This window comes from Sinohyriopsis cumingii, chromosome 5 (assembly GCF_028554795.1).
Source record: "Sinohyriopsis cumingii isolate HCF-2022 chromosome 5, ASM2855479v2, whole genome shotgun sequence".
In the NCBI taxonomy this organism is placed as follows: domain Eukaryota; kingdom Metazoa; phylum Mollusca; class Bivalvia; order Unionida; family Unionidae; genus Sinohyriopsis; species Sinohyriopsis cumingii.
Window position 1 is genome coordinate 13920703 of NC_142965.1, and position 72089 is coordinate 13992791.

The 72089-nt window shown below is 39.0% G+C and overlaps 1 protein-coding gene and 1 long non-coding RNA gene across 3 annotated transcripts; one reads left to right on the top strand and one right to left on the bottom strand.

Moving 5' to 3' along the window:
* The first annotated feature begins 13502 nt into the window (after positions 1 to 13502).
* On the top strand, positions 13503 to 56280 carry LOC149798661 (uncharacterized). 2 transcript variants are annotated; one of them, XM_089957505.1, is made up of 7 exons: positions 13503 to 13684; positions 43901 to 44236; positions 45895 to 46034; positions 47067 to 47199; positions 51597 to 51764; positions 53120 to 53149; positions 54216 to 56280. In XM_089957505.1, exons 1-7 carry the CDS (start codon positions 13627 to 13629, stop codon positions 55571 to 55573), a joined length of 2223 nt encoding a protein of 740 aa, XP_089813631.1. In that variant the 5' UTR covers positions 13503 to 13626; the 3' UTR covers positions 55574 to 56280. The 2 variants fall into 2 exon arrangements, with proteins under 2 accessions (XP_089813631.1, XP_089813632.1); XM_089957506.1 differs by lacking the exon at positions 43901 to 44236.
* Positions 56281 to 70098: 13818 nt separating this feature from the next.
* LOC149798662 (uncharacterized) lies at positions 70099 to 71457 on the bottom strand. Its single transcript, XR_016420836.1, has 2 exons — positions 71327 to 71457; positions 70099 to 70817 (listed from the first exon to the last, which is right to left on the bottom strand). It is a non-coding gene; the product is annotated as an uncharacterized LOC149798662 (long non-coding RNA).
* Between the last annotated feature and the right edge of the window lie 632 nt (positions 71458 to 72089).

Sequence of the window (72089 nt, forward strand, 5' to 3'; positions counted from 1 at the left end):
ACCGGGGCCACCGAACGAAAGGCCGATTTTAACATGTCTCCTAAACCGTGTCCTCGCTGTCGAACAACCCCTCGGTACACTGGATACATGACTTACAAGTCGTGAGAGAACCGTTTTCGAAAATGGAGTTTCACCGTGACTTTTCCTTTGGTGAATGGAATATTTTGTCCCAGATCTCCTTTTATAGCAATGTTGACCGTGTCCAAATACGACTTACTGACAGGTAAATAGTGAGGATGGACAAATTCGCGGTGGACGTGGTAAGTGTTTCCACCTTCCTCGTCAGCGTTCGTGGCAGAATCCACTTTGAAAGGAATGACACGCAGTAACGGTACGGAGGTGTGTCCCACCACGTTGTACTCCACCACATCGGAATACACGAACATCAAATTCAGTCCTTGGTTCAGTTCTACCGGGGCACGAAATAACTTGCTAAAAGACTCGTTGTCGTAAACGATGGGTAATTCGTTTTTCTTGAGCATGGCCTTTCTCATGTCCATGTCTCCGCCCAACATGTCAAACAATTCAGGACAAAATAAAATGGACACGATTTTACTTCGTTCAAATTTCATCAAGAAGCGACGAGCTGCTTTGTGGTACTCCATGGTGACATTTTTGTTGACATGCTCCAAAGCTTTCAGAAACACGACATTAAACCTGGAGGTTATGGTGCTGACCAAATGTTGACCACTAAAATAATAGCCTGGGGGAATGAACAAGTGATAGGTGGTGTACTTTTGTGTACGGGTTTTCTTGTCATATTTGACATTGCTATCCATCCACTGTTGCATTTGCTCGTCATGAACTTCCACATCAAAAAAATTTTGATTGGGAAGGACATTGAGGACTTGGGTCGGGTGAATCATTTCTACTAAAGCCACTTCCCAATGGGCTTCGTGATCTAACTGGATGGCCTGAGGTAATTTGGCCGTGTAACAGCACAACGTGTTCTTGGGAAACACCTCCATGGAACTGTCACTGGGTAAAGTTAAGTAAAATTGGTTTTGGTGACTCATAATTCCAGAGTTCTGTGGCTGTCCGAGGGGTTACTGGACGTCAGAGGCGTGTCTCCGTCTAAAATGGGGTTCTGGTTGTGATTGAAGTGGTGACTGGCACTGGCACTGGACACAAGGTTCCCGGGGTTCCCGTTCGAGGTGAATTTCAGGGAGGGATTAGGAAGCAGGTAACCGATGCAACTGCTCAATAAAATGGTCCACAATTGTTTGTCTCCTTGTTGCAAACTCAAATTGGCGATGGCTGCCCGTATGACACAATACACCACGAAGATTTGGCAGAAAAAGACGATTTGCGTTTTAGGCACACGTTCTCCACACCACACCCACAAGGGTTGTTTTTGTAAATCTTGCACAGAAGAACTAGGGGAAGGAGGAGTGGTCGACGTAGCTGCGTCTGCTGTGTGAAAAGGCATGATGGTCACTTCTTTTTATAGTCGATGACTTGCGAAGCGTCGATCCAAGAATCAAAACTGGGCGGATATCCTTTCCAACGTACTTTGACTTCTTTGACACGTCGTTTGCCCACTTTACGGGTTCTGCGTTCGAGAATGCTTTCGATGTCGTACACGTCGTCTTCTTTTTTGGTCACACGTTGTAACTCGGGCAAATAAAACGTTCCTTTGAGCACTTCTCCGTTCATGTCTTCCAATTTATAGACGGCAGGATGACGGCCATGCACTCGTCCAGTGACGCGAAACAATTCGGTCGTCCAGTTAGGTAAGTAACCTTTGTCGAAAGTGCGTTTGGTTTTGCCAATGCGCACCCAATCTCCTACGGCCAAGTCTCCACTTTTCTTGGGGACAGCCCTCGTCGGGGACGTACCAAACAGGCGCTCAAACACCAACACTTCGTTGTCGGGAGTCACGTCTTGCGGGGCACGTCCAATGCTTCGATGGTAAGATTGGTTGTACGCTTGCACCAGGTGCGGTAAGATGTCGATGTACTTCAGAGTGTGGTGATGCGTAAAATATTTCCACATGCGTTCTTTCAAAGTGCGTTGAAAACGTTCCACGATGCTGGCTTTGGTTTCGGGATTCTCGGTGGTAAAAAAATGAATGTCACGTTTCTTTAATTCTTTTTGGAAAGCTTGGTTCAGAAATTCGGTGCCTTTGTCCGTTTGCCATCGAAGAGGGTGACGACCGCTTTGTTTCAGCACTCGTTGCAGGGCTCGCACTAACTCGCTGCTCGATTTGGAAGTCAAGGGTACGACCCAAGCAAATTTGGAAAAGACGTCGATGACACAAAACAAATATTTGTAGCCACGATTGTAGCTGGCCAAATGAGAGACATCGGCTAAATCGGCTTGCCATTGATGATCGATGCCTTCCACTCGGGTGCGACTTCTGGCAAACTTGCGTCGAATGGGTTTGTGTAAAGTGTAGGTAGCTTGTTCTTGTAACCATCGTTGCACTTGAGGTAAACGGAGACTTTTCAGTCGCGTTTTGGCAGCACGATACAATTTTTGAACTCCTGCGTAACCTGCAGGATAGGAGGGATCGTAGTAAATGCTGGCTAAGACTTTTTCCATTTTTTTTGTGTTGGTTGGTGTGTTAATAAGGCACCCACTCTTGGAGGATGCTACTCTTTTTCTCTTGGGGTATTTTCTTGGATTGCAATGCTTTGCGTGTGCGACCGGCAATAGGTGTTGAAGAGGAGGAGGATGTCTGAGCGTGGGATATCGGTTCTTGCTTCACTTCTGTCTTCACTTCTGTCTTCACTTTCTTTTTCTCTTGTGAGGAAGAAGGGGTGGCCATCACCTTTTTAATCCATCCAATTCTGGAGGTAGGTGGTGTTGTTAACTTGCGTACTTTTTCTGGTGGAGTTTGAAACCCTTCTTCTTCTTCTTCTTTTCCTTTTTCTGTCTTGGTCACTGGTACTGGTACTGGTACTGGTGATGGTGCTGGACTTTTCATCAAGGTCTTAAAATCTTTCAGAGTGGGTAGAGCTGTTTCGTCTAAAGCTTTCTGGTGAAAGAGTTGCAGTCGTTGCAAGAGTTGACCGTACTTTTGCGATTTTTCTGTTTCGGACAAATCTTGGCGATCCATCAAGGACTGCAGTTCGTGTTGTAACTGGGACATCTCGCTCAAATGGGGATTGGGAGGTAAATGCGGGGTGTGTTGTTCTTGCCATCGATGGTATTCCATCCATCGTTTGTAAGGCACTAAAGCTAGTTTTCGTCCTTCCATGGGGTTGTCAGGGTTCGATTCTGAGATCTTGGAACTTCCGAGGCCTTTTTATCTTGCTCCCACCAGTCCTCCCAACATGGTTCCCAAGACTCCTTTCAGTATGGGGCCTAACAAGAGAGGTAAAATACCTCCACGTTGCACTAACATCTTCTTTTTTTCACGAATGGGAATTTTCTTTTGAACCATTTGGCGAAGAACGTGACGATGTTTGCCTAAGCATTGTTTCTGGTGTTTGGACAAAGGGATCGTGCCTTTCAAAACGTTCAAACAACATTCGCACACGGTATCGATGACCTCTTTGGAGGCTGTTTGAATGAGTTTTTTTCGTAGAGGTGGAGAAGCTTTGGACAGGACAGATAACATGTCCCCATGTTTGGCTAAACGTGGTGGCAGTCCTTTCCTTTTCTTTCCTTGGGGTTTTCTGGAGGGTGACATCTTTGAGTCTTCACGAGCACCAAAAAACACTGATACCCGACTTGGTCACAGGCCTTTTTTTATACTGGAACACGTCGCCACTGATTGTCTTTACGTCGTATTAGTTTGAGGACAGGCATGACACGTCGTGCAGGGGTACGTAACGGACTAAATCGAGCCAGTTCTTGCTTGGACAAATCCAGCAAACTTTGTAACATGCCCGATCTTTCTTGAACTTTGATTTTGGGAGAAGGTACTTTGTGAGCAGCAGCCACTGCCACTGAATTGGAAGGTCCTGCCACTGGGGAAGTTCTTTTGGGGGTCATCAACGGAGAAGTTCTTGGTGTGATCAACGTCTCCAAGTACTCTTCAGTTCTGGGTGTCATTAACGGAGAAGTGGACAAACGTGAAGCTGCCGGAGACGCAGTCACCGCCGTGGCAGGTCGTGGTTTGCGAGTGTAAGGTTGTGTCCTGGCCGAAGTGCCTCTCTTGCGACTAGTTTTCTGTGGACTTTTCTTTTTCTGGGGGCTTCTTTTCTTTTTCCGGGGTGGTGGTGGTGTCTGGTCAGAGGAGGGTCCTGCCACTGGAGAAGTTCTCCTTGGGGACCTGGTCTTTTTCTTCTTGGGGCTTCGTTGGACTTTTGTCTTGGGGATAACTTTGGGGGCATTAGGATCCCATCTTAAGAGTGAGCGAATGATGACCCCTCCTAGAGTACCGCTCCCTCCAGGTTTCAAAATGATTTGTTTTTTGGTTTGAGTGTCGATGCGGGGATCGGCCAGTTGGACCAAAGCGACTTTGTTTCGATCGAAAAAGCGTTTGGTTTGATGAGGAATCTGAATGATTCCTTGGAGTAATTGACGTGCCGTCACCGTGAACCATCGTAAGACTTCTTTGAGACTAGCTTCTAAGACACGAGCTCGTGTTTGTGGATTTGTTTCTCGACTGATGCCATACAAGGCACGAATCAATTTGACGGGAAGATGCGACTGAAGGGACGTCATGTTCGCACTGAGAGTGAGACAGACGAAAAAGGGTCTGAGGTTTTTATAGATTTTTTTATGGGGAGTGAAATGAAGTCGGGGACGGAGACGTGTACAGGACAGGCCCTCCGTCTTGGCACCAGTGGTGAAACAAGTGGGTACGAAATCGCAAATCCTCGGGAGTCGTAGGTTTCAAATCGACGAGTAAATAGGCGTGTGGAGTTTGAGTGGCATCGTCGTACGCCTGAGTCAACCAAGGCGTTCCTAACTGTTTGGCTAAGACTTGCACTTGCGATTTATCTCGAGGGCTTTTAAACAAGACCACGTAATGCGCATTGAGACTGATGGTGCGATGGGCTTTACTTTGTTGAAACAAATTTTGGGTGATGTAAACGACACTGGCATTACGGTGATGCCCTTTGCGCGTGAACCACAGTTTAATTTCTTCTTCGTCTTCTCCTAACATGTCGTCGAAAATGACCAAATGGGTTAGACGGGAGTCAGAGACGATGCCATCGTCTTCTTTAGGAATGCCTTCCACAAACACGATGGAATCACCTTGACTTTCTCGCAAGAGGCTGTACGCCGATTGCCACTCTTTGTAACACCACACGATTCGTTGAGGGGGTCGATCGATCAAATGATGTTTATGTTCGATCAAACGTTTGACGAATTCGGTTTTGCCTGAACCGCTAGGTCCAGCAATGAGCATGTTAAAGGGATGGCGAAGATACAAAGCCTCCCAACTGGCACGATCTAAGTGTTCGTCGATGACTTTGACAGTAGAGGAAGAGGGAGTAGAGACAGCAGAGGTAGCCATAGTGTGAGAAATGTCACTTGTGACACGAAAAACAAACAAGACAAGAGTTTATATACTTTTTCAGAACACGTTTATTGAATGTTTTTTTCAAACATGAATACGAAAGACAAAAAATGCATAAAAGCCAAAGGCTTAAGTACAAGAATAAAAGGCACATGATAACCATGAACGTGGAATAAACACAAGTGTCTGTACAACATGTTTTGGGTAAAGTTCCAACCAGTTCTATAGTAGGGGTAAGGTCACACAAGTGTCCTCCCGAAAGGGTCTTTCAGGCCTGTCCACGACAGTCCTGTCCTGGGTGACGGGTTCTTCTGTCACCGTCACTAACACAGGTTGAAAAGTAACTTTTTTCCTTGAATAACTCTCGTGCATACTGGGCCACCTCTTGTGTCCAAGCCTCAAAACCCTGGTCTCGGTGATGTCCAACATTTGACTCCTAACCAATCTGGTTTCTTCTTCGTCAACGACATGGTAAGTTACTTCAATGAACAATGAACTATCGATCTTGCCTAGGGTTCCTTTTTATATACAGACCAATACCGACGTGACCGTACGGTAAGGTGAAGTGATTGGGAAGTCGCACTCGCTTCTGGTATACAATTTGATAGACTTTTTCCAAGGGTCGACTGACGATGTGGTGAGTGGGTAAACGTACAATCTTGTTCGGTTGATAGGTGGTCACTTTAAAGTTTCCATCCTCTCCCGATTGCAAGGCTTCTTTCAATACCCCAAAGTTGACCACTCGACTGGTACGATGATTCAGAGTCAGTCCTTTCACTTTGCACGTCGTGTGCACTTCTCCTTGTTTGTCCCGGTATTCGTAGCCGTAATTTTTGGGACCACCACTGACAAAACTTAGAATCTTGTCGTCGGGATGCTCGTCTGTCCAGGCTCCTAAACGGTCTCCTTCGATCTCAGGGTGCTGTTGAATCGGGTGATGGATGTAAATGCAACTGTCCGTGTCAAAGTACAGGACGCGTTCTTCTAACAGTTCTAAAGCTTCGTACAATTTTAAGCGAGCATGAGCTGTCACGTAAGCCGCAATGATGACATTTCCAAAAGGGTCGTCTTGTACAAAGTCCAGATCTTCTTCGTAATTGACCAAGATCAAATCCTCTCGAACGACGTCCACGTGTTTCATGTATTTGGTTTTGTCGTGAATCATCTGGAAGTAGCGGGAAGGTTCTGTCAAATATTCCGTCTTGGGTAAACACGGACGTTGTGCCATTTTACCCCACAAGCAATTTAACATCACTTTGGCAAACGATCGCCTGCCTTCGTTTTTTTCGATGTGGTCTAAAGAGATGCCTTCTTGTGCATAGTATTTCTCTTTGAACTGTATTTGGTCTTCGGGAGTGTGACACCAGGAAGGATAGCCGCTGGCTTCTTGTTTCAGTTTCAAAAAGGCATCCACGTAGTCGGCGAAAATGCCTTTCTGAGTAGGGTCACCCTTGTGGTACTGTTGTGTCTTGGGAAAGTGGCAAATTTCGTACACTTCTAACAGTTGGTATCCCATGTCCAGAGCTTTGAACAATTCCACGCTGACCCAGGTTCCCGTCAAGGCACGTTCTTCCTGGCTGTGATGGCAAGGTTGGTCCTGGTTGCACGTTTCGGCACAAGTACGGCACAAGGGAAACATCAGTTTGCCTTGACAATGGTGAGGTAAGACGGGATGGTATAGGTTCGTGGGAGGCAAAACTTAACACTTCATCAAGCCTTCGTATTGTCGAATGTTTTTCAGGTCGATGTGTTCCGTGAACAATTGCGGGTGCCCTACAGGAAAGCGACAATATTTGCACACGTAGGGATACAGCGAACACACGTCCAAGTATTTGATTTCTTCTCCTTTCTCTTCGTCGGCTTGGTACAGCAAACAGGTGGCATTGGGTCTTCCTCCGTACAAACTATCCCTCGGGTTCAGCGGGTCCATGAACTGGTAACTTTCCACGAGGCGTTTAAACTCGGGATCGGTTTTCAAACGGTGATCGTACTCGTGTTCCCACATTTCCACCACTTGGTATCCTTGCTGTTCTAACTTTAGGCGTCGCTGACAAGTGGCCTGGTACAAGTCTTCCATGGTTCGTTGCAAAAACTGATTTTTAGTGTCACGGTCAGGGTAGCAGACGGGACATCCGTGAAATAAGCAACCGTTAAACTCGTACACGATCTTGGGGTTTTCTAAGTCCCAGCCATCGACCGAATACGTTCCGATGGTCTTTTCGCCTCCTCCGTTGCGGGCATGCTGAATCCATTTGTCTTCCTTGTCGCACAAGTAATGTAACCAACGTAGGGCTTTGACCGAGTATTGACGTTTGACATAGTGGGTCGTTTGAGGACTGATGACAGCCACGGTGTTTTCAGGCATGAATCGTTGGCGGTACACTAAGGAACACGCTTTGGCAATGGTGCAAGCTTCTTTCAAAGGATCGACCCCTCCGTGTTCCATGAACAGTTCTCGAAATTTTCCACAGTAACGCCGTAAAATGTCCACGTCGGAACGACAGTACTTTAACATTTCTTCCTGAAAGTCGAAGGGGTCAGAGGCATGAGCCTGGTACCAAGCGTAGAAAGCTTCTCGTTGTTCGGTACGCATGTTGTCGGGGTCGTAATAGTGAGCCTCAGGCAAATGGGGTAGAACGGCATGTTGATTGGCTTCCGTATTGAAAAAGTGTGGAAAGTACCCTTTAGCCATTTCTGTCATTCCAAACGTTTTAGGCATTCGGCTCAAAGGCATGGCCAAGTAACTCATCGAATCTTTAAACTGTACTTGTCCCACTTGCATGAAAATGATTTTGGCTCCGTTCAAAGTCACTTTAGGACGTTCGGTGCCTTGTTCCGTATAGTATCTGAGAAGAAACTGTCCATCGTATCCGGAGAAATTGTGAGCCATCACCGTGGCATGACGATGACAATCTCCGTAACGTTCGATGTCCTCTTGGCTCCACGTCTTGTCGATGGGGTCTAAGACCCATTGGGCAAAATCGGCTAACGTGTTTGGTCCCCGAAAGATTTTTTCACGTCCTCCAGGAATCTTGCTGCAGTGAGGGCAATGACTGAAGATAGGTTCTTGAATGCACTTCTCGCACGCTCGATGAGCCACGCAGAAATTAGGAATGTGAATGCCAGTCTCTTGCATGCATTCGAAATCGAAAAAGATGAAATTGCCTTTCTTCTTGTGACCGTCCTCTTTCTCTGGTGGGGGTTGGTATTTTTGCACGTAGCATTGGTGTTCCAAGTCCACGATGTGGTGACAAATGTGACTTTTTTTCTTTCCTCGACATACGTGTGCCTTGGCATTATTGGTAAGTATGCCTTGTCCACAGGTAGGGCACAATCTCAGGAGTTGACAAGCACATTTCTTCTGTGAACCTTGTGTTTTCAAATGTTGTTGGTAACAGGTAGGACTGACAAACGTGCGCAAACAAGTCGAACAAGGCACTGGTCCTTCGCTCAGACAGGGTGGAGAGGCCAAACATCCTGGGCATTTCATTCCACAATGCTTGTGTTGCTCTCGATTGTTATAACCATAGTCACATTTCTCACAATAATAACTGTATCCCAGGAATCCAGTGATACTGGTAATGGCATCGAAATGGTCATCGTGATGATAGACATGAATGTATTTTCCGTCCTTAAAATCTTGGCCTCGAAACAACAGAGTTCCACGCATTTCTTGAGGGTGCACTTTCAAGGTGTAGCGTGGATCTAGGGCATCTTGCAATTTTTGCATCTCAGGAATGCCACAGGGTGTGTCTTTGGACAGTCCGGCTTGTTGCAACAGGAGTTCTGCTTCATTTCGTTGTTTGGCTCGATCGCATCGTTGAATAGTTTTCCAGGTTCTTTTCCATTCTACCGTGTCGTTCTTGTTGGCATAGGTTCGTCCCACCACGATGGCACGGGCTAAACACATCTGGTCTTGAGGGTTGTTAATTCGGACGAGACTCTTTTTGGTGTTGCGAAGGTCGTCCACCAATAACATCTTTTTGCATCCAGTTCCTTGAGGAGGAGAGACGTGGGCCATTTTCAGTGTGGCTTTACCATCGGTGATGTCAAACTGGTCATTAGATTGTTGCACATGTTGTATCTTGTCCATGACTTTGGAAGGGGTCAGTTCTGCGGGTCTGCTAAACTCGATCCAAACAGGGGATTTCAAACCGTCGTGATCTATGGATAGTGTCAAGCGATCGTCTTCTTTGGCTTGACATTGTCGCTTGAGTGCGGTGAGCAAAGAATCCCACATCTCGGTGATAAACCCTTCTGCTTTCTCCAAGGGTACGTCGGCCTTGAAATCTTTAAACTTCACCGTGTAGGTGTAAGCCGTGGTTCTAAATTTTCTAGAGGAGCGCTTTTCCGTCTCTCGAATGGAATAGTACTTTTCAGGGTTGACTAAGGGTGGTGAACTTGGTTTAGAGGGTTCGGATTCTGGTTCACTCATGTCCTCTTCAAAATCACTGGCATGAATTTGTGCCAAGATTTCAGCCCTGGTACGAGGCGATAGATCACGTTTCTGCCTCTTACTTTCTTCTTCTTCTTTCTTCTCGAATGAATGGGATCGTTTCATCTTGAGTGCAAAACGTCAAATGACTCAAGTTTAAACACCATAGACTAATTTATAGTCTTGGCAAACCAGCGTATATAAAAAGGGTGTGTGTCTTGTCCTTTCACTATTCATTTCACTCTCAAGCCGAGCACAACAATGGAAGAGACTACCCAGATGGAACGTTTTGTCAGAGCTTTGCGAGGGGTCATTAGAAAATTCTCTTCAGACCAGCCGACGGACTACTCTCCTTCCTTTCGAGATAAAAGTCAAGATACTTGCTATATCTGTCAGAAGAAAGGGCATTGGTCTTCAGAGTGTCCAGACCGTCAAAAAAGAAAGAAAACAGGGGCTAAAAAAGACAAAAGTCAAGATACCTGTTATTATTGTCAAGAAAAAGGACATTGGTCTCCAGATTGCCCAAACAAGAAACAAGAGGAGTCAGAAGAAAAGAAGGATTCTTCAGAAGAAGAGAGGGATTCTTCGGAAGAAGAGAGGGATTCTTCGAAAGAAGAGAGGGATTCTTCAGAGGAAGAAGAGGAAGAAAGAAGACAATTCTATTTAAAAGAAGCAAAGAAACAGGAGAAGAAAAGAAGAAGGGAAGAAAATGAAGAAAAAACGGTGAAGAAATTAAAAAAACAGAGAGACTAAACAAGGAGAAAGAAGAAGTCAATGAACTTTTAATTAAAGTGTTCTGTGGTGAATTGTGATTTGGATTGTAAAAAAATGGATAAAAGAATACATGAATGATATAAGGTAAGTGTCTTTGAGTTTTGATTTTAAAATAAGAAGCTACACTCACGCACTCATACACAGACACGTACTATAAGGTAAAATGGGTGGGGTTTATTTTTGAGTTATTGGCAAATTGAAATTGTATTTCTTTTCGAGAAATGTGGGTGGCCCTGAAAAGGGCCTTTTTATTTTGGTGTAGGGGTGAATTTAACCAATCAACTTTAACTGCCTTAAGCCTTTGCCACGGCCAAGGCCTACTTCTGATGATTGGGTTGAAATCAGTAAGGGTGGTACGACAGGCTTAGTCACAGGGTTGGCGTGTTTAGCTCGGGAAGGTCGTATTCTCTTCGGTCGTGATAAAGAAGTCTGATACATTTGTTTCAGACTTCTTAACTCCGCTAAAATGTCCAACAGTACCGTAGCCGTTTGATTTTCACCCTCTTGTTTCTTTGCTGCTACTTCTTCTTGCTGTTGTTGCTGTTGTTTTTTTCTTACCTCTTCTTGTTGCTGTTGCTGTTGCTGTAGGAGAAAAGCTTGTTCCGCTTCCTTTTGTCGTTGCATAAATTTCTCCAATTCTTCTTTCTGTCTCTGTCTAAAATTCTCCACTTGCGGTAATGAAGAAGGTAACGAAGGTTCCGGAACAAATTCTTGCGAGGTAAGAAAATCCACAAAATCCCAATGTACCTCTTCTGAAAGTAAGTCCGGGTTCCCTTGGGCAGTCTCCCCTGCTGGTGCACCCCAATGGATCGTTTTCTGAGTTTCCGTCATGTTGAATCACTGTCGCATAGATTGACTGCACACAAGCGCTAACGAATCTATATAGACCACGTGACGTCACAGACTGCTCTCTTCGGATTGGATGCGAGCTGACTGAATTTTGTAACGCGTGTTCGGATTGGTGAATGAATTCAATCCGTTTCAATCCTTCCTGTACCTATAAATAAGCGCAGTTCACTGCATTGATTCACTTGTTCTCGTCGCTTCAAGATGTGGACCGATGTGCAATCTTCTACGCTTGTGTCTTCCATGATGTTCCGGACGGACATGCTCATGTATGTCCGATCCAAGTGGACCGTTGTCCACAGGACAAACACCAGCCTGTGGATACGTAGGATCTACGTTGAAAGACAAGGATGCCTGAAAAGAGTGCTGATTTACGGACCAACAGTGAGACGTAGCCTAAGGACAAGAAGAAGACCAATGCGGTACCATTTATGTTAATGAATACATTAACATAAACCCAAAGGCCCTTTTCAGGGCCAGCCATATTTCTCGAAAAGAGATAGCCTTTCCATTGCCTACCCTTTTTTAAATTTAAATTTAAATTTAAATTTAAATTTAAAAAAATTTAAAAAAAAAAAATCCCATATTCAATTCCCCTTGTCGCTAGACAGACCCACACTATAGTTCCATGTTAAATTCCCCTTGTCGCTAGAGTGACCCACGATTTTTCTCCATGTTAATTTCCCTTGTCGCTAATCTGACCCACGATTTTTCGCCATGTTAAATTTCCCTTGTCGCTAATCTGACCCAGGGGTCTCTGTAATGCTAATTCCCATTGTCGCTAATGTACCCCACCTTACTACTCCTATAGCTTCAGTTGGAGTGACGAAGACGCACCACGCTAATCAATGAGTCATCAAGGTTGCTCATTGACGTAATGTGAATGATGTTATCTACTGTGACATTTTCGTTATCATGCAACTGGCTTTGTAACCTCTATGTTCACAATCATTTGTTTGCTCGGGGTTTTAAAGATTAGATGCACCCTGCTGTATACAAACTGGTCTAGGATCTAGGTGTAAACAGAGCCGGCGACAGACTATCTGGCGCCCTAGGCAAGGTTAAATTCTGGCGCCCCCCACCCACCCACCCACCCCAGGAAAATATCAATTTCAAAATTTATAAACAATAAAAATTTTTTTTAAACATTTCAACATTTGAGCACAGACCAAGGGTAATTTTTAAAAATAAATACCATTTTGTGCTCAAATGTCCGGACACCCCCCCCCCCAAAAAAAGCACTACTTGATACTATTTTATTTGCAAAATTAAGACAAGAATAAACAAACATAAAGATAGACATTAGTGATGAACTAACAACATAATGGACAGTTGAACACTCAATACTAACACACCTGAAACCAAATTTGGCTGAGGGATAAATGCAGACAGAACGACAATTCAAAATCTCACTTTGCGTGCCTTTTCCTCGGCAAAGTTTTTAACCAATTCAGCTAAATCAAGTGATGAAGCCTGAACATGTTCAATTGATATAGTTGCCAAGCCAACTAGTCTCTCTTGCAACATTGTTGAGCGAATGTAAGATTTTATAAGCTTGAGCTTTGAGAAACTACGCTCACCACTTGCCACTGATACTGGAAGTGTGAGAAGGATTCTTAATGCAATAGCAACATTAGGGAAATTATCCAAACGTTTTTGTTGGAGTGTGAAAAGAAGTACTTCTTTTGGTGGCATAGACTTTGGGAGTCTTCGAACTATGGCTGAAAGTTCACAGCATAGATCCTCAGCGTCAATATCTTTGTTTCCATTATGTATCTACAGTAGATGCATTTTATTGCTTTTGGGTTGCTTTTTTATTCTTTTGTTGCAGGATACCGATTGCAATGGGGGGGGGGGGACGGGGGGCATTTCTTTTTCTGTTTGCCGGTACATTAAAGTCACATTGCACTTTACTTTGCCACGTCTGAGGTCAACAGTGTACTTCATGTTTACCGTTATCGTACATGCGTTGCTATCTTGAGTGAATGTATTTAATGCAATATTTATCTCTTTCATGATCAGTTTGTTTTAGCCGTTAATTGTGACCAGCACGTAGCAACAAGAAAGTCTGTCTTGTGTGTAAAACTCCTTAATGGACAACAACTAACTGTAATTTGCATTTACTTCAGGGAAACGTATTCTAGTGGAAGACATGAAATCATGGGTGTCGGTTTGTGTTGTTATTTTCCTTCACATCGGAGGTGTGATTGGTAGGTACATAATGCATGTATATCAATAAAGTTTACTGACATAGGTCTATCTATCTATCTATCTATCTATCTATCTGTCTGCCTGTCTATCTACCTACCTACCTGTCTGTCTGTCTGTCTATCTATCTACCCACCTGTCTATCTATCTATCTATCTATCTATCGTACATCCAGGTTCCGCCAAATTATACATATATGATAACAAAACATAAGAAATCATTGAATTTATTGTGTCCATAATGACAAAAAGCTCAATTGTATTGCGATAATATAAATTTTTATATTCATAAGTACTTCCCTATGCCCGTCCATTCATGCATTGGTATCCAGTAGTCTTTCATTTGTTGGGTGGTTATTGACCCGACTGTGGGAATATAATATTTTATCCCTCTCCTAGGGGCTTGTAATAAAGGCCAAATCTTCAAATATTTTTGCAAACCTAGTTTTATATATACTTGTAGCTGGAAGCTGCATCATATATTTCACGGATTTCACTTTCCAACCCCATTGTCAAGCTGTAGGTATACATCATCATAAGCTATACGGCTTCGGAGTATTACATTGTAAAAAGCACGTGCAGTTGACTAGGCGAGCCTGAAAAGCTTCTAGTTGCCTCTACACATGCACATTTAGTTGAAACTATATTTATATGAGAAACGATGTTAAATGCATTTAGAAATATATGATTGTGGGGATTCATTAAGTATAAAGTATAATTAATTGCAATTCAAAAGGTTGTGAATTCAACCAAATAATTAAATCTCCTTGTCATCCGATTACTTTTGCAAAGATGAAGCTATATGTTTGTTATTTTATACTGTTAAAATAAGGTTGCCACACAGTGTTTCAAGCGTAAGAGCGAAGTGGAGTGTATAGGATTTGATCTCTAAACAGTACTTATTATTATATATAAGATTCTTATATAAAGCGTAATTTAAGTTACTAAAATTTGTTCTTATCGTAACATGCATGATCTTCGATATTCCTTCACCAGCGTAATAGTAACATGGAGTGTTTTTTTTAACACGGTTCAAATAGGTTTTACAGTAATGTATGGAAGGGTTGTTTCTTACTTCAACGGGTAGCGAGTTCCAATTTCGAATTGTCGATGGTAGAAGTAGATGTAGACGTAGAGGTTGATGACCATTTTGAGGATTGAATTGGATAGGTACTATGTTCTATAAAAAGGTCGAATTTGATAGGTACTATGTTCTATAAAAAGGTCGAATTTGATAGGTACTATGTTCTATAAAAAGGTCGAATTGGATAGGTACTATGTTCTATAAAAAGGTTGAATTGGATAGGTACTATGTTCTATAAAAAGGTCGAATTGGATAGGTACTATGTTCTATAAATAAAGGTCGAATTGGATAGGTATTATGTTCTATAAAAAGGGTCGAATTGGACAGGTGCTATGTTCTATAAAAAACGTCAATTTGGATAGGTGCTATCTTCATTAAAAAAAAGGTCGAAATGGATAGGTGCTATGTTCTATAAAAAAGGTCGAATTTGATAGGTATTATGTTCTATAAATAGAGGTTGAATTGGATAGATACCATGTTCTATCAAAAGGTCAAATTTTATAGGTATTATATTCTAAAAAAGGTCGAATTTAATAGGTACTATGTTCTATAAAAAGGTCGAATTGGATAGGTGCAATGTTCTATTAAAAACGTCAATTTGGATAGGTGCTAAGTTCTATAAAAAGGTCGAATTGGATAGGTGCTATGTTCTATAAAAAGGTCGAATTGGATAGATGCTATGTTCTATAAAAAAGGTCGAATTGGATAGGTGCTATGTTCTATAAAAAGGTCGAATTGGATAGGTGCTATGTTCTGTTAAAAACGTCAATTTGGATAGGTGTTATGTTCTATAAAAAAGGTCGAATTTGATAGGTGCTATGTTCTATAAAAAAGGTCGAATTGGATAGGTGCTATGTTCTATAAATAGGTCGAATTGGATAGATGCTATGTCCTATAAAAAAGGTGGAATTGGATAGGTACTATGTTCTATAAAATAGGTAGAATTAGATACTTACAATGTTGTATAAAAAGGTAGAATTGGATAGGTCCTCTCTTCTATACAAATGTCGAAGTGGATAGGTATTATATTCTATAAAAAAGTCGAATTGGATAGGTACTATGTTCTATAAATAAAGGCCGAATTAGATAGGTACTATGTTGTATAAAAAGGTCGAATTGGATAGGTACTATGTTCCATAAAAAAGGTCGATTTGGATAGATACTATGTTCTATTTAAAAGGTCGAATTGGATAGGTATTATGTTCTATAGAAAGGTCGAATTGGATAGGTATTATGTTCTATAGAAAGGTCGAATTGGATAGGTATTATGTTCTATAGAAAGGTCGAATTGGATAGGTATTATGTTCTATAGAAAGGTCGAATTGGATAGGTAATATGTTCTATAAAAAAGGTGGAATTGGATATGTATTTTGTTATATAAATGGAGGTGGAATTGGATAGATACCATGTTCTATCAAAAGGTCAAATTTGATAGGTATTATGTTCTATAAATAAAGGTCGAATAGGATAGATACTATGTTCTATAAACAGAGGTCGAATTGGATAGATATTAATTTCTATACATAGAGGTCGAATTGGATAGGTATTATGTTCTATAAATAACGGTCGAATTTGGCTAGGTACTATGATCTATAAATAAAGGTTGAATTGGACAGGTATTTGTTCTATAAATAGAGGTCGAATTTGAAAGGTATTATGTTTTATAAATAAAGATAGAATTATATAAGTATTATGTTCTATAAATAAAGGTCGAATTGAATATGTAGTATGTTCTTTATAAAGGTTGAATAAAATCTTGAAGATTTGCAGGAACTAGTCCATGGGAAATTTTAAATAATTGAAACAGTATATGCCTGTAAAGTTTTCTAATTCGAGCTATCAATATTTAATGTATACGGGTAGTTTGATGAAATGTTACCAAAATCTACGCCTTATCATATAATTGTCGTTTCCTTAGCTCAGCTGTTGAGGTGATTAGTTGCGAAAGGATTATTTGACGTATCATGTGTTGTTTACGGTAGTCTTGTTGAAACAATTTATTTCATCCCTTTTGATGCTGTATTTACACCTCGGAGAAAAAGAGCAAACCCTAAGCTAACTAATGCTAGAATAAGCGAAATGGCAGGATCAGCTGAAAATATCACGATCTCTTCAGCACGCATAAGCAATCAACGTGTGACGCTGCTAATGATACCTGACAATGATGATACTGCTTTGTTTGATACTGGAATAAGTCTACCTTATTTAGCACCCAGAACTTGTACAACAAACCTAACTTCCTACAAGACTCTTAATCACAGGTGGTATTGATAGAGAAACAGTTTATATTATAATAGTTATTGCTATTTTAGTTGCAGTAATTGATACACATGTTTCTCTTTGTAAAGCTTTAACTGATTGGTAACATTTTTTCGGAAACAATTGTAATCTTTTTTTAATATTGTAACCAAAGTATTCTTAAACTCAGATGTCTTATTAGTTGTGCTCTTTAGTCTTAAGCACTTTCCAGCTGAGCTTGTACTTTAGTTGACTGTATATATCTCTGTATGGATGTCTTTGTTTTGCCCTCTGTATTTTGTGCTATAACGTTTAGATTGCATATATCTTGTCAGGAATGTCTTTATGTGTGCCATCTTTCTTTTGTAATTTACTCTTCAATTTCTAATAGCATCAATTCTGTTTTTAGTTCAACGGGTTCTCCGGCATTTCAATTATTTTCAAATTATCGTTCTTCTTCCAGTTATAGTAGTCTTCTCTCTGCAGGTGGAATTGATAAAATATGTCATTGTATTTACATCGTATAGATCATTATGAAGATTTACCGTTTATGTGTATTTAATTCCTTCTTTTACCCATGATACAAACTTAAGTATGTTTTGTCCACTTTTACTTGTAACTAGGTGCTAACAGATTCGGCACTTGCCTTGATTCCCTGGTTATATCATGCTTTTCTTCTTTACATGTTAGCGCTACTGGTCATAGGTCAGAAAGCTTATGGGTTAGTGCTGTGAATGTTCGTCCGTCGTCCGTTAGAACAAGTTCGTTATCGCTGCTCCACTTAAACTACTTTGGCCAATTGCTATGAAACAGGACACACACCTTGATCCCATAATCTAATTAACCCTAACAGAAAATATATATGTTTAGACATCCAGTGTGGCTGCCAATGCAACCATCTTGAACATCATTGATACCACTTCAATTGATAGGAATATCAACATAGACTTTTCACTAAAAGACTTCATATCATGTCTCGTTGGTCAGAATTGAAAAGGGTACTGATCTGAAGTCCATTATGGCAGCTATCTTGAAAACATTATTATCGCTATGGAAAGTCATATCAGCATTGAGTTTGTTACTGAAGACTCCTTATAATATCCAGTTAGTCTTACAAGCTGATTTAATATTTAATATGTCTGCCACAGCTGCCATCTACAAATTTGTGTCGCTATTATTCGTAGATAGAAAGTCGTATCAAACTTGAGGCTTTATCAGAAGACGTCTTATGCAGTATAATTGGCATTAGATGAAAATGGATCGAATTTGACATCACGTATGGCTACCATGACAGTCATTTTGAAAATATTGATATTGCTACTTCTCCTCAAAAGAAATTCATATCGAAATAGGTCTTTCACCAGAACACTAATTATATGATTTGGAAATAAATGAAAATCTTACCGATCTGACCTCAAATATGGTTGACGCAATTAACGAATTGAAAATCTTGTCACTAATTCCCTGAATGGATGATCATATGAATATAGAGTTTGCAACAAGTCTTCCAATGGTGTCCAGTTTGTCCTAAATGAAAATGGATACGATCTAACATGCAATGTGGCTGTCACAATAACAAATTTGAAAATTGTGTTGATCAAGAATATCAGTGATGGTTTTAACACACATTAATTAGAAAAAAGAAACGGTATTATTTTTAACTCCTGGAAATTCTTTTCCGACAGTATAATCTTAATAACTTCAATATAGTCTTGTTACAGTGAGGCTTAATTGATTTATATTGTATATCGTCTAAAATAGTGTTTCACAAATACTCTGTATTTATCTAATAAAACTTTAGTTACAGGAGCTCGAAATCTTCCATCAGATAAGTCATTATATTATAGAATCTTCAGTTTTGCATCTGTAATATGTTCAAATAAACAAGGTGATCGTAAAGAGGATCTTAAAAATGCATTATCAAATATTGTCTCTATTACATGCTGCCATTTACACGCTACTTCATTGAATAGCATGCACATTGAAAATGAATTAAGTTTCAAGGAATATAAAAATTGCAATTTCTTTATTTCCACAGCAATTGTCGAATGTAAACAAGGCAGGCAAATAAGGTAGCAAATAGGTACGAGATCTTAGTCAATTTTACACCAGCTAAAATGTCTAAATCGTTTTATGACTTCGTCGTCCTTGCTGTAACATATATGATGAGTAAAATTCTTCCATTGATGATCTGAATACATTTTAGAGCTTAAAGACGATTGCATGACATAAAACACCATAATATATTTCGCCGGGTTTTCATAATTTACTTTTTGGGATGACCTCTTTCTTAACCGAATGCTAGCTTTACAACATTCAAGCACAATCATTTGTAAGAACCAGCCGAGGAAGGACAAAACACAGTGTCAATATGTGTTCTGCTTGTTTTGTATTGGATGCATTTATACGTTTGGCTACAATTGTAATAGTTGTTGTTATTACTGAGATGTTTTTCTATCACGTATGTAAGTCTTGAAAGTAATATATACAAGAGACAAAACAGATTGAAGGATGTAATTCAAAATCTTATTTTCTTTAGTGCTGCTGTAAACCTCATTGGGATGGTATTTTGCACTGTTTGGCCTGTTTTCATTCGCTTTTATGTAAAGTGTGTTCATTCGATGAAAACATTTTCACTGCTGTTTTGGGCAAGAAATGTCAAAGGAATCACAGATAGCACGATCTGCATCGAAATCAGTATCTCTAATATCATTGGATTTCGTAACTTTCGGCTTTCGTAGGTAGAAATCAATAGATAGAACAATGAGTAATTTAACACCGTAAGTAGTTAATGGGGATCTTATAGGGTCTATGGGATTTATCATTACAAACACCCTTGGGAACATATAGGGTCTATGTAAATTTAACATGGAGAAAAATCGTGGGAACATATAGGGTCTATGGGAATTAACATGGCCAAAAACCCCTGGGACAATATAGGGTCTATGTAAATTTAACATGGTCAAAAAACCCTTGGGACTGTATAGGGTCTATGTAAAATTGAAACAGGGAGAGTCTCTATTTTTTTTTAAAAAATAAAAAAAATAAAATAAAAAATAAAATAAAAAAAAGGGGTAGGCAATTCAAAGACTATCTCTTTTCGAGAAATATGGCTGGCCCTGAAAAGGGCCTTTGGGTTTTCTCCTTCTTCTTCTTCTTCTAATTTCTTCTTTTCCTCCACCAAGTTCTTATTTTATCTCCTACACTCTTCTTCTCTTTCTTTTTTTTCTTCTCCTCCTCTTCTTTCTTCTTCTCTTCCTCCTCTTCTTTCTTCCTCTTTTCATTTTCTTCTTCTTTTTCAATCTTTTCGTTCCATTTGCTTATTCTTATTCTTTCCTCTTCATCCTCCTTCTCCTCCTTGATCTCTTTCATGACACCACTAATCTTGTCCTTTGCTTTCCTTAAGTTATTAATTTCCATCTTCACACGATGGGGACGACTATAGGAATAATGGTCTTCAACCAGTCTTAATAGCATCTGTTCCATTATTCCTAAGTTGTCTAAAACGTCTTGCAAGGTTTGAATTTTGTCGATTTGGTTTGACGCCATCTTCTTTTTATTCTTTGCAGAATGGTTTGAACAACGAACACTGTGAGTTCTTAAAGTGAAAGCGCGGACGTGAAGGAAAACATCCCCCTAATAACATAAAATTCATCTTACCTAGATCATGACCCAACAACGCGCGTACGTGAAGGAAAACATCCCCTTACTTTCTCATTTCATATAATATAAACCTCAACTATACTCTCCACATACGCTAAGAATCAATAAATAAACCCATAATCTACTATTCACACAAACTTACTTCATCATTTACAAACACAAACACACAATCACATACACTCCCACTATTAATAAAGAGTTAGTGTTTATATTCACACTACTCTACCTACACACATTGGCAAATCGATCGTTATTTCTTTTCTAGAGTATTGGGGTAGCCCTGAAAAGGGCTGTTTTGTTTGGAACTTCATGGACACCTGGTTAATGGTGGCACCTTCCAGGCCTGGCGCCACATACGCATCTTATCCCCCAGTTACTTTTTACCTTTTGGGGGGAGAGAGCAGAGGCAGGATATGTCGCTTCAGAATCCCAATTTTCGCTCTCTGGGATTTTGAAATTTTTTCTTCTCTCCTTTTCCTCCTCCTCTTCTTTGTTTCTTCTTTCCTCTTTATATCTTCTTTCTTCTTCTTCTTCTTTATATCTTCTCTCCTCCTCTTCTTTGTTTCTTCTTTCCTCCTCTCTTATCCTTCCCTCCTCGACAATGGCTTCCGCGGCCAGTTCATTTAATATGCGCCTGGCATATTCCAGATGCACATGAAGCTCCAACAGTTTCTCAAGTCTCGTGTTCATTTTTTGGTGTTGATCAATCAACAAGGGTAACTGGACTGCCGAACGAGTTTCAATTTATACTGAAAGCGCGGACGTGATGGAAAACATCCCCCTAATAACATAAAATTCATCTTACCTAGATCATGACCAAAAAAAACAACAACGCGCGGACCTAAAAGAAACACTCACTCACTTTTTATGCTACCCATCACTATTTTAAAATTTTTTTATAAATCACTTCAATAGACTATCCACATATTCAAATCAATTCAATCTAACTCCAAATATACACCTCAAACACTAAGAAAAGATATCATTTTAATCTACTATCCACACCAACTTACTTGAGCTCTTACAAACACAAACACACCAACACATACACTTTCACTATCAATAAAGAGTTAGTGTTTATTTTCACACTACTCTACCTACACACACATTGGCAAATCGATTGTTATTTCTTTTCTAGAGTATTGGGTAGCCCTGAAAAGGGCTGTTTTTTTGTTTGCTATGGCATTCTTTTTTTAGTTTCTAAGAATGCGATGTCCTCTGAGGATAGACTTTCTGGCAATAGGTCTGCTTCTTCGGAAAGAGAAGAAGAACTCTTTGGTGTCGATACGGCAATCGACAAAGCCTCTGTCAGGTTCAGGTTGCTGCTGTTGTTGCTGTTGTTTTTGTTGTTGTTGCTGTTTTTGAAGTCTGTACTTCTCTGTCCATTCTTCTTTTTCCCTGTTCACTTCTTCTCTGAAGAGCTCTTCTATTAAGTCTTCAGTGATTTTTAGCATTCTCACGTTCTCTATTTCTTCTGGCTTTGGTATCAGACTGTGTCTGACCCTATGCAAATTCACGTAGGCTTCGTTGAGCTTAGCTAGTTTGGAGCACATCTTCGTAGGAGGATGAGTCGACAATGGATGGTTAGACTGGAAACAACCCCGGTTCTTAAAGTGAAAGCGCGGACGTGAAGGAAAACATCCCCCACACGGTTTTCGAGCCGCAACGTTTAGTGAGTGTCATGAGAGGGATAGTAAGAAAAAAAGAGCATCAATCCAACATTCTTATAGCTAAACAAACCACAAAGGCATTTTTTTCAAAACACATTTTTTATTCAAAAATCACTTAACACTAAACAACAACTCTAACATTTTTTAACAATAATCCAACACTATAACATCAAATAATTTTTTTTGCAAATCACAAACATTTTTTCTCAATAGACAATCTACTTTGAACAGGGCTGACAACGTTGTGAATGAAATTGTGATTTCCACTGTTGGAAATCATTAGGCCATTGATGGACACTACGTTTCCTAGCTTGAGACAAAAGATAAGCATAATGGTCACAAAACCATCGATCTACTTTCACATCGTTTCTAGCAGAAGAACGAGGATCGAAATGAGTCACTAAATGTTCTAAGGAATAGCCCAGGCTGCGATGATGCAGAAAATACACACAGTACTGTCCACACACCAAGGAATCTGTGCCTTGTAATTTCACGTTATTGAATCGGGTGGTTTGAGCATTTCTTCTCATAAAGTCGATGATATCGTCTTCCAAAGGGGGCAATCCGTACAAATCGAAATATTCCACACATCCTTCTTGAGGAAAGTAGACGGCTACCCAGTGGGTTCCTGGGAGATGACTGTCGTCCGTGTTGATCACGTAAGCTTGATGGTCTTTAGGTTTGCGATGAGGGAGTTCATCTTTAGCACAGACGACAGGATTCCAAGAAGCCGTATACGAACTGTGGTTCAAAAGGTAATAAAGTTCCCAGGTATCCATTGATTTGTGTTTTTTTCTTCTTCACAGGTAATAATAAGTCGTCAATTCGATCCTGACTTTTTGCTTGAAAATGTCTGACGAATAAACGGTTATTCGTTCTGTTTCCTCACTCTGATTCAGGAGAGCTTCGATACGATGGATCTCTTGAGTGGTTAATGGTGGACAAGAATGTTCACGCAAGTCTTTATACCACTGGTGCAACACGTCTTTGTTCGAGATGAGACTCCAAGCTTCGTCCAGATACTCGTCCAATTTTTCTTCTTGACTCAACATCAGGCATTTATCGTGTTGAATTTGACTGGGATGATCGTTTTGACATCCATAGCAATTTTTCTTGATCAATTCCGTCATTTTGTCGACCAAGTGTTTGGCAAAACAGGAGACTAAATGGGCTTCTTGTTCTGGCCATCTCGACTTCATCATGATCACTTCTTCTTTTTCCACGGTCTCCTCACATTTCATGTCCAAAGTTTCTCCACTAGGTAAAGAGGGATAACAGTCTTCCATGGCTTCTAGTAATCTAGAATGACTTCTCTCAAACTGTTGATTTCTATGGTATTATCGAATTCTGCATACAGGAGGACGTTCACTGTCTGTTTCAGTGCTTCTCCAAACTGAAGTTCCACACGAATCTGGCCAGATTTTATAGGGTGGAAATGTCCCTCGTCGCTGCCTTGGTCTGGAGTGAAATCGAAAGCCCACAAAGCATAGCCTCCTGCATATTCGTCGTAATCAATGCCGTGACTGGTGTTGGTTCCTAACTGGCCGGTAGCTTCGTACAGGGACAAGTACGATCTCAAGTAATTCATCTTTGTGGGATCAAAGTCAGGTTCGAAAGGTCGGGTACACAAGGTCTTGCCATCGCGACTGACTTCGATTTTCTTCACGTCGAAGTGTTTAAAGTTGAAAGGATTTTCACCGAAGGCTCCGTTGAAGGCTGAATTCGAGACCATACCAAGGATTAAACGTTTGGGTAACTGTCCTTGGAACAGATGATCTTCGATCATGGATCGCTGTCCAGCAGGAATGGTGAAGGTTTTCACTTCTACGCGTCGTATGGGATACTTGGCGGTCGTTCTGCTCAACGTTTGACTGATGTCGTTACCCACTTTGGGTAACACTTCCACGCGTCGTACGTAGAGTTTGGCCTCCTCGATTTTGCTTTTAGGATTGCCAGTCTTAGTAGCATCAACATCAGCCAACAAATGGAAAGCGGTACTGCTACGATTCAGTCTCAAGCGAAGATTGACCCCGTTTAGCAAATATTTCTCTTGCAACCACATGTCCAAATGCAAACGATCCATCAGTTCTAAACTCTTTTCTTTTAGGATTTTGCTTCGTCTTGCCTCAAAGCCGCTATTGTCTTTATTTATTATGTCAAACTGGGTCGCTTCGTCATCTACCCACAGCACACAGGCATTGAGATGAGTGTTCTTGGCATCTGTTCCGTACGTCAAGAGATTTTCCAGGTAGGCACGATAAGGGTAAGTATCCATGCTGCTACTGACCAGTTTGTTATTCAAGTACAAGTCCACTCCACTGAACAAGGAATGCATGAAATTGTTGACGGGAGCTATATTCTCACTGTCTGTTACTTCACCATTATCCTTATCTAGAACTTTGACTTTCAGGTACAAGTAACTGCTATTCAGATCGATGTAATCTTCGGGCTGTCCCTTGATTTCAAACTCGATGGGAGCGGAATCGGTCAGTGAGGAGACGGGATGAAATTCCACCCATTGGGATTCTTGCATGGTCATCATGGTAGGGGGCATGGCAAACAGATCCAGTTCCGTCTTGGAACAGGCGCAAGACTCTCGGTGCATCATTTTGTTCTGTTCTTTCTCAATAATCGAAAACGTCTAAGTCTCGAACGGTTCTTCTTTTCTTGGCCTTTCTCGCTTGAAGTCTGGTGAAAGGGTGTTTTCTGCGTCGTCTCTTTCTGCCTTGTCCTTGCTGAATGCCTGATTCGGTAGCGTGCAGGGCATTTATAGGTGTGTCTCGTCGGCCTAAAATGTCTTTACCCGTTTGCAGCAAGACATTTTTGCCTGCCCTCATGAAGGCTTCTTTAGGGTTTTGTTTGTCGATGATGACATTTTGGAGAAATTCTTTGCCTTGCGTCAGTGCCGCATCTTTCAAGGCGTGCAATCCGCGTGTCACCATCGGTTTCAACACAGGGGCCACTGAACGAAAGGCTGATTTTAACATATCTCCTAAACCGTGTCCTCGCTGTCGTGCAACCCCTTGGTACACTGGATACATGACTTACGAATCGTGAGAGAACCGTTTTCGAAAATGGAGTTTCACCGTGACTTTTCCTTTGGTGAATGGAATATTTTGTCCCAAATCTCCTTTTATAGTAATGTTGACCGTGTCCAAATACGACTTGCTGACGGGTAAATAGTGAGGATGGACAAATTCGCGGTGGACGTGATAAGTGTTTCCACCTTCCTCGTCAGCGACCATGGCAGAATCCACTTTGAAAGGAATGACACGCAGTAACGGCACGGAGGTGTGTCCCACCACGTTGTATTCCACCACATCGGAATACACAAAGATCAAATTCAGTCCTTGGTTCAGTTCTACCGGGAAACGAAAATACTTGGCAAAAGAGTCGTTGTCAGAAATGACTGGTAATTCGGGGCTTTTTTTTTTCTCCTATCTTCCTCATCTCCGTGTCACCGCCCAATATGTCAAACAATTCAGGACAAAATAAGAAAGACATGAATTTTTTGGACCCCTCAGAAAATTTCATCAGAAAGCGACGAGCTATTTTGTGGTATTCCAGGGTGACACTTTTTTGGACATTCCCCAAAGCTTTATGGAACACGCCATTAAACTTGGAGGCTATGGCGCTGACCAAATGATGACCACTGAAATAATAGCCTGGGAGAATGGACAAGTTGTAGGTGGACGTTTTAGTGTTTGGATCATAGGTTTTATTGGTATATGTGCCAATCTTATCCAACTCATCTTGCAATGGTTTGTCATGAATTTCCACCTTAAAATAATTTTGATTGGGAAGGACATTGAGGACTTGGGTTGGGTGAATCATTTCCACTAAAGCCACTTCCCAATGGGCTTCGTGATCTAAGGGGATGGCTTGAGGTAATTTGGCCGTGTAACAGCACAACGTGTTCTTAGGAAACACCTCCATGGAACTGTCACTGGGTAAGGTTAAGTAAAATTGGTTTTGGTGACTCATAATTCCAGAGTTCTGTGGCTGTCCGAGGGGATATTACTGGACGTCAGAGGCGTGTCTCCGCCCAAAATGGGGTTCTGATTGTGGTTGGACTGGTGACTGGCACTGGCACTGGCACTGGACACAACGTTCCCGTTCGAGGAGAATTTCAGGGAGGGATTGGGAAGCAGGTAACCGATGCAACTGCTCAATAAAATGGTCCACAATTGTTTGTCTCCTTGTTGCAAACTCAAATTGGCAATGGCTGCCCCGATGACACAATACACCACGAAGATTTGGCAGAAAAAGACGATTTGCGTTTTAGGCACACGTTCTCCACACCAAACCCACAAGGGTTGTTTTTGTAAATCTTGCACAGAAGAACTAGGTGAAGAAGGAGTGGTCGACGTAGCTGCGTCTGTTGTGTGAAAGGGCATGATGGTCACTTCTTTTTATAGTCGATGACTTGCGAAGCGTCTATCCAAGAATCAAAACTGGGTGGATATCCTTTCCAACGTACTTTGACTTCTTTGACACGTCGTTTGCCCACTTTACGGGTTCTGCGTTCGAGAATGCTTTCGATGTCGTACACGTCGTCTTCTTTTTTGGTGACACGTTGTAACTCGGGCAAATAAAACGTTCCTTTGAGCACTTCTCCGTTCATGTCTTCCAATTTATAGACGGTAGGATGACGGCCATGCACTCGTCCAGTGACACGAAACAATTCGGTCGTCCAGTTAGGTAAGTAACCTTTGTCGAAAGTGCGTTTGGTTTTGCCAATGCGCACCCAATCTCCTACGGCCAACTCTTCACTTTTCTTGGGGACAGCCCTCGTCGGGGACGTACCGAACAGACGCTCAAACACCAACACTTCGTTCTCGGGAGTCACGTCTTGCGGGGCACGTCCGATGCTTCGATGGTAAGATTGGTTGTACGCTTGCACCAGGTGCGGTAAGATGTCGATGTACTTCAGAGTGTGGTGATGCGTAAAATATTTCCACATGCGTTCTTTCAAAGTGCGTTGAAAACGCTCCACGATGCTGGCTTTGGTTTCGGGATTCTCGGTGGTAAAAAAATGAATGTCACGTTTCTTTAATTCTTTTTGGAAAGCTTGGTTCAAAAATTCGGTGCCTTTGTCCGTTTGCCATCGAAGAGGGTGACGGCCACTTTGTTTCAACACTCGTTGCAGGGCTCGCACTAACTCGCTGCTGGATTTGGAAGTCAAGGGCACGACCCAGGCAAATTTGGAAAAGACGTCGATGACACAAAACAGATATTTGTAGCCACGATTGTAGCTGGCCAAATGAGAGACATCGGCTAAATCGGCTTGCCATTGATGATCGATGCCTTCCACTCGGGTGCGACTTCTGGCAAACTTGCGTCGAATGGGTTTGTGCAAAGTGTAGGTAGCTTGTTCTTGTAACCATCGTTGCACTTGAGGTAAACGGAGACTTTTCAGTCGCGTTTTGGCAGCACGATACAATTTTTGAACTCCTGCGTAACCTGCAGGATGCGAGGGATCGTAGTAAATGCTAGCTAAGACTTTTTCCATTTTTTTGTGTTGATTGGTGTCTTAATAAGGCACCCACTCTTGGAAGAGGCTACTCTTTTTCTCTTGGGGTATTTTCTTGGATTGCAAGGCTTTGCGTGTGCGACCGGCAATAGGTGTCGAAGAGGAGGATGTCTGAGCAGGGGATATCGGTTCTTGTTTCACTTCTGTCTTCACTTTCTTTTTCTCTTGTGAGGAAGAAGGGGTGGCCATCATCTTTTTAATCCATCCAATTCTGGAGGTAGGTGGTGTTGTTAACTTGCGTACTTTTTCTGGTGGAGTTTGAAACCCTTCTTCTTCTTCTTCTTTTCCTTTTTCTGTCTTGACCACTGGTACCGGTACTGGTACTGGTACTGGTGATGGTGCTGGACTTTTCATCAAGGTCTTAAAATCTTTCAAAGTGGGTAGAGCTGTTTCGTCTAAAGCTTTCTGGTGAAAGAGTTGCAGTCGTTGCAAGAGTTGACCGTACTTTTGCGATTTTTCTGTTTCGGACAAATCTTGGCGATCCATCAAGGATTGCAGTTCGTGTTGTAACTGGGACATCTCGCTCAAATGGGGATTGGGAGGTAAATGCGGGGTGCGTTGTTCTTGCCACCGATGGTATTCCATCCATCGTTTGTAAGGCACTAAAGCTAGTTTTCGTCCTTCCATGGGGTTGTCAGGGGTCGATTCTGAGATCTTGGAACTTCCGAGGCCTTTTTATCTTGCTCCCACCAGTCCTCCCAACATGGTTCCCAAGACTCCTTTCAGTATGGGGCCTAACAAGAGAGGTAAAATGCCTCCACGTTGGACCAACATCTTCTTTTTTTGACGAATGGGAATTTTCTTTTGAACCATTTGGCGAAGAACGTGACGATGTTTGCCTAAGCATTGTTTCTGGTGTTTGGACAAAGGGATCGTGCCTTTCAAAACGTTCAAACAACATTCGCACACGGTATCGATGACCTCTTTGGAGGCCGTTTGAATGAGTTTTTTTCGTAGGGGTGAAGAAGCTTTGGACAGGACAGATAACAGGTCCCCATGTTTAGCTAAACGTGGTGGCAGTCCTTTCCTTTTCTTTCCTTGGGGTTTTCTGGAGGGTGACATTTTTGCTTGTGGGTTCCGGGACATTCACCGAACAGACACTAACGTCGATGACTTAACGCACACCCTTTTATCTTTTTTTTGGGACTATCGCTTTGTCATAAAGGTGACAATGTTTTTCCCAAAATCGCCAAGGAATCCTCCCCTTTGTTGACGCCTCTTTTTCTTGGAACGACTGTGTCTTTTCTTAGGGTAATGTCGATGCTTGGCTAAGCGCTTTGTCGGATGACGCGTCTGCCTTTGTCTCTTTCTTTTGTGGCTTCTTGGAGGTGACATCTTTTTCACAAGTTCACTGATACCCCGACTTGGTCACAGGCTCTTTTTATACTGGAACGCGTCGCCACTGAATGTCTTTACGTTTTATCAGTTTGAGGACAGGCATGACACGTCGTGCAGGGGTACGCAACGGACTAAATCGAGCCAGTTCTTGCTTGGACAAATCCAGTAAACTTTGTAACATGCCCGATCTTTCTTGGACTTTGATTTTGGGAGAAGGTACTTTGTGAGCAGCAGCCACTGCCACTAAATTGGAGGGTCCTGCCACTGGGGAAGTTCTTTTGGGGGTCATCAACGGAGATGTTCTTGGTGTGATCAACGTCTCCAAGTACTCTTCAGTTCTGGGTGTCATCAACGGAGAAGTGGATGAACGTGAGGATGCCGGAGACGCAGTCACTGCCGTGGCAGGTCGTGGTTTGCGAGTGTAAGGTTGCGTCCTGGCCGAAGTGCCTCTCTTGCGACTAGTTTTCTTCTGTGGACTTTTCTTTTTCTGGGGACTTTTTCTCTGTTTCTTTTTCTGGGGGCTTCTTTTCTTTTTCCGGGGTGGTGGTGTCTGGTAAGAGGAGGGTCCTGCCACTGGAGAAGTTATTCTTCTTGGGGACCTGGTCTTTTTCTTTTTCTTCTTGGGGCTTCGTTGGACTTTTGTCTTGGGGATAACTTTGGGGGCATTAGGATCCCATCTTAAGAGTGAGCGAATGATGACCCCTCCTAGAGTACCGCTCCCTCCAGGTTTCAAAATGATTTGTTTTTTTGTTTGAGTGTCGATGCGAGGATCGGCCAGTTGGACCAAAGCGACTTTGTTTCGATCGAAAAAGCGTTGGGTTTGATGAGGAATCTGAATGATTCCTTGGAGTAATTGACGTGCCGTCACCGTGAACCATCGTAAGACTTCTTTGAGACTAGCTTCTAAGACACGGGCTCGTGTTTGTGGATCTTTTTCTCGACTGATGCCATACAAGGCACGAATCAATTTGACGGGAAGATGCGACTGAAGGGACGTCATGTTCACACTGTGTGAGACAGACGAAAAAGGGTCTGAGGTTTTTATAGATTTTTTGATGGGGAGTGAAATGAAGTCGAGGACGGAGACGTGTACAGGACAGGCCCTCCGTCTTGGCACCAGTGGTGAAACAAGTGGGTACGAAATCGCAAATCCTCGGGGGTCGTAGGTTTCAAATCGACGAGTAAATAGGCGTGTGGCGTTTGAGTGGCATCGTCGTACGCCTGAGTCAGCCAAGGCGTTCCTAACTGTTTGGCTAAGACTTGCACTTGCGATTTATCTCGAGGGCTTTTAAACAAGACCACGTAATGCGCATTGAGACTGATGGTGCGATGGGCTTTACTTTGTTGAAACAAATTTTGGGTGATGTAAATGACACTGGCATTACGGTGATGCCCTTTGCGCGTGAACCACAATTTAATTTCTTCTTCGTCTTCTCCTAACATGTCGTCGAAAATGACCAAATGGGTTTGACGGGAGTCAGAGACGATGCCGTCGTCTTCTTTAGGAATGCCTTCCACAAACACGATGGAATCGCCTTGACTTTCTCGCAAGAGGCTGTACGCCGATTGCCACTCTTTGTAACACCACACGATCCGTTGAGGTGGCCGATCGATCAAATGATGTTTATGTTCGATCAAACGTTTGACGAATTCGGTTTTGCCTGAACCGCTAGGTCCAGCAATGAGCATGTTAAAGGGATGGCGAAGATACAAAGCCTCCCAACTGGCACGATCTAAGTGTTCGTCGATGACTTTGACAGTAGAGGAAGAGGGAGCAGAGACAGCAGAGGTAGCCATGGTGTGAGAAATGTCACTTGTGACACGAAAACGAACAAGACAAGAGTTTATATACTTTTTCAGAACACGTTTATTGAATGTTTTTTTATCAAACATGAATACGAAAGACAAAAATACATAAAAGCCAAAGGCTTAAGTACAAGGATAAAAGGCACATGATAACGATGAACGTGGAATAAACACAAGTGTCTGTACAACAATCACATCTTTTGGGTAATGTTCTAACCAGTTCAACAGGGGGTAAGGTCACACAAGTGTCCTCCCGAAAGGGTCTTTCAGGTCTGTCCACGACAGTCCTGTCCTGGGTGACGGGTTCTTCTGGCACCGTCACTAACACGGGTTGAAAAGTAACTTTTTTCCTTGAACAACTCTCGTGCATACTGGGCCACTTCTTGGGTCCAAGCCTCAAAATCCCATTCTTTCCAGGCACGGACATCTGTCCAATGGGGATGTAAGTCACAAGCTACACACACATCGTCATACACGTCTTGGGTAGCTAAAAGTTGACGAATCTTTTTTTCCCGTAGATGTCGAGAAGTATCCAGATGAAAACGCAAGGCTTTGAGCAAAAGGAGTTTTTCGTGACCATTTAAGGCCATGGAGGTGGTAAGTACTGATCGTAAAGAGTCCACAAAGAATCGGCTGGTAAACGAAATCCCAAAAAACAAGTCACTAAGACACACACCACTTGTCGTCCCAAATTGAATGGATACAGTTCTTGTAATAATCGATGGTAATGATCCACGGTTTGAATATGGTCATTGAGTTCCTTCCACGGAATCTGTTGGATGACATGTGACATAAGTCGTGGCATGGCAGCCTGTTTTTATAGTCTCTTTGTTTCGGAAACAATACACGTACTTTCTAGCCAGAGATCTTCGTTCTCCAGTAGGGAATCTAAATCTTGCATACTGTAACCGAAACTTCAGAGTTCGTTTAGAAGTTTCCTCTTCCTCTAAGTAGATTCCACGTAAAATATGTTGATAATCCTTTAACTTGTCTTCCTCAATGTATTGCTGTAGGTGAATCTCGAAGTAACCAAAATAATGAACATTTCGATCATTCACTAACTCAAAGTGTTGAACAAGGTCTGACCACTGAAACAATTTCTGACGAATCAGTTCTCTTATACCATTCAGGTACCAGTGGTTAAAGATCTGGTGACGTAACGGATGCAATTGTTCTTTACGTTTGACTTGTATTTTCACCAGCTCTCGGTAAATGCGTTCTCTCAACTCCACAGGCAAAGCACGAATGCTCTCTAGCAAAGTATCCATGAATAGGTCATACTAAATCCTCTTTGGTCTGACACAAGAAATGTACTCTTTGCACAAACATGGTTTCACTTCAGTGTCAAATTTAAATCGTTGAGTCACTAATCTACACATTACAATTCGTTCAGAAGTTTCCTCTTTCACTAAGTTGACATTGTGTTCAAGATGTTGGTAATTCGTTAACTCTTCCTCTGGAATTCGATGCAGTACGTTTACAATGATGTAGGTAGAATCGTCCATACCAAACCAATCCTTTTTAAAACTAGAGGATCGTTGATCAATGTCTGTCCGATGGAACACTTTCAATTGAATCAATCCTTGTATAGCCTTCAGGTACCAGTGGTTCAAACACCGGTGACGTAACGGATGCAATTGTTCTTTACGTTTCACTTGTATTTTGACCAGCTCTCGGTAAATGCGTTCTCTCAACTCCACAGGCAAAGCACGAATGTTCTCTTGTAAAGTATCCATGAACAGATTATCATGGTAAGAAGTTACTTCAATGTCTCGGTCCCACTAAGGGTAAGTAATGACAATTCGGTGACCATCGAGCATGTTCTACGTAGGCCGAATCTTGCGGTTCCCAGTGGTGAAGTGTCACATCGCAACTGAAGCACCTGACTTTATCTCCTTCGCCCAAGTAGAAAAATCCGGCTCTGGCTAATTCTTCGGGGGTCGGTCCTCCCAGATACTTTGGCCATTTTCCTTTGAACGATTGAAGACGATTTTCAAAGTCGCAGTATTCCGACAAACGCACAGGAAACGAATATTCGTTTTTCACAGGTTCGTTTCGATGAGGGTTGAGTGACATGGGTAGGAGTTTGCTCAAGGCTGGATGACATCCGTAAGGGGGTAGACGTGAAGGTGAACATTCCCCTTTAAAACGAAACCCAGTAAAATGTCCAAGAGGACGAGCGGCATCACTTTCGCATCCGACAGGTTTGACACGCACAGCATCACTTTCCATGATAGGGGTAGGGGCACTAAAGTTCCCATGATGCTTTACGGCATCGCTCAGGTCACAACGTACAGCATCGTATCCATCGCAAGGCTCACAATCGCACTCGTCTGCAAACTCCGTTACGCAATTACAATGGTAACCACATGGACAATCGCAGTTTCCTTCCGGACATTTTCCGTCGCAATGCCTGGGTCTTATCCATCCAATATTAGTCACACTAGAGGAAGATACAACTTTTTTACAATCCCCAAACTGGAACGATGTCTCTTTCAAAGTATTCATCTTGTTTGCTCGGTCTTGGTAGTCACAATGAACTATCGATCTTGCCTAGGGTTCCTTTTTATATACAGACCAATACCGACGTGACCGTACGGTAAGGTGAAATGATTGGGAAGTCGAACTCGCTTCTGGTACACGATTTGATAAACTTTTTCCAAAGGTCGACTGACGATGTGGTGAGTGGGTAAACGTACAATCTTGTTCGGTTGGTAAGTGGTCACTTTAAAGTTTCCATCCTCTTCCGATTGCAAGGCTTCTTTCAATACCCCAAAGTTGACCACACGACTGGTACGATGATTCAGAGTCAGTCCTTTCACTTTGCACGTCGTGTGCACTTCTCCTTGTTTGTCCCGGTATTCGTAGCCGTAATTTTTGGGACCGCCACTGACGAAACTTAGAATCTTGTCGTCGGGATGCTCGTCTGTCCAGGCTCCTAAACGGTCTCCTTCGATGTCAGGGTGATGTTGAATCGGGTGATGGATGTAAATGCAACTGTCCGTGTCAAAGTACAGGACGCGTTCTTCTAACAGTTCTAAAGCTTCGTACAATTTTAAGCGAGCATGGGCTGTCACGTAAGCCGCAATGATGACATTTCCAAAGGGGTCGTCTTGTACAAAGTCCAGATCTTCTTCGTAATTGACTAAGATCAAATCCTCGCGAACAACGTCCACGTGTTTCATGAATTTGGTTTTGTCGTGAATCATCTGAAAGTAGCGGGAAGGTTCTGTCAAATATTCCGTCTTGGGTAAACACGGGCGTTGTGCCATTTTACCCCACAAGCAATTTAACATCACTTTGGCAAACGATCGCCTGCCTTCGTTTTTCTCGATGTGGTCTAAAGTGATGCCTTCTTGTTCGTAGTATTTCTCTTTGAATTGTATTTGGTCTTCGGGAGTGTGACACCAGGAAGGATAGCCGCTGGCTTCTTGCTTCAGTTTCAAAAAGGCATCCACGTAGTCTGCGAAAATGCTTTTCTGAGTAGGGTCACCCTTGTGGTATTGTTGTGTCTTGGGAAAGTGGCAAATTTCGTACACTTCTAACAGTTGGTATCCCATGTCCATAGCTTTGAACAATTCTACGCTGACCCAGGTTCCCGTCAAGGCCCGTTCTTCCTGGCTGTGATGACAAGGCTGGTCTTGGTTGCACGTTTCGGCACAAGTACGGCACAAAGGAAACATCAGTTTGCCTTGACAATGGTGAGGTAAGACGGGATGGTATAGGTTCGTGGGAGGCAAAACTTTACACTTGATCAAGCCTTCGTATTGTCGAATGTTTTTCAGGTCGATGTGTTCCGTGAACAATTGCGGGTGCCCTACAGGAAAGCGACAATATTTGCACACGTAGGGATACAGCGAACACACGTCCAAGTATTTGATTTCTTCTCCGTTCTCTTCGTCGGCTTGGTACAGCAAACAGGTGGCATTGGTCCTTCCTCCGTAGAAACTATCCCTCGGGTTCAGCGGGTCCATGAACTGGTAACTTTCCACGAGGCGTTTAAACTCGGGATCGGTTTTCATACGGTGATCGTACTCGTGTTCCCACATTTCCACCACTTGGTATCCTTGCTGTTCTAACTTTAGGCGTCGCTGACAAGTGTCCTGGTACAAGTCTTCCATGGTTCGTTGCAAAAACTTATTTTTAGTGCCACGGTCAGGATAACAAACGGGACATCCGTGAAATAAGCAACCGTTAAACTCGTACACGATCTTGGGGTTTTCTAAGTCCCAGCCATCGACCGAATACGTTCCGATGGTCTTTTCGCCCCCTCCGTTGCGGGCATGCTGAATCCACTTGTCTTCCTTGTCGCACAAGTAATGTAACCAGCGTAGGGCTTTGACCGAGTATTGACGCTTGACATAGTGGGTCGTTTGAGGACTGATGACAGCCACGGTGTTTTCAGGCATGAATCGTTGTCGATACACTAAGGAACACGCTTTGGCAATGGTGCAAGCTTCTTTCAAAGGATCGACCCCTCCGTGTTCCATGAACAGTTCTCGAAATTTTCCACAGCAACGCCGTAAAATGTCCACGTCGGAACGACAATACTTTAGCATTTCTTCCTGAAAGTCGAAGGGGTCAGAGGCATGAGCCTGGTACCAAGCGTAGAAAGCTTCTCGTTGTTCGGTACGCATGTTGTCGGGGTCGTAATAGTGAGCCTCAGGTAAATGGGGTAGAACGGCGTGTTGATTGGCTTCCGTATTGAAAAAGTGTGGAAAGTACCCTTTAGCCATTTCTGTCATTCCAAACGTTTTAGGCATTCGACTCAAAGGCATGGCCAAATAGCTCATCGAATCTTTAAACTGTACTTGTCCCACTTGCATGAAAATGATTTTGGCTCGGTTCAAAGTCACTTTAGGACGTTCGGTGCCATGTTCCGTATAGTATCTGAGAAGAAACTGTCCATCGTATCCGGAGAAATTGTGAGCCATCACCGTGGCATGACGATGACAATCTCCGTAAAGTCCGATGTCCTCTTGGCTCCACGTCTTGTCGATGGGGTCTAAGACCCATTGGGCAAAATCGGCTAACGTGTTTGGCCCCCGAAAGATTTTTTCACGCCCTCCAGGAATCTTGCTGCAGTGAGGGCAATGACTGAAGATAGGTTCTTGAATGCACTTCTCGCACGCTCGATGAGCCACGCAGAAATTAGGAATGTGAATGCCAGTCTCTTGCATGCATTCGAAATCTAAAAAGATGAAATTGCCTTTCTTCTTGTGACCGTCCTCTTTCTCTGGTGGGGGTTGGTATTTTTGCACGTAACATTGGTGTTCCAAGTCCACGATGTGGTGACAAATGTGACATTTCTTTTTTCCTGAACATACGTGTGCCTTGGTACTATTGGTACGTATGCCTTGTCCACACGTAGGGCACAATCTCAGGAGTTGACAAGCACATTTCTGCTGTGAACCTTGCGTTTTCAGATGTTGTTGGTAACAGGTAGGGCTGACAAACGTGCGCAGACAAGTTGAACAAGGCACTGGTTCTTCGCTCAGACAGGGTGAAGAGGCCAAACATCCTGAGCATTTCGATCCACAATGCTTGTGTTGCTCTCGATTATTATAACCATGGTCACATTTCTCACAGTAATAACCGTATCCCAGGAATCCGGTGATACTGGTAATGGTATCGAAATGGTCATCGTGATGATAAACATGAATGTATTTTCCGTCCTTAAAATCTTGCCCTCGAAACAACAGAGACCCGCGCACTTCTTGAGGGTGCACTTTCAAAGTGTATCGTGGAGCTAGGGCATCTTGCAATTTTTGCATCTCAGGAATGCCACAGGGTGTGTCTTTGGACATGCCAGCTTTTCGTAACAGGAGTTCTGCTTCACTTCGTTGTTTGGCTCGGTCCGATTGTCGAATGTTCTCCCAGTCTCTTTTCCATTCTACCGTGTCGTTCTTGTTGGCATAGGTTCGTCCCACCACGATGGCACGGGCTAAACACATCTGGTCATGAGGATTGTGAATTTGGACAAGGCTACGCTTAATGCTGCGAAGGTCGTTCACCAATAACATCTTTTTGCGTCCGGTCCCTTGAGGAGGAGAGACGTGGGTCATGTCCAATGTGGCTTTTCCATCGGTGATGTCAAACTGGTCATTAGATTGTTGCACGTGTTGAATCTTGTCCATGACTTTGGAAGCGGTCAATTCTGCAGGGGTGCTAAACTCGATCCAAACAGGGGATTTCAAACCGTCGTGTTGTATGGAAAGTCTCAAGCGATCGTCTTCTTTGGGTTGACATTGTCGCTTGAGTGCAGTGAGCAGAGAATCCCACACTCCGGTGATGAACCCTTCTGCTTTCTCTAACGGTACTTCGGACTTGAAATCTTTAAACTTCACCGTGTATTTGTAAGCCGTGGTTCTAAATTTTCTAGAGGAGCGCTTTTCCGTCTCTCGAATGGAATAGTACTTTTCAGGGTTGACAAAGGGTGGTGGACTTGGTTTAGAGGGTTCGGATTCTGGTTCACTCATGTCCTCTTCAAAATCACTGGCATGAATTTGTGCCAATATTTCAGCCCTGGTACGAGGCGATAGATCACGTTTCTGCCTCTTACTTTCTTCTTCTTTCTTCTCGAATGAATGGGATCGTTTCATCTTGAAAGCAAAAAGTCAAATGACTCAAGTTCAAACACCATGAACTACTTTATAGTCATAGCAGACCAGCGTATATAAAAGGGTGTGTGTCTTGTCCTTTCACTATTCATTTCACTCTCAAGCCGAGCACAACGATGGAAGAGACTAACCAGATGGAACGTTTCGTCAGAGCTTTGCGAGGGGTCATTAGAAAATTCTCTTCAGACCAGCCTACGGACTACTCTCCTTCCTTTCGAGATAAAAGTCAAGATACTTGCTATATCTGTCAGAAGAAAGGGCATTGGTCTTCAGAGTGTCCAGACCGTCAAAAAACAGGAGCTAAAAAAGACAAAAGTAAAGATACCTGTTATTATTGTAAAGAAAAAGGACATTGGTCTCCAGATTGCCCAAAAAAGAAACAAGAGGAGTCAGAAGAAAAGAAGGATTCTTCAGAGGAAGAGAGGGATTCTTCTGAGGAAGAAAGAAGACAGGTGAAGAAAAAGAAACAGGAGAAAAAAAGAAGGGAAGAAAGCGAGGAGGAAGAAGAGGAAAAGAGTGTGACGGTGAAGAAATTCAAAAAACAGAGAGACTAAACAAGGAGAAAAGAAGAAATCAATGAACTTTTTATTAAAGTGTTGTGTTGTGAATTGTGAATTGGATTGTAAAAAATGGAGAAAAGAATAAATGAATGATATAAGGTAAGAGTCTTTGAGTTTTGATTTTAAAATAAGAAGCTACACTCACGCACTCATACACAGACACGTACTATAAGGGTAAAATGGGTGGGGTTTATTTTTGAGTTATTGGCAAATTGAAATTGTATTTCTTTTCGAGAAATGTGGGTGGCCCTGAAAAGGGCCTTTTTTCTTTATGGTGCAGGGGTGAGTTTAAGCAATCAATTTTAACTGCCTTAAGCCTTTGCCACGGCCAAGGCCTACTTCTGGACTGCGTAATGATGATAATGATTGGGTTGAAATCACTAAGGGTGGTACGGTAGGCTTAGTCACAGGGTTGACGTGTTTAGCTCGGGAAGGTCGTATTCTCTTCGGTCGTGATAAAGAAGTCTGATACATTTGTTTCAGACTTCTTAACTCCGCTAAAATGTCCAACAGTACCGTGACCGTTTGATTTTCACCCTCTTGTTTCTTTGCTGCTACTTCTTCTTGCTGTTGTTTTTGTCTTACCTCTTCTTCTTGTTGCTGTTGCTGTAAGAGAAAAGCCTGTTCCGCTTCCTTTTGTCGTTGTATAAATTTCTCCAATTCTTCTTTCTGTCTCTGTCTAAAATTCTCCACTTGCGGTAATGAAGAAGGTAACGAAGGTTCCGGAACAAATTCTTGCGAGGAGAGAAAATCGACAAAATCCCAATTCACCTCTTCTGAAAGTAAGTCCGGGTTCCCTTGGGCGGTCTCCCCTGCTGGTGCACCCCATTGGATCGTTCTCTGAGTTTCCGTCATGTTGAATCACTGTCGCATAGATTGACTGCACACAAGCGCTAGCGAATCTATATAGACTACGTGACGTCACAGACTGCTCTCTTCGGATTGGATGAGGGCTGACTGAATTCTGTAACGCGTGTTCGGATTGGTGAATGAACTCAATCCGTTTCAATCCTTTCTGTCCCTATAAATAAGCGCAGTTCACTGCATTGATTCACCTATTGTAGGAGCCTCAACATGTGGACCGACGTTGAATCTTCAACCCTTGTGTCAACAATGATGTTCAGGACGGACATGCTCATGTATGTCCGATCCAAGTGGACCGTTGTCCACAGGACCAGCAGCAGCCTGTGGATAAGAAGAGTCTATATAGAGAGACAAGGTTGCCTCAAGAGGACTCTGATGTATGGCCCTGCTGTAAGACGAAGTTTGAGGACAAGAAGATGTCGCAAATGCCCTTTATGTTAAGGGTATATTAACATAAACCAAAGGCCCTTTTCAGGGCCAGCCATATTTCTCGAAAAGAGATAGTCTTTGAATTGCCTACCCCTTTTTTTTATTTTATTTTTTATTTTATTTTTTTTATTTTTTAAAAAAAAATAGAGACCCTCCCTGTTTCAATTTTACATAGACCCTATACAGTCCCAAGGGTTTTTTGACCATGTTAAATTTACATAGACCCTATATTGTCCCAGGGGTTTTTGGCCATGTTAATTCCCATAGACCCTATATGTTCCCACGATTTTTCTCCATGTTAAATTTACATAGACCCTATATGTTCCCAAGGGTGTTTGTAATGATAAATCCCATAGACCCTATAAGATCCCCATTAACTACTACCGTACATACATTTATGGAACCTTTCAACTCTTTACAAATGTAACTCTTGTCGCGTGAATTCATTTGAAATTTTGTATTATTCTGATATCTTTGTTTTCAAATGTGTATTCGATGTAATTCTCTTTCATCTATACTGCTGTTTTCATTTCACCTGAATACAAGATTTGCAATGACCAATCTACCATTAAACTCAGACCTATTGTGTTTTGTCCACAGTTCCACTAGGTCTTGTTGCCTACTATTTATAGACATCTCTTTAATTTTCAATGAAATTTCATTATTTAATTGTGTGATAAATTTAAGTCAATATTAAAGTTACTTTCAGTGTAACTGAAAATGGCACTTTTATTATCTTGAAGTTATGGGATGGCTTTAATCATCAGCTTAAACTCGCATACATTAGACTTAGAAATATGATTTTGTGAAATTTAGTGCGGTGATTTAGTTAATGTGTGAAAGATCGTTCCATCTAACTTTATGAATGAACCTTTATGTGATCAACCCATAACAAATTGCTTAATCAAGTTTATACAAACTCAGTCATAGCCTAGGAAAGACTGTTTCAATAGCCTATTGATTATAAAATACATATACGAGTTTACTAAGCTTTTTTATTCAGGCATACAATACGTTATTCATTGGCTAAGAATTGCATGTCAGATAAGTATGTCATATACATATCGATGGTCAAATACCCTAAACGTGTTTACCAAATTACGTTTATTCAAGCGATATAACATTTTGCAATGACTTCTTGTGTAGAAACCAGATTATACTTTCCGTATGTGTACAGACCAGAAAAGTGAAAAGTATCACCAAACCAGATTCATTTCCATTACAAAGAATCAATGACTACATTGACAAAATTGGAAATGCAAAATATGTCACCAAGTTCGACCTTTTAAAAGAATTTTGGAACATTCAACTCACGGAATGAGTAAACCAAAATTTCGGCATTGCAACTTCAAAAATCGACTTCAACCATATAAATTGATGCCATTTGGTATGAAGACTTATCTCTCAATATTCCAGCATTTAATGAATATTGCAACATCTGGTATAGATGACTGATATGAGTACATCGAAGGCTCATCATATGCAACAGCATTTGAAAAGACCATATGAAAACTATAGAAAATTCTTTGATCTATTTAATGAAGCAAGTTCGTCAATTAATTTGAGTAAAAGTGAACATCGTCGTGCTTGTGTTTCCTTGTTAGGTCTTGTGGTTGAACACGGTCAGGTAAAAACCTGTAGCAGTTAAGGCTAAGGCTGACTCTGATTTCCCAGTACCTATCAATAAAACGCAACTGATGCGATTTTTGGATATTGCTGGATATTATCGAAAATTTCGTTCATATTTGTTTTTAAAATTGCTGATTCCTTGACCAATGTGTTGTGAAAGAAAACCAAGTTTTATTGGTCTGACAAATGTCAAGAGGCTTTTGATAAACTACAGGCCATACTCGAGAAAGCAGCGTTTCTTTCAGCTCCTGATTTCAAAAAGTCATTTAAAATTCATGCGGAAGCAAGTGATGTAGTGGTTGGTGGAGTATAAATTAAAAGAAAAGAAAAAGGATGTGCATCATCTAGTATATTATTTCTAGAAGGAAAATAAATAAACAAGCACCATATAAATTATTCAATATCGGGTTGGAGTGCATGTTTTTCATTTTAACTTTACAAAACTTTGATTTATATATTAAATCAGCTCCTTCTCTGATTCCTGTGTTCAGTGAATAAACTGTAAAACAAAATTTAGAGATTGTGGAGATGGCGTTTGATGTTCCAAGAATATAACATCGACGTTATGCACATAAGGGGAAACAATATGACTGAAAATACACGTTCACTTGTTAAAGTACTATATTGCTTTAATTTGTAGATATTTTGTGTCATTCATAAAACATCTTCCAATTTAAATGCTATTATTTGGATCATATGCATGCTTGACTAATATGTAAAATGCTTTGAAGGTAGAGTTATAAAGAGGTGAGATGCAAGTTTAACAGTAATATTAACAATAAAGCCGTTTGCGAGTTTGGAGTGAATTCTGGCTGGACAGTTAAGTCAGATGTGCGCAGATTGCGAAGTTAGTCACGTGAAAATGTATTTTGAAATGTGGCGATAAGTAGTTAATTTTGTCACGTGGGGATTCCGTGTCAGCTTCGCAGTAGATTTTTCTTTGGGGGGTGGGAGAGACACACTCACACATACTGACACACACACACACACACACACACATATATATATATATATATATATATATATATATAGAGAGAGAGAGAGAGAGAGAGAGAGAGAGAGAGAGAGAGAGAGAGAGAGTGAGAAATGGAGAGAGAGAAATGTGCAATGTTTTCATTCGTAATTCCTGATTCCTGTTTGATGTTGCTTTTTATTCAGTTTACAGATGGACTGAATGTTGTACTTCCATTCTGGTAGAGAGGAATAGTTTATTTAAGCTATTGGAGTTACACAGTGCGCATGCGACTAACAGTTTGGAATTAATGTGAATTTATTCATATACGTTTAGGACAATGTCATTGCGATATAACAGGACTATTGGCATTTCAGCATATTCAAGGCTGCTAGTATTTCATCACGTTCAAGGCTGTTTTTCTGGATCTATGATAGAACGCCCGCATATTCAAAGATCTTGTTACATTAGCACATTTCTTCAGCTTTCGTAATTATTTGAAACAAACAGATCACACTCGTTTCTGTACCTTCTTGCTCGATTTCACCATTCATATTATATCCTGATACTCCCTAATATTCTTCTGCTATCTAAACCATACTTCGTCCATTTATTTGAACTTGCGTTCTTTAAAATAGAATATATTATAGCTGGTTATTCTGAATGTTTGCCTGAGCGTCTAAAATAAAATAAACATCCATTTTGTGTGCATCTGTACCTTATATAATTTATGAAGTTATTGCAAGTTTAATGGTAAATCTGAAATTCTGAGGAAGAACAAAGTATAGAACGGAGAATGAACTGTGAGAATGTGGAAGTCTGGTGGTCTTCTTAAAGGTTGGCCTCTACACGTATTGGCTTCTGTACTAGTGTTGTTTGCATTACTTGCTCTTGATAATATATAGTTTAGTCACTGTATCATTTATGGTTCACTATTGTGTTATGTGTGTGTTCTGCCAGACGTCACACTTATTTATATGAAAACGCTGTGTACATTCAGTTTCAAGATATCGTCACTGTCACAGGAATTGGTGATGTTAGCACGTTCTTCTCTAAACTGTGTGTGAAAGCCTTCCTGCCTGTAGCTCTTTCCACTGTTACATCAAAAGATCTAAAATGATCAAGATACAGTCAATTCATTGGGCCCTTACATTCACATTAACAGATGTAAATTTGGTTACGCATTGATATTACTGTGAGTTTGTGAAATATAAAGTGGTGTTCGGTAAATATCTTGAACACCTATAGCCTTTATGGTTGCCTCGGTTGAGTTACATATTTACCTTTCATTGATGTATATGCTGTTTAACAGCTACAGTGAGTAGAGAAGATTTTAAGAAACATGTAAGCATCATAAGAAACAATATAGCATATGGATGAGTTGAAGATAGAAAGCAAAAACTTCATCTAAGTTTATCCAGAGTTATACCCCTTCTTGTTGAACCTTGCCTTTTTCGTTTGCTTGATTTTCGTCATGGCTGATTCTCTCTTCATCAGCCTTATATGGGTCAGATAATTCGGACAGATAATTGTCCAGCGAATGCCATCTATTAGATATTGCACCGCCAACAATAATATGCATGCGATTCTTTTTAAAGACCGTTGTGTAAGTAATAATTTGATTTTTACCTGCAACACAATATATCATATTTCCAGTTAACATTCCAACCCCAACCCCCACCGAAATAGAAAACTTATTTACTATTCTCAAACAAGCAGCAACGAAGGAAGGGTTATGTTGTTCAAACAAGATGGCCATGATTGGCCTTCAATATAATTTGAGAAGTTTTAAAGATATTACAATCATGGTGTGTATCTTAATATTCATTTCAGCTTTGACATGGAAAAACGTTTCGACGCAAATAATTGCCTGTGAGCATGAAGTAATCTCAATACATTGGGAATACGATCTTATACCTGGGGAGTATGTCAAGGCAAAAACCTGGTTTACTGGATTTAATAAAACGGCGCGAAGAATAGCCTACTGGAAAGACACAGATGGTCTCACAATAGAATCTCAGTACAAAGATAGAGTCACAGTGATTGGAAATAACAGCCTCATTCTAAGAGATGTAACAACCGGCGATGAAGGACCGTACACTTTAATTCCTAGCTTTCCTCTTAGTTCTGAACCTGACCCACGCTTAACTGTGGACCTGATTGTTTTCAGTAAGTGTACTTTAATTGATAGTTTGGTAACATGTTGCATTACACGCTTTAGTCAAAGCGAAACCTTCCTATTGCTTTTCAAGCAAAAGTATACTGATTGGTCTTTGAATACAACTGCTATTATCTTCAAAGGAGTCACCTTTCCTTATTCAAGGCAACTAAAACTCAGGTAAGGGAACCAGTTGTATTTAACACGCATTGAACAATATGTACCGATTGATGAGTTTTAACGGTACATCGGCAAAATGCTTTGTATATAATGTCGAGTACGTTTATGTATCCCAAAGTGGAACACAAAACAAATGTTAAGGGTAAAAGGGTAAAGTGCTTCAAATACTCAGATTCTCAATAAGAGACAGACAGGCCTGACAGTCTCCTAAATCTTCTTATCTGGAACATTATATTTTTACAACGTCCAATAGGAATTTTACTATTATGGTCATTTTAATTTTTCTTCTTTTGTTTACTAATATTAGTTTAGTATCTCTGTAAACTGGGCTCTGGAGGGAGGAAGGGTTAATGAATTATATAAATTTTTTCTATGACGTTCAGTGTCAAAAACTGTGCTAATCCAGTTGTCAAATGTCTGCATATGGATAGGTGTGTTGAAACATTCTTTGAATATATTTATTGATACCATATGAAATTAATATCTGTTATAATTTAAAAATGTTTTTTCTTCTTGTTCATTTTTCACTGTATTCTCAGAGAAGTAGTTTGTTCTTCTAATCTGGTGACAGTTTCTTAGGTTCTTAACTTTTATTATGATTTGTACAAAGGTACTTGTAAAAATACGTATTATGAGGAAGCACAATAGCAGCTATCGTTCACAATATCAATTCAAATCAGTTACAGTCTGGTTTTTTTAATTGCTACTTCAAAAACTTAAGTTAAACAATCATCAGATTATCTAGAATTTTGCCATGCATTGTAAACGTTTTACAGATTTATCTTCTGTTGCTCATTGTTCCCTTAGTGCACGTGTTGAACGTAAAGATGTATTAAAGATTTCTGTGATAAGGCAAAATCCTTTCTACTGTCAGCGGTGTAAAGAACATAGTTCAAACCTTGCTCAAACCCCCCCCCCCCCTCCACAAAAAGATGCTTATTATCTGGCACTTGAAGAATATATGTAAGAATATATGTAAGAATATATCTAATTTAGTGGGGGAATCTTGGATACTACAGCACCTTATCTTCCTAAACAGATGTATATTGTTTGAACATGCAACTAATGAAGTACTATCATTGAACGCTGCAGATGTTCTGAAATTTCATCAGTTATGTACAATAATGCCACGAATTATGAATCGTTACATACGTGTTGGGTATTTGCTTGATTCTTAACTTAGAGCAGTTGTACTACTGTTAACGTATATGTAGGTGTGCACGTATGATCCCAATATAATCTAAGCTGTCGTCTTATTTACTGTGAGCTAGAAGAGGTATATCAAGGAGGAAGAGGAACAGTGAGGCAGCAGTAGTTATGGCATCAGTAGCGGGAGCATGAGTTAAATTAATCTAGCTCTTTCTAAGTTATTAGTTTTTCTACTTATCCCCATATTTGTTTTCGTTGCTGTCTTTTCAATTTCGTTCTCTTACAGCTTTAGGGCTGATTGATTATATATACAATTTTTTATAATATTTTTTGTTTGTAGTTTCCCCATTAAATGAAGCTGGTTGCTGTAAACCTGATATCAATGTTTCCCGTGGTGAACTTCGACCGTTTTTACACTCTACGCTTGCATGCGGAAAACCAACACCGACGTTGACCTGGACGGTTTCAAGAAACAAAACGGTAATTCTTCTGTTTCAAAAACGGCATTTGTAATGCTGTAGACATATGCCGATTTTAAATAATTTGTATTTCTTTAGGTCAGTACACGTACTTCTTAGATTCCAAGAGTTATATTCAAATAAGTTTCAAATAAGTTGCTTCGGCATATTTGAGGGAGAAAAATTATAAGTCATTGGCTTATGATTTAAACAGTGAAAGAAAACTTAGATGCAAAACATATTGAAAATAAAATATATACACACAAATTTAACTACCAAGTCACTTTTACTGTCCTATTAGCACACAATAAATGATAGACTCTGGAAATGTTAGAGATGAGATATACAACTGCTGTGTATGCCTACTACTACATTCTTGAACCCACTGACCAGAAATATCTTTTTCTAAGGTTGTTTGAAGGTATGCCACCCGAGAAATTCCAGATCAATTATGGGTAAAATAAATTTATCTATAATTGTCGATCCTTACATCACGATGCTTAATACATCTAAATATTATGCCCACTATTCTCTCTTTTAACCGACATGGTGGCCAAGTGGTTAGAGCGTCCGCCTAGGATGCAGGAGGTCGCGGTTTTGAACCCCGGCAGAGTCATACCAAAGACTTATAAAAATGACACTAACAGCTGCCTCGCTAGGTGCTTGGCATTAAGAGGTTAGTGTTAGGACTGGTCGGCCTGGTGTCAGGATAATGTGACTGGGTGGGATATCATGCTACATGTCTTCGGCATGTTGCCCCAGTGCTAGACGTCACTATAAACTGCCACAATACAGACATAGTAGAGATATGACTGAAATTTATTTTAAAGCTACGTTAACAATCCAACACACACACGCGCACACACACTCTTTCAAGACACTGTTACACTGCAAACTTCCGAACAGATATTGCGGAATGACAAGTAGGTTTATTATTTGAACATTGCTGTACGTTGCCTTTCTTGTAGTTATTGACTTTTATATGTCAGTTGTTCTCATTTAGATGAATCACAGCTTCCCTTAAAAATCTTTTAATATCTTGTTTCTTTATTAGGTATGGAATAACAGCCTTTTACTAGGAACCGAAGACAAAGCTGGAACGTATAAAGTTTGCGTGACTGGACCAGCTGTTGACAGGTGTTTTACTGGTGACAAGGAATATCTCTGTAAATCTTTTACAATAGAAAGTATGAAACCTATCATAATGCAACTCCTATTGTCTTTAAATGTAAACATCTAGTTTAACATTTGCAGATTTTTACCACAGAATAGAATTTCCAGAAACTGATTCCCAATCGAACAATATTAAGTCAGTTAGTACATTTCATGCAGAATCTCTGAAAGCAAAATAAGTAATTTTGTAATTTTATTTTAATTATTAGTTAAACGGCTTTCACGTAGAATCACAAAAGCATTGCATTCATGCTATTGAGTATAGATAACTGAGAAACGAGGTTTATCTAACGGCGAGGATTTATTACACAGGAGAGATGTATTTTGTAAAAAGAGTCTAAAAGATATCTCTAGAGAAATATGTATAAATCATAGCCAGTGCTTGTGACGTTGGGCATAATTCACATTTGACCTTTATGTCAGCCTTGTATGTCTAACATTTAGTACCGTAGTAGACTGCAACTAGTAAACGGTATACGCCTTAGATAATGCTTAAAAGGGACTACCAGAGGTATGGATGAAATTAAAAGGTTGAAGAAAAGGTTGTATATTCCGTGTCACGTTTGCTCAGCCCCAGTTCGTAAGTCGTGTATAAACTAAGGTATTATTACAAGCCACGTTTTCATGTCTAAACATTACCACAGGCTAGAGTTAATAGCTTACGCAATGTTACCGTGACCAGAGAGAAGACCCAGCATCTTGAATCGGCACAGGGTTAGATCGAGCGACTTCTCACCTATGTGTTATAGCTTAGTCCTAAGATCAGAGGAACCCACGAGGGACCGGGGCGTGTTCTAAATCCGTCCCCACTTGGACAGACAGTAGGAAGGACATTGTCCGCTAAGTTGATTGGATCGGGACAAAGCGACACCAAGCAAAAATTTAGTCTCGCCTAGAAAAATGGCTGAGAAATAGGGTTAATCTGAGGAAACCACTCGTAATTTGGCGGTAAAACTTCGGAGATTCTAAGGAAAGAAAAAGATTCGTAAAGGTCAGTAAGTTATTTGCTCGATTATGCAGAATATTACGGCATTGTTATTGTAATTATGTGTATTATGTATACTTAATTACTAGGATCTTTTAGTACGTATCATTACATTTGTAGTGTTTAATCTACATGCGTATTTGAGAAATGGGATTGAGTATTATGTAGAGAATTATGTAGATTGTTAGCATGTGACCAGAACTAATTTTGTAATTCGCTATTAGGTTACTTCGTAGTAAACGAGTGCATTTATTCATGTGATATGTTAGATTTTACACAAGCTTGAATTGCGAATTTGGAAAATGGTTGAAGTTTGTAAGATTAGCTAATATGGATGTATGGATATATCAGAGCATAGATATTTGAATATTTGTGTACTTTGTATGAGTTGTAATGTAAATGAATGCGTCTGATTGATGTGATATCATATAGTATAATGGGATTAGGAATATGTACTGATGTGACGCAATTTATTGATGTATGTATGAGAAGTAATTGATACCGTGCTTTTATTACGACGTTGTTTTATCATACAAGAAGGTATGCATATTTCGATATGAATGAATGCGTGACCAAAAAATTTAATAGCCGTTATCTGATGATAGGCTGGGTGTAGTGTGAGATGAGAGGGCTAAGGAAGATATTGCATCGTCCTTGTGTTTTCACAGGAAGCTTTTGGGGGGACAGAACTTCCGTTTCAGTTACGTCCCGAGTCTCTGAGACGAGAGACAGAAGTAAGACTAGCAGAGCAGTCGGAGTCGACCAGTCTAGACGGTGGAGAGAGTCGAGGAGGAGGAGGAGTAAAAGGAGTCGAGGAGGAGAAAGTGGAGAAGGAGGAGGAGTATAGAGAAGTTGAGGAGGAGAAGGAATTTAGAGAAAGTCGGGAGGAAGAGGAGAATGAATTGGAGAAATAGGAGAGAAGAATACACAGATGAGTAGAATACAGGAACAGGTGGAAAGCTATCTCACACTACTAATCAAATGATGCAATAGGCTATCACAGGTTCGAGCGGAAGGAGAGTACTTGGAAAATTTGATGCACTTGACTATTGAATTGTTATTAAATTGTTATTCGTTGAATTTCACTTTTTTGTATATTCAGTCATTTAACCGTCGGCATTGCTGACTGGGGGCTCGGAGCTTTCCATCTATCTTTCACTAATTTAACTTCCAACCAAAATCGAGCCTGGGTGTGGCTTCTATAATAATTTAAATATAATATTGGGAACACCCCACCCCTACCATAACAAACTTACCACAGTGGCGGCATAACAATCCGTCACGTCACATACCGCCATCCTGAAGTATATCGTTTAAAATATTTATCATACAAAATATTAGATACAATGAGTACACACATTCTTCTCTTTTATAACCCAAATTATATATTTCGTTTGGTCACATTTTTCAAAACTTTACCAATTTACAGTTACACCCAATTAATACAATTCAGAACGAAATGCTGATCTTTGTATTTATGTCTTAAGACAAACTCTCATATTTCTGTTGGATATGGTGATTCTCAGGAAGCAAATCATTTTATTGATAGATTATAATGTCAACCGTAATGCTTTATTTGTTTTTTCTAATTACATTTGCTAACTTTTGGTGATTTATTCGATTTGAGAATTAATCTTAAGAAACATTTACTTGTCAAAACAGTCTATAGCACTACTGGTCATTACCCAGAGGAATGTGTGAGAATGTTGTCCTTTGTCCTCTTGACCTTTAGCACACGGTTGTTATCGTTGCTCCTCATAAGCTGCCTTGAGGATTGCCATGAAACTTTAAACACATTCAACCCATGGTCAAGTGGAACCTAAATGAAAATGGTGCTGCTCAGACATCTATGGCCGCACATCGGCTAGTTTTACTATATTCTTATTGCCACTTCTCTAGAACGTATGATCATATCTACATGGAATTTTCATTAAAAGATTTATTATGATATCTGGTTAGGCCTAAATAAATTGGTACCGATATGCCATACAATATGGCCGCCATGATAGCCAATTCGAACGCTTTATCTCTGCTCCCACTATTGCTATTCCTCCTAAACAGAAAGTTTTATCTACATGGGATTTTCACCAGAAGACCTCTTACGTATTACTCTATGGTCTTAAAAAAGTAACAAGAAAGTGCAAGGACCAAAACATTTTATAAAATTAAAAATATTCATTTCCCTAAAAGACAATGGGAAAGAATTAAAAATAACTTACAACATGGTGAATGAAATTCTATTATTAAGTCCTAAATGTTCCATAATTCCAAAAATATAAAGTAATCCGAGTGAGTTCCAAAGGTATTCCGAATGATGGTCGTTATTGTAATAATTTATCAGCAGTACAGAAGAATCACAATGGTGTAATCCCAGAATGACTTTAAATGAATTCACAGTAATTCATTAACAGCTATAACTATCAAAATATCTTTCAATGAATTCACATTATTTCGTTGACAGCTATTATTCCAATTAATCGGAATATGTCCAGCATTTTAAGTCTAATGAATGATTAAATTAATGAATTTCGCTCAATAAAACTGATTAACTTCAAAGACTGGTTGTTCTACTAAGAATGCCTACTTCTACATAATAATGCTTTGATATAGAATGCTAAAACGCAATAGAAAGGTCATCGTCCATAAATTCTAGAGCAATCCGATCTCATAAACAATATCAGCTGTTTCGCACTGACTAATCTTAAATTAGGTGGGCTTGGCCTTTTCAAAAACTAGTGCCCTTTCTCAGATCAAGTGATACTACTTGTACTGATGGCACGACACAACCATTGCACTTTATGAATGAAACGGAAAGTGCAAACTACTATCATAGAATATTATTATTAAATTGATATTAATTGAATGACCCTTACATAATTAATTATTATGAACTAATAAACATATTTTTCCTCCGAAATAATTGCAAGAGTTCGTTACCTAACCTATGCAATAGATAGCCATTGAACTATTTACTTGCGTGCTATTTCATTACCTAAGCAATACTTGAGCTGGAACATGATTACAAATTAAATAATTATTATAACTCATGAACGATGCACACATTGGGGTTTTGTTATGTATGTAACTCGTGCAACTTGAAATTGGATTAAAATTAGGCCCAAAGCAGACAAGAAAGCTTTCAGTGTTGTTCTTATAATGCATAGTACATTAAGAAAATTTACTATGGTTTTATTCTGAATATATCAGTGATACTTTTGCATGTTTATGACCATCAGAACATTAACGTCATATCACAAGGAAGCAGTTAAATCAACGATTTGATAAACAGTTAGTAGTAAGTAATGAATATTTTAGTCCAATAGAACTTGCTAATGTCACATAGAATCATTAAGATTCAGCAAACAAACCTAAAACACTATAAATATACATTTTTGCACTGGTGATGCTTTCAAATATTCATTATAGTGCCAGAGAGAGAGGAAGTTCAAATCCACGTTTCAAACGAAATTGTAATCGGCGCATCAACTGCTGTAGTCGCAGTTACGATTGTAGGAGCCGTTTTAACAGCTATCTTTTGCTACCGACGGGCACAGAGGAGAGGTAACACTCTAGAAATTCTAGAGGAGGAAAGGGGTAAGTAGACCATTTAGTTTTAAATCAAACTCTCCACGCTCGAGTGAGACAATGATTGGATTATTGTTTAATGACTCCATAAGCACGTTCATATATATATATATATATATATATATATATATATATATATATATATATATATATATATATATATATATATATATATATATTCGTAATGGGTAGACGAAAATAACGAAATAAAGAAAAACGATCTTGAAATAAGTATGTTATGTTTTAGAGATTTGTAAGGATAGTACAATTGGAAAACAACTATTAATTAAAGAGGAAGGTGGTCTTTGTAATAACGTGTTTATCTTACGGGATGTCAAACTGTTTTGACCTGGTTCCACGCTAAGGATAAACGACATAAACCAGATTTGGCGAAAAGCAGCTTCATCTAAAACCAGCTAAAACGTTTTTACTGAATATATTAAATACCAGTAAAGTTATGCGCGTAGAAGGTTTTAAAGAAATTGTGTCATGAGACTTTTGTAAGGGGTACTGTAACATGACGTAATAATAATAATAATAATAATAATAATAAATGAAGTTAAAATGGTAGCAATATTTACTTGAGTAAATGTTCTAGCAAGACTTGGGTACTAGTGATAAATTGATGCCTGATTGAAGTTTTGATAAGACTGAAGGTTGTATGTTTTCATTTATGTCAACATTCCACATGTGTTCTTACTTGTGGTATCAAGTATCGTTCCTGTGTCAATCCATCTCGCGTAGACTCAGCTGTTAGCATCACAAAAGACTAAACTGATTTATTGTTGAGTTACAGTGGTTGGCGAATTTCGCGCTGATTTTGTTGACAGTGTTGCTCTTGTACATATTTAATTGTTTCCTGAAATCTTGGTTTCTCTAACATATTTAGTGGCACAAATCGTGCATGTCAGCAGACAGATTACACTTATATATATATATATATATATATATATATATATATATATATATATATATATATATATATATATATATATATATATATATATATATATAATTTTAAATTTAAAAACTTGCTCTTACTAATGTTTGGTTTGAAAATGATGTGCCTAGACGGCCCATTCCCAATTACCAAAGGGAAACACACACACACACACACACACACACACACATATATATATATATATATATATATATATATATATATATATATATATATATATATATATATATATATATATATATATATACTTTTCTCGTGGAATAATTCTCTAGCAAGTTAGAGGGAAGTGGCTGTGCGCAATATACATTAAATAACGGATGTCATTTACGACGTGTTATACATGAATCTAATTTGTTGATATAATTAGTATATATTTCTCGTCTGTGTTTCATTTTTTCGACAGCGCTTATAAGGCTGGGAGAAAGCGTTAGCCGTAAGTAAATTTAATTAAATTATCTTTAAAATATGGAATAAGTCCTAATTGATACCGGTCATAATCACTAAACTGGTTGGACGTTTCACACGGCAGATTTCTTGCTTGGTTTCATAATTTCGGTTCTTTAGTTTCATATACGTTCAGTTCTTCCCAGTTTCAAGTTCATATCTATTTAGCAAGTCGGTAGGTCGAGCCTTCGTTTGCAGCATGCTACATTAGTACTTTCTTTGTATTTAGATAGATTATATAAATATTAATTTGCCACACGAACATGTAAATGGATAACCTGTAAATAGTTTAAAGGATAATAAAAAGAAAGCATCAGTGAGCTTTTCTTCTTATTTGTTCCAGTTTGGCGTTTCTGGTTTTCCTCTGTGGTAAATTGCCGTCTAACTGACATTTTCACGAGCAACAAGTATTTTTTTCTCCATTTCTCGTCCTAAAATTGAGTGTTATGTGCATTAGTAAATTAATTGTATATTTATGATTTTGTATTTGAATAACTTAATGTGATGAAAATGACTGCTTTTAAAAGTAAATTCTTCTCTTGGATTTAAGAACGACAGGGTTGAACTAAATGGGCATTTGACTCAAAAGAGACCGCATTTTATTAAGCTAAAATTTAATTTCCTGAAACTGAAATTGTTTAATATACCTTGAGAAAGCTTGTTTATTTTGAATTATCAAGTTTTTGGCGCAAGTGTGATATTTCAGCTTAAATTTCAGTTAACTTAAAGCATTTGCGTTGTGTCTTTTTCTTTTGGGGGTGTGTTCCATATATATATATATATATATATATATATATATATATATATATATATATATATATATATATATATATATATAATTGATTCATAATGGCTGTATAGTAGCGATTTTTCACTGATTATTTCTTCAAATTGAACATTATTGAAAAGTATCTGTACGCAGTCAGAGGCTTTTGGCAAAATTGTTAATTATTATTAGCGAGCAGCATAAACGTTTGCGCATCTTGTTGCTTCGTTTTGAAATTTTAACCCGAATATTTCTATTTCGTATGTTTATCCTTCAATTAAATTTGCAGATGTAAAATTTCTGACGGGCCATTTAGTTAGCCTCTACGAGACAAAAGTGCCCTCCTCCACTGAAGACGTGAGTTTGAGATATAGAATGGTTATCCGTGATCACAGTGACCCTCAATCGCATGAATCACAAGAATATGTAACACCTTCATACGAAAATATGTTCTGTAGAACAAAAAATGTCTTGAAAAGAATTTCACTCCAAGGAGAGGCTGGTTGTGGAAAAAAGACATGGAGTAATTCCTTTATAATGTCCTGGTGTAAAGCGCATTCTCTGGATAGCAACGGGCAAGCTGATGAGAACACAAGATTTCTGGGCAGATTTAAACTGTTATTCAATGTACTTCTCAGTAATGTCGAAAAGGAAACGAATATCAACGAACTCTTGAGAAGGCAACATATTCCAAAAGTCCTTGAAGACCAGTGTAATGTCTATAAATATTTAGCAAAGAAATCAGATGTGGGTATTATTTTTCTCATTCAAGGCTTGGATGATTATACTGGAAATGCAGAAGTAGTGAAAGAACTTTTAAGCGGTGAGAGTCTAAAGGATGCTTTAGTTATATTTACATCCAGACCATTAAAATGGAGTTCAGTCGAGAAAAGATTTGGTCACGTTTTACCTTTAGACAGAACGATAACAATCAATGGATTAGATGAAAACGATGTAAGAACACACTGGAATGAAATGTTGAAAAAAGATGGGTATCCTCAATACTCAGTGGAAAAGTTTTTTGCACTAGTAGATAAAATGGAACTCGGTGCCTTTAAACACGAACCAATTTTTTCTCCAATTCTCATTGAAATGTGGCAGAAAAGTAATAACTTACCTTCTAGCAAAGCAGAGTTCTTGGTGAATGTACTGGAAAATCTAATTAAAAAAAAACGGGATTCGTTTCTACGCCGATTTGGCGATAACAATGATTATCGTTTCGATTTTGGTAATAATCCAGTATTTATGGGTAAAGTTTTCATCGGTCACTATGGGCAAATTCTTCTATCTTTGGGTAAGATAGCTTGCGTACTGCAGCGAGATGAAAATAAACTCTTTGATAGCCAGCAATTTGAAGATGAGAACAATCGCAATTTCATTGTGTCATTTTGCGTAAATGTTGATCTAATAATCAGATTGCAAGACAATGAAATCGAAAGCAAGGAAAATACATTTTCTTTTCGGCATCGCTCGATGCAGCTCTTTCTGGCGGCCCTGTACTACGTTTTCAAGCCTATATCTGAACCGAAGAAGGAGATATTAGCCACAAGGAGTGGTGCAGATGGTGAAAACCTTAGTGACTCCCGAAACTCTGAAACAGCGGAGTATTTGGAATATGTAGCATACCTACAAAGATATCAAGGATAAATGAAGGCGTGTAGTAATCTACGAGTTATAGCATGCATGCTCAAGACATTGTGTTAATGACACCAAAAATAAAATATTAACGTTGTTACATTGAGAACATACACGTTGCAAACAGGTAATCTGGTTATATTCCTACCACTGAGGTCGTTGACCCGAGATCGACAAGTACGTTATTGAAGCCGAATACTGCTTGCCTAAGTACGATAAGGAGAACAGTCAATCTGGTTTTTGCAACAAGTTTCATTATTCAAAAAACATATATTTTAGTTCTTAATGAATAGGAATTGTAGTATGACTATATACGCGGGGTTAAATTCAACCGTTTTGTGGCTTATTCCGACCTCTGATATGTGTAACCCCAACCACCCTGAGGAAATACCGACTTCCATGTGTGTAACTCCGACAGTTCAAACATGCGTGATATGGTTTACATCTCGCAAGGACAAAAATGTAGGATCTGGAACGCATATTTTTACGAATATGATTCAGGATGTGTTTCATAGTGTGATAAAGAAGTGTTAAAGAGAGAGAGAGAGAGAGAGAGAGAATTATATTAGTAACTATGTGCAAAATACATACATTTTCGCAGCACTGTTCCTCCAAAATATATGAGAACGTGTATTACTTTAATTTAATAGGAATACAAATTTTCAAAATGTTTCACCCAGACATTATTACTGAGAACTGGATAAATTATACTTACTTTTCTTTCTTGTTCCTCTATCTCTCTCTCTCTATCTATCTCTCTCTCTCCCGTTTCCCAATCCTCTCGATCTTTTCCAGAGTTTTTCTATTCCTCTCTTCCTTCCCTGCTGCCTTATTTGACCTTAAAATTTCAGCATTTCTTCTTTCATAATTTCATCGGATGTCAAACGTCTGTGAGAAGTTAATGCTCTAGTTTGATTTTTTTCTCCTGTTCAACCGGCATAACTTGGAAAATATTTTCAGATCATTGTTCCATGTAGAACTCAATGTATGGTTTCCTGAAAGAGCATTGTAACCGTCTTGTATCAAAACCGATACTAAGTCTGCTGCTACTATGCTTGCTCCAGTTGGGCTATAAAATTTGTTTCTATGAACGGTACCTTATTAAGAGCCAGTTATCATATTGCTGGGGTTGAATGCAGACTCAAATAAACCTTATGGCACGTTTATAAAAGCGAACGGTTCTAAATGGCAGCTTTGTGTAGAAGCAGATGGTGTGATTAAATTTATAGTATCTATTTGGCTTGAAACCGGGCTGTGTGGTGTACTGAAAGAGATTGATTAGCTCTCTTCTTCGGGTTGTTGGTTCAAGACAGGCAAGGAAAGGGAATTTCCCAGAAACTGATGATGAGGAAGCAATACATGAAGGGAAATTAGAGCTTTCTCGCTGGTATACCGTGGATGGATGATACGCACTAACGACTATGACAGACATATCCACTGAACATATTCCAGTAGCCTGAAACCATTTCCTGATATTTGTAAATGCTGCTGACCAAGCCTAACGTCATAACCGCGGTCGGTAACATTTATTTATTGTTAGACCTGGATTTTGATTAAAAGATTTGATTAAGCGTGATGGTAGGCTTTTCTGACAGGACTAAACACTATCCGATCAAAAGGTTGTAAAACGTGTTCTTTGTGTTAGTGGAGATAAAATGTGAATAATTTTCTTTTTGGCCTCTTCTACAAGACCCAAAACTTCATGATATGGATGGCTATCGACAGTATAGTAGATAGCTGCTAAACGTGAGGTTTGAGAGAGAAAAAACTGACGAAAACATCAGACTTTTATTTCAAATTCACCAAACTTAAAAACTATTTCAAGAAAGAATCCACACAGCAATTCTTTAACTTCATCGATATCTTTAATTCCGTATATTTGAAACCTATATCATATCCTTGACGACGACCAATTCTTTTTTTCCAGGATTCTACCGAACTATCCGCTTTTAAATAAATATTTCCTGGTACAAGATTGTAACTAAAAAGTTTGGTAATTTTTGCAGCATATTCTCTATGCAGGTAGGGAGGTACGGATTTTAAATTCTTGATCTTGGTAGACACAGTATTTCTATCAACATTATTCACTTATTCATTTTTCAAATAACAGAGATTCCCAATCTCAAGTTGTCGTGGATCCCAATCATACATTCCAACCACATATATGGACCGTCCATATACAACTTTCCTCTGCAAAATACAAAGATTTTGTTTCTTTACAGATTTGAAAACTTTTCTCTTATTTTATTTTCATTTTGTTTAGAAAGATAGCAGAAAAAAAGCATATCGTTATAAAGACAATTGTGGAGAGAATTAACATTTTGTTTTTATGCAGATTTATACCTTTAATTTTTTACTTACTTGTTTTTAAATTCATATTTATTCCTGTAGTTTTTTCTTCCAACTTCCATACATACTAATTATAATTCTACGTTGTCTTTTAGCTTGTGTTCTTGGTCGGAATTGCCCTCTTATGAAAAATAACCTGGGTTAAATCCGACCACTATACATAACATTGCATACTATTGTTTAATGTATTAAAATTGGTACAATTTGTACTCTTTTAGCGAGAGAAAGCATTATTTTATGTGTGTGTGACTTGGAATTTTAACGTAGCTTTAACAATTGTTCAGTCATATCGCTACGATGTCTGCAGTGTGGCAGTTTGTAGTGATGTCTAGCACTGGGGCATCATGCCGCAGACATGTAGCATGATGTCCCACCCAGTCACATTATCCTGACACCAGGGAGACCAGTCCTAACACTAACCTCTTAATGCTGAGCGCCAAGCGAGGCAGCTGTTAGTACCATTTTTGTAAGTCTTTAGTATGACTCGGCCGTGGATCGAACCCACGACCTCCCGCATCCGCGGCGGACGCTCTAACCACTAGGCCACTGGAGCGATGAAAGCATTATTTTAAATCTATAATATATATATATATATATATATATATATATATATATATATATATATATATATATATATATATATATCATTGAAAGCTATACAAACATTGGTTGATTGACGCCTGACTAGATTGCTGAATAAATATTTTTGTAAATGCCGCTTCTGAACTCGCGCGGAAGAGAGAATGCCGAGGCGATTACGTTATTTTGTCACGCGTATTGAAGACTTTTGAGAAACAATGTTTTGTTCATAATTAAAATAAAATGTCAAATCTTGAACACTGTTCATAAGAAGACCACAAGGAGGCATATATTTATAAATATGTTCGTCATCAGATGTATCTCTCAGTCACTGAAGAACAGTTTTGTGCATACGCTTGCTGAACTGATTACTGTACTGTCTGACTCCAACAGACCTTGACCTAAAGAGAAACAGCTCATGCGATATGGATGAGGGGATGTAACCTATAACAACTTTTAATCTCTGCAAAAGACTGAGTCCAGTTTGATATAAGTGGAAAAATATAAAATCATGTTGCATTCCTTATTATTGCTAATACACATCAAGAACAGCTTTTTGCAGATTTTCGGGTATTAAAATGTCAGACAAGAGACTCCAGGTCGTGTAATATTATCAACATATCTTGAAATATGTAAATTCGACATGTGATGTTTTTAACTCATGAAAATATTCTTCTTGCAATACAATGCAAGTTGTTATATTTCCCATTACATGTTGCTAGTGTCTTTGTGCTTTGCAGTCTTTGGCATTTCTTATCAGCATTATACATTTTAGTGTAAAGTCTCAGGAAAGTTCCCAAAGGAAGTTATCTTATAGAATCGTTTTCAGAGATGCATGCTTTAACTATCGACATACAAGTTAAAACTATAAATCCATACAGAGCTGTTTACATTGTATTTTTTTCACTTCCTATGCAGGTATGATGACGTTTTATGTATCACTGGTATCGTTCCCATTCAATACTGTTGCGAGGAGGTACATGTGTTTGTATTAATCAAAATACTTGATGTTCACTCCATTTCGAAACAATATCGTACAAGTGATGGAGGAAATTTTGAATCGATATTTTTTCACAACAATCTTGTCCGACCCTGAAACGTTCCCAGAAGTAGTTCTATTTTGTGACTCTGATTATTCTATTTTGTTTAATTTTTTTTATTTTTCTTTTCTTTAGGATGCGTGGGATGGGTTGGGGTTCTCATCTTAGACATTTATTATACAAACTACCCTAAAAATTCTGCCTTGAAATCCGTATAGTAATTGATGTATTTCAATGTTTCCAAGTTATCTGGATTTTATAGAAACATTTTCTTGTTCACGACTTGTCGTAGCTTCTCACATGAAGGGAAGCTATTAAAAAGTGTAATTTATTCTCAATTTATGATTTACACATTTACAAATCCTTTCTGTACGTTTTCTTGTGCACGAATTATGATGTATGTAAAAGATCATATTTACATAAATATAATGTTTGTATCCACATGTGACAATCAAGTTTTCCATTTTTATCTAACATATTTTTAAAGTATTATTCATTGCCGTATTGCAGGTGTGTATGTGTGTGGTTGGGTGGGTAGGTGGGTGGGAGGGGTTGTTTATTTGTTTTCGATTCTGATTTGGGATTTCTTATTAATGATAGCATTTCTACCTTAGAGAATTTTTCATTGATTAGGCTTAAGCAAGTGTTCTAGGAGTCATTGTCACTGGAAACAATATTGGCGCTGTATTTTAACAGCATCTTTTACGATTGTCCTGTTTGAAGAAGTATATTCCAAGTACCAGAACTTTAGGGAACGACCATTTAATTTGGTGGGGTGGAACTGGGATTTTCTTTTGAGCCCCGATATTTTATTTCTTCCACTTAGAAATTGTTAATTTTCTTTTAAAACTAATATAATTGACACAACAGGTTGTTTTGTTTTGCTATAAATCAGAGAACGAATATTGTTCGAGCTATTTGAGAGTCAGAAAATTTATTTTGTTAAATAATTATCCCAGTCCTCCCCCTACCGCGTGAAATAAACAGTCGGTCACTTATAGCTTTATACATAAATAAAGACTGATGCATCTGAGTGCATATAGAAAGAAAACAGACAGATCCGAATAATCTCGTGGTAGGGCAATGCATATGGATCTCACCGACCCCTAGTTTAGTGCTTCTTTGAGTTAGCACTGAGGACTGGGAATGGGTAGGGTAGTAATCTTCTTTGATATATCGGTAGTTTAATCTCCGCTCTCCGCCCATTCCATCCCCCTTCCCAACTATGAAACAAAACCTTTAGGGAGAACCTCACTCTTCCAACTAAGCTATCGAAGTTTTTCTTTCCTGATCGAAGCTATGATATATTGAGCTTGAAAAATAATTAATAAATACATGAATGTTATATATTGATCTAATATGCATGCATTTTGTACATGTATCTTGTCGTTTTTTTACGATTGCAGAGTTTTCTTTTTCTTAAATTTCAAAATTTAGTGTAGCTACTTTTCTTAGTGAATATACCAAATCCATGTGTCACTGTTTAATTACAATAGGCGTCCTTCGGAACTTTTCAAAGTATCATTCTTTGTATTCTTCTTTGTGTACTAAAGCACGTATATTTATGACATCTAGCGCGACGCATGATCTGTTTCTAGACCATTTCCTGACTGGTCAACTTGTTACGTGATTCTGTGTTCAGACATTCGGAATTTAGTGTGCTGATTTTCCTTCCAACATGAATTAGGATATGTTAGTGATCAGCGTAAATCTTGCGCTATCATAGTCAGCACTCATGACTCCATCCTAAATGAACACAACTCAATTTAAATAGCGCATGTTTATTTCCATGCTTTCCTTGTTTCATTTATTGTCACTTTTTATGATTTAACAAAGTTACCCAAAATCATGGCATGACATTGGGTTCCAGACTTTAACAGTGAACCATTGACAATTCCTGCATTTTGACTTCAAGGGAGGGTAAAGCTCTACAATGTTATCTTTGTACTTAGTGTTGGCAATACAACTAGTTTTATTTATACCATGTTTGTCAACATTCCCAATAAAATCAACGTCCAGTAATATTCAGAATGCTGTTCTTAAAGTACACATGCTCACATATACTGAAATCTTTAATAGCGTAGTGTTGGGACGAATTGTTCTGTATCATTTGACATGTGGCTAGGTAGTATGAAGTGTTCTTCTGAATGACGGCTAATTTGTGATTTAAATAAAGAATGATCAATTGCAGATCCATCATTCCGTAAAGGTCTTATCAGTAACACTGCAGATGATGGGTACCACTGATACTAAGGACTTTCAATTTATCATGCATTGGCAGATATTTATAATACTATAAAACTTTTGTTGTTGTACTGGTGCATGCCAGAGTTTTGATCTCACGGCTGTGTTTGTTTTTTTATATTTATTTTTTCTTCTTTTCAAGGCGAAGTGTAATAAGCACTTAAGTACACCTTTTTTGGTGATCCTCTGCTGTTTATAACACTATCTCCATCTACCTAAATAAAAGCAGAATATTGCTCAAAAATGTGTATGCAAATGACTCTTTTCGTTCCGGTATTTTGAATGTTGATACCATCATTCTGCAAGCGCTATGGTATCCACCCTCAGTCTCAAAAACAGACTCACTGTCCAAGCATATATTTGGATGAAGGTAGGCATAATTACAAGATGTTTTAATAGTTCTAAATCATAGCCGGATAGGCTAATATTAATCTCTCACCATGAATTTAGAACCGCAAATAATCATGACTCCCTTTATCCAAATGCATGCTGGGATGTTTGCCCATTCTAATTTTGAGAATGTGGTGAATTCCATAAGAGCGACCCATTTTGCTCAACGGTTGCTTAGTGAAGTAAAGCACTCATAACACTATAGTAAACGCTAAACGACATGAATGTGAAAAGTATCGTAGTTATTTCTGAGATGTCACTAATAAATTTTATAGTTTCAGCTTGGATGGAACGGACCAAGTTCACGGAGCCCAAAGGTCAAATTGTAAAAATTTGCTAATTCCTCTAATTAGTATATAGAAGATTACGTATATTTTTTTTCATCGTTTTGTTTTGTCTTCGTTTGTGATAAATGACTTAATAGAAACATTTTCATCAACATTTTTCCCTGGTTAGAGCTAACGGTTTTAAATTTAAATCGCTTTTATTTCTGTGTTCTAAGATTTTAAAGTTTCCCATAAAGACATTTCACATACAATACCGTCATAAGGTATATTGTATAAGCAAGAGCAAAATAAATATAATTAGTTTATTTTCGTACGGAGCATGAATATTTATGTACCGTGATGATATGAAAAGGAGCAAAGCAGTTGCACAATTGTTCATATTTGGTTGAATGTTCCGCTCTTCAGTTTAGAAGTATGAAAAGTCTTTGGTTTTTAAAGGGATCACTTTTTTCACGTTTTCCTCAATGGTTATCCTGGTAATTTAAAATAGATCTAACATGTCTTAGCTTTGATAACATTGGTTTTTGTTTCCTTTGTTTTGGTGTATGATTAATGTTGTACTTTGGATACAGAGTATACAGATTGGCCTTAGAACAGATATGCATCATTCAAATACCACAAGCTCCGCATGGTCATTTTCACGTCCTGGACTTAGAAGTAAATCAATAACTGTAGAACAGAACCTGAGGTTGCGAGTCTTGGCATGACCGCCAGCTACCCGGCATCTGCTTGGGCATGGGAGAGTGTGTCCCATACTATGAATTGTTTGCACACCCGTGCGACTGGATGACCAGGGTAGCTATTAATGGGAGACTCAAAATTTCAAAACATTTGCACTGCTACGCTCGTGGACTTTGCCCGGATTGCCACCAAGTTATTCCCACCTGCTGCGGTAAAAAGGGAACCTACTGAGCAGGAAATCCGCAAATTAATCTTGAAAATTCTTATCTCATATAAGCACCATGATAAAGACAATGGTTTCCTCTTTGATGTCATCAACATGTGGAAGACAAGAACATTTAAGTATGACGATGTGCTATGCCGTAAGCAAAAGCAAAATAATCACTGTGTTGCCCGCAACATTAAAATGATTTAAGTGTACGAGACAGAAGTCATGCAGCTGTTCAGTGTATATCACCAATGCTGACCTGTTTAGAGTGCTACCGCAAAAGACGTACTTGTCCCGTTTGTCTCTCAGAACGACTGCCAGCACAAGTGTGCGTGCTAAGTCAGTCGAAACAGCAGGACAGACGGAACGACATACATCAGGTTTTGATCTCAGCGACGTGGATGTTGACTAAGAACGTGGCCCGGTGGCGGTCGTGTGTTAGATGGCGCAATATGTTGCTCTTTATGGTTGCCGGCCTCATCCAGCCTCATCTGTACACCTTGCTTGATATATGGTTATCTTGTGGTGCTCGCAAACTCTCGGTTTGGGTCAGTCTTCAGCACTTTGGACAACTTTGACAGTCCACGCTTTGTACATACATGCCTGCAAGACGGCGACTTTGAAAACCTCCATTCTTATCAAGGGCTCGATCTCATCTTAACGACCCGTAGCTTCAACCAAGATTTTTTGTTAAATTTGTGCAACTCAATATAGCGAGGGAGTTTTTGAAGCGCGCAGTTACACGTAGGCCCAAAGCTGCTCATATAAGCCTATTGCTATGCATCTCCAAAATGTACGTCATATATTTATCATTTCTGTGAGTGATTAGTATTACGGAAAAACAACCGCGCTTAGCAGGCTGTGAAGGCATCATTTGTGACCTCTCCATTTCAGTTGAAAAGCAAACGCCAATTAATATACTGATACGCATGACCATTGCAGTTAAAGATTCGCACCTATCCTCGTGAGAAACCGTAATGATATGAGTGTATGCAGTCCTAGCTCTTTTACTATCCATACTGCAAGCACGTCATATGGTTCCACTAACGTCTTACAAAAGTTTTGCGACTTGTTTGCATCTATGTTTGCTGCTGAAGACACAATTGGGTGTGAATGCCTCAACGTCATTGCACAAGCGTCGAGATTGTCAGTCCATCTAGCTTTTGCAATTAGAAATTGTGATATTGCTTAATGGCAAACTTAAAGATCATAGAAGAACGACCAGACATAGACAAGGTACACACATCATTTGTCTAACCAGCCAATCGTGAAACCGGAGAGAAAGACTGAGTATTGGTGCAGGTCGCACAAAACGTGCATGATATCGTGACATCGACGAGGAATACAAACTACTGATGCGATAACGGAAGCATATCAGTTCAGGCTGGTGTGGAACCAGAATGCAGAACAAATGGACATCGAACACTGAAGCATATAGACGAAGGTTTGGGAATGGTAGATAATAAAGTGTATAATTTGGATGGGAAATATCAGAACTATTTGATAGATGGTGCTTAGCTAAGAAGGTTGATAAAGATTATGATAACCTCAGACAACTCAAATTAATTGATGAGTTCAAGAATTCCACCCAATACCATGTCAAGACCTATACTGATGAGAAAAAGGTGGAAACGTTGGAAGATGCTGCTCCCTCTGAAACATAAACAAATATTGAGATCTGATCACAAGTGATTGTCGTTTATAGCCCTGATTAGAATAAAGAGAATGAGTAGTTAAAGGAGGATCGCTGTGATCAATACCATTCGATTAATCCAAAGAAGGAGTGAAAGTGACCTCATCAAAAGCCTGACCGATACATGTGTCAGCTAGAGGAAATCTTTACTGATCAACATCAATCTCAAGAGCTTTCTTTGCCATAGCTCTAGTAACTGCACAAGCTGGGTATAAATCAGGAAATTCTTTTTCAGTACGATCGATTTCTGATCCAAACAAGGTCTGTCATTTACAAGTGGATCAACCACAACCTTATTTCCAGACAGGTTGTTCCCTGTTAATAAATGAATGCCCTCAACGGGTAAAACAGACACTGTTCCGACTCTCTTTTATTATGGTTCATAATTCTCCATAATAAAATCAGACCGGGGGTTTATTGGACCCAATAAATATATTGCTTTCAAAACATGACCATGACCTGGCCGTCTTAGAAATAAGAGCATCTGGAATAGGTCTGTCTTGTTTCTGATGCTTTTTTTTTTAATTTGTAGCAATCAGAAATAACGTGTCCTTTCTTCTTGCAATAGGTACACGTAGGAAGAGATAAGGATGTTTGATCAAGCTTATCAGAAGCTTGATTTCTAAAAGTTGTGCCAGACTGAAATTAAGAAAGGCTCGTACTAGGATGAAATACGTTTCTACCAGAAGACTGTTGAGTGGAAGGCTTGCTTACAAAAGAAACTGTATGAGCTAAGAAATACTCTTCAGCAGTACGAGCAGCATTTTCCAAGGTTTTGATCTTATGCTCATCAAGATAAGTCTTAAGGTCACTATGGATACAGTTCTTGAACTCTTCAAGTAATACAAGTTTTTTTTTCTTCATAATATTGATCAACTTTCTTGGCTAAGCTCCATCTATCAAATAACTGCTCTTTTTCTCTTGCAAATTCAACATGAATTTGTCCAGCTTCTTTTTTATAGTTCCTGAATTTTTGCCCATAAGCCTCAGGGACTAACTCATAACCCTTTAAGATGCATTCCTTAACCAGATCATAGTCAGCACTTTGCTGTAGTGACAGTGAATTGTAAATATAACTAGCTTTACCAGTAAATACACATTGTAATAACAGAGTCAAATGTTCCCTTTATCATTTCAAATTTTCATGTTTTCAAACGAAGGAAAATATTTGTCTACTTCTTTTTCTCTAAAAGGGGGCACTAACCTAATATTCTTAGTAACATCAAAACTTGAATTTGCATGTAAAGTGGGAATGTGTTTTTCATTTGCCAGCTATAATTCTCTTAATCTAAACTGATATTCCCCATCTTCCTTCTATCTTTGCATTTGCATGTCTCTCTCCTCTTTCTCCAATTGTAACTGCATTAGTTTCTCTCTCTCCTCTTTTTCCAATTGCAATTGTATTTATTTCTCTTCTTTCTGTCTCTCTTTCTTCTTTCTCAAATTGCAACTGCATGTGTTTCTCTTTCTCTCTCCTCTTTCCCCAACTGCTACTGCATTTGTTCTTTCTTTTTCTCCAATTGCAACTGTATTTGTTTTTCCGCTTTTTCTTTCTGACGTTCAAGCTATCTTAACTCTAATTCTATCTTGTATTTTAATTTTAATTCCTTTATTTTTATTATAGCACAAGTTCTAATATTTACCCCATGCACGAGTTCTCATTAACATAATGTACTAATTTTTCAGAAATCCAATCACAGGATTCAGATGGGTCATGCAAACTATAGAAAGCTTAGTTCTTGCATCTGCTGCATGAACATGCAAAAACAAAAATTAGTCCTAAAAGTTAACTGACCATATACTAATCAGAGAATATAAAAACAATAACGAGTTAAGTTGATATTCATGTTGTGAAGAAAAGAAGATGCGTTCATGGACTTAATAACAGATCTGTGGGCAGGGGCACTACATAAATGTATGTTAGTCTCAGATATATGTGCATGTGTGTGAGAGGGAGCATTATTAAGATTTCTCATCTTCACATTAATTTAAACTGTACGATGTTGTAGTAATTATCCTCTTTTTTTTCACAAATAATCACAAAAAGTCATCCTTGGAACATTTAGGTTCACACAGCAGAAGCTATCAGCACGATTTGTTTCCTTTGCCAGTGATATGTTAATTTCATGTGCAAACTAATAACCTAAACGGACAACAGCAGCTCTTCTATAGGTTTCTTAATTTGCCATTACGTTGACAGTAAATAGTGTACTTTGTGTTAAGTGAGCATTGTTTTTTTATACTGCTTGAGAATTTTTTGAGTCATACAGTATAAACCACAGGCTAGTTCATTATTTGATTCTCGCAACAGAAGAATTAGTGATAGAAAACTAGCTGGTATCAAATTTTCATCTAGTGCATCATTTGCTGCCAGGAGACTTGTAGAATTCAGGAAGTTTCAACTTATTCACATCTCTAATTAGGTGGCACTGTCTTGATTGTGATACATATGATACAAGTACCCCCCCCCCCCCAAGCCCTTTTGAAATCTGTCCTGGAACTGGTAACATCATAATTTGATTGGCATGAGAAATATACTGAATTATATGCGTATGATTATAAAGTGCTAACGGTGCTTCACTATATAGAAATATTTGATCTGGTACTGTTTTATATAAATTTTGACAGCTGCCTTTTTGATAAAAAGTCCATGGTCTTTGAAAATTCACAGGATTTTGCAAGCATTTAGATCTTGTCTATAAACTGATGATTAATCTCTGACTGTGGCATGTTTTCTTTATCAGAAACTAATGTTATATTATTACTCGCCACTCAGAGTTCATCTATATGCAGTTTCTCTCACTTCTGTTTCGTTCTAAGTAGATGATTCGTTTTGTTTTAAGTAGAGTATTATGCAGGGTGCAGTAGAAACCACTAAACCAATTCAAGGTAAATGTAGAGACCAAACTTCTTTTTATCAAATGGTTCATAGTACTACATTCAAAACATGATAAATTATGCGAGCATTAAGAGGTTAGTGTTTGGGCTTGTCAGCCTGGTGCCAGGATAATGTGTCTGTGTGAGTTTGTGTGAGTTTTCTGTACCTTTGTTAATATCTATGTCATATATTCCATATGTGATCTCCATTTCATTTTCAGAATGTAATAAATTTTCTTCCGTATAAATTTGGTGTGCTTTTGTTTCATAGTGTTCCTTGGATGATCCAGATTTTGTCATCCTTCCACCCATACATTTAAACTTTGGGCTGTTCCATGAAAACATACATGGGACATGGGAAATGCAGGTTTAAAATTGGGTACCCATCCTAAGATGTGATTAAGGCCTTTCAGGTCCCACTGACAATGTTGTGAACAATAAAATCACCCACCAATAGAACTTATAAATGCACACAAACACATGCAAACAGTAAAGATTATTTACAAATTCAATGCAAATGGGGAATGTGTTATAACATTATAACTGAGAAAAGATTACCAGATTATATTATTATTTCTTGTTTATTTTTCACAAATTTTTGTACGTCTGTATCGCAGACGTTATATATCATGTAGTAAACAATTTATACTGGTATGATTACTCAAAGATAGTTTGTTAAAAATTGATAATTGAAGTTTAATTTTCAAACATTTTTCAAAAATACGTCATCCTGAAAAAAAAAAAACAAAAAAAAAACAAAAAAAAAAAAAGAAAAACAAAAACAAAACGATAAGCCAACAAGTTTTACTATCTGCTGAAAGTGTCAACATACATGTACATGTACCAGCTGGTGAACCATACAAATCAATTTCGTACGGAAACATCTGTTCATTTACTTTATGACATGACAATTTGTCCTCTATTTATTTGGATGGATCAAAACTGTCGATAGTCATAATTTTTTAATTAACCTGAAACATGGTTTCTTGATATTGAAAGACATAAAAAAATTCATGAAGAAAGTTAGGTTTTGTCAATCTGAGCTGTACTCAATTATTCATTCAAAACAATTTTTCATTTCATGCTTTAATTGCACTGAATCAGCGACCCGAGATTTCTAAATAAATGATTATGAATAAGGTGTTGATCGTGCCGCTGGTATTTAAACTGCCATTGTTTACCTGGCTTCGACATGTCAGGTGATAAAATATAATAATTGAGCTTATTTTCTCTGATGGAACACGTAAACTCTAAACCAATTAAACCTGGTAGCAAAGTAAACTTGTAGCAAAGCCTTTTAAATATAATAATTAGGAATTTGGCCATGGAATTAAACTTGAACCTTCTAACAAAGAAAATGTTTTTAGCCAAGATTGTAATAATGTCTTTACAGCTTGTATATCTCAACAAATTTAAGTTATTTTTATCAAATTATCGTGTGGTGTGTGGACCCTTATTCCAGAAAACGACGAAATCCCTGATGTGTATATATATGTAACAGTAATTAAAGTTTATAAATTGCACGCATGTTACTTTGGTAAACATTGTATTCAAGATTATAGTTCTAAATCTAATGTGCATATCTGTAGGACTACCTCTTGCAGAGCAGATCCAGTAGGATCATCAATTTTATGTTAATCATAGTGCATATGGACTGGGTCCATTGCCATTTTACAGGTAGCCAAAGTATTTCAGTATAAAATACAAACCTAAGTCTGACTGTCAGACCAAGTTAACATTTCTGGTCAGCACATTAAATGGAAATTTCATTGCAACATTAGGCTTGGTAAAGTACGAACATTTCTGGCTGAGAGTAAAAAAGCCGGTACATTTGAGTGATAACTGGTATTTAGAAGAGTTGTTAGGGCTCTGTAAAGAGTATTTAACATGCCCATGTGTATATTGCAAAACCATGACATGCATTCAGGATTGCTAAAATATCAACAATCTACTTTATATCGTCTCTTTTTCCATAACATTTAGCACATCTGAAATGCTATTAGCATTAACAGTCACTCATCTGCCTTAAATGTTATTCTGCGACCACTGTGTATTCCTGTTTGTAGGAGATGACAAATGTGATAGTCTAAGGTCACCATATACTGAACGTTTTTACTACATTATGTATGGTTATGTATGCCTTATTATTTATAGTTGGAAAGAGGTCTAAATAATGATTGAAAACATCATTCAATTTAACATCTTTATTTCAAAATATATCAATGAAATTATTTTTACATCATTTTTAAAATGTTGTGTTCCAGTCTTTAACAGGATAAAGATAGCAAATTGTCCAAACTTCACTGGAGATATTCAGGCTTGTCAAGAATATGCATGACCACGTGCAATTGGAGACCCAGTGACTTTTAACCAACAAACCTCAAACTCAGTACATGTATGTTATTCATGACAATTCCATCTGAAATGAAGCTCACACAATCAGTGCTGACCGTAACCCTTGTATCTAACCCACACTGTCATCTTACATATCATAAATACAAGGACATGTACCTTTGAGATCATAGCAACAGGCCCAAGGCAGCAAATGTGATTCTGAACTCTAAATGCTCAGGATAATTGACAAATTGGTACTTCAATTGCATGTTTGACATTTACATGTACAACAAATGACAAATACTCAATCTGAAATTCCATAAACATCAATAAAGAGCATCTACAAATGGCAAACCTTCATCTCTGAACATGTACTCTGGTTAGTTATACTGCTAAAACAAAGAGAAATAAGACTAGAACCAGTAAACCTTTTTTTCTTTCAACATTTTTCATTTTGACAATTTTAAGGGATTCGTCGTTTTTAAATTCAAAGTAAGATCTTTTTAAAACAGCCAAATTTGTCAGGAAATCCTTTTCATACATCTTAATACCTTGGGTTTACAGAGGTAGATACCTGTAAAATGAGAAAAGAACTGATAAGCACTATTAAACATTATAACTATTTCAAATCCCCCTAATACACACACACTTAAATCCTGAACATGAGCATTCAGAGCTCTCTAATGGTTACCAGTGTTGTAACTATGTTTCAAGTTGTGATACCAAAATATGCTCCCACATTTTAGCAGAAGTGAAAAAGATATTAAAATATGTCAAATTATTCACTTTCATTGTAATTTATCTGCACGTGACAACATTAAAAAGTACAAGTTCCATGGATTTTAAAACTATTGCTGTTGAAGGAAACTATGTCAACACCTTTGTATTATAAACATGAATCCCCTCCCGAATTGGGTTGGTAGTGCAATTAGAGTAACACCATACGTACTTTTGTTGAGATGCATACACATACCAATTTTGATCGTTAAATACTTAACAGACAATCCTTCAAAAGAAAATCTTTGATATTTTGTACAATATAGTAAAATCACCTAATTAAACAACCACTGTTTGACCTTGTACCTGTTGTCTACTTTCTGGATTACTCCATTCTGCATCAAACACTGGTCTCTATTTGGTGGCCTTTTTGTTAAGAGCAGCGCTTGCAATCATAGATGCAGAGTCTTCCAGTAACCTTAAGTTAAGCTTCTGTATGTTATCTGTGAACATGAATAGAAGTTGGTTTGTACTAAAGTCACCAATAGGTCCACCACAATGTTACTTGATCGAACATTACTGATACTTTCTAGGTGTTCTGTCAGAAAAACGCAAGAAAATGTCACCTAGGCCATGATAGAAGGAGCAGCTTAAAAAAGATGTCTTTCATAAGGAACCATACTCTACTGACCAATACAAATTTCTAAGAATCTAATATAAAACCATTTCTTCTGTTTCACTGCTTAGTGCTAAAACTCTTTGGTTATTTAGTGATTTAGCACCAGAGCATTGGAACAAAGTTCCTTGCCAATGTTGGCATTGATGGGACGGGGGGAGGGGGGGAAGGGTCAATGACTTTTAAAGCTCAAGAGAAGTTAATCCAGTGATTAAACAAATACTGCAACGGATTACCCATTATCAAATTTATGTTGTCAAAAATGGGACAAAATTCCTGTTCAGTTTCTGACAGAGACATTTTGTACTATTTAAAATAAAATAAACCGTATAATAATTTTGTGAAAATAATTTAAATTTTATGAACCGATCCCAATCTTAACATAAAAAAAGCCCAACAGACAGACTATTTCTGTCTCATCATCATTGCTGGCTTAATAAGAGTTATTATTCC

Coding starts and splice junctions, on each gene's coding strand:
- LOC149798661 (XM_089957505.1), top strand. CDS start 13,627: ATGAAATCATGGGTGTCGGTTTGTGTTGTTATTTTCCTTCACATCGGA. Junction 13,685..43,900: donor TCACATCGGAGGTGTGATTG/GTAGGTACATAA, acceptor TATTCATTTCAG/CTTTGACATGGAAAAACGTT. Junction 44,237..45,894: donor TGTGGACCTGATTGTTTTCA/GTAAGTGTACTT, acceptor TTTTGTTTGTAG/TTTCCCCATTAAATGAAGCT.